The 72,089-nt window shown below is 42.8% G+C and overlaps 1 protein-coding gene and 2 long non-coding RNA genes across 4 annotated transcripts; all 3 read left to right on the forward strand.

Moving 5' to 3' along the window:
* The first annotated feature begins 12,046 nt into the window (after positions 1 to 12,046).
* Positions 12,047 to 16,129, forward strand: LOC119163241 (uncharacterized). The gene is made up of 2 exons (XR_012886184.1): positions 12,047 to 13,433; positions 13,751 to 16,129. It is a non-coding gene; the product is annotated as an uncharacterized LOC119163241 (long non-coding RNA).
* A 752-nt stretch (positions 16,130 to 16,881) lies between these two features.
* On the forward strand, positions 16,882 to 56,307 carry LOC119164777 (uncharacterized). Its single transcript, XM_075874491.1, has 4 exons — positions 16,882 to 17,015; positions 21,815 to 22,199; positions 49,519 to 49,868; positions 55,939 to 56,307. The coding sequence occupies exons 2-4, from the start codon at positions 21,928 to 21,930 to the stop codon at positions 56,280 to 56,282; spliced, it is 966 nt and encodes a 321-aa protein (XP_075730606.1). The 5' UTR covers positions 16,882 to 17,015; positions 21,815 to 21,927; the 3' UTR covers positions 56,283 to 56,307.
* LOC142771870 (uncharacterized) lies at positions 28,725 to 38,859 on the forward strand. 2 transcript variants are annotated; one of them, XR_012886183.1, is made up of 3 exons: positions 28,733 to 29,773; positions 29,927 to 30,108; positions 32,228 to 38,859. It is a non-coding gene; the product is annotated as an uncharacterized LOC142771870 (long non-coding RNA). The 2 variants fall into 2 exon arrangements; XR_012886182.1 differs by having other exon boundaries at positions 28,725 to 30,108.
* Positions 56,308 to 72,089: the final 15,782 nt, after the last annotated feature.

Here is a 72,089-nt window from a genome sequence, read left to right on the forward strand (position 1 = left end):
AGTATGTGTTGGGTCACAGAGAGCAATGTTGGCCTTTGATGCTGCTTCAGATTGTGCAGCATACAATACATGTCTCTGGCATGCATGCCACACAGGTCAGCGAGGAAATACTAGGGAGTTTTCAAATAAGAGCCCCGAAAGTTTGCGGTCCCAAAGAAATAGCGTAGAGGCCACTGCGCAAAACCCAAACCGCGTTTGTGTTTTGCGTTGGGGACGCTCTTTCTCAAATTTAGCGGGAACCCCAAAGCCTGCCCCAAAAGCTTTGCGTCAGACAAACGTGATGGCACCCGCTGAAGTGACATGACCAAGAATTGGGTAGGTATTCAAAGCGCTTCAGACCCGATTCGAAAACTCTTCACTCATGCTTGACCCGAAGCGTACGCAAAGGGCTTTGGGGCCCCTATCAGAAAACTCCCTACTGATTCAAGAACTGCACCCCTCTTACGCAAAGCCCGTTGCAAAATCTAAATGCGTTTTTCATTTTACCCTTTCCAATGATTTGTGGGAAGGTAGTGCATGTAACATATCTGTGGTATTGGAGGGAGGAATTCGCTCTAATTGTGAGATTGTAACGATTAACACCCATGCTGTAAGTCTCTAAGATATAGCTTATATACAAGTCTATGATATAAGTATCAGCAAATATTAGAGCTTGTAGCTTATGTTTCAGGTTTTTCAGCCTCTTTTAGACTTGGTGGAAAAGATGCAGAACAGGGGAAGAAATGAGTAGCATTACGAAGCCTGATCTCACAACTAACTCATTTTTTTTGGAGAACATGTCATTCTGTATGGCTGCTTACTGGATGCATACTGTGCCCAATCAATTTTGGCTGCTGCATTTTATTCAGGCCCTCCTAATCCCATCTGCTTGATCATTTTTATTTTTAACTTGATTCTATGTCACATGTTCACAGAAAAGATGTCTGTGTCAACAAATACATTTTCTTTTTTTTTTTTTTTCGAAACAAGTTTCTGTTTTACTTCTGAAATATACAGGAGACAAACTATCTATGAACACAGGATGCCGTCTTCAAGTAGACACATTGCAGATAAGCATATGGCATATTGCAAGCTCTAAGTGTTCTATTTTATAAAAGTTCATAATGCATAATTGAAATCAAAGGCAGTAGATTACGCTTAGCAATGTGGGTTTCTATTATGTACGTGAGCCATGTGCACAAGCATATTTGCGTTCTCACTCTATTGGGATGGTACTGCTTTTGAACTCCTGACCTCATGTTGAGCAGAAGGGAACTGCTCGGCATTAGGTGCTCAGCACGAACTGCTGTCACTGCAGGTTCAGTAGTTTGGAGAGATGATAAGACACGCGTCTAAATCGTATGCTCAACATGTTACCACTAAAAGCATATTATGATGCCCCTTCTCACAAGTGCTCTTCATTTCTATTTCAGTATCATTATCTGTAACCCCTATATACACTGTGCACTCTAATTTTTACAGATTCCCCGACCATTAGACTGGCCAGCAAACTGAAGTCAGCATAACAGGAGCCAAGCCAACAAACACAGCAAAAACTTTGGATCTTGGCATCGGAAAAATTTCATATTACAGCACTCGAGAAACCTTTCTGTATTTTACTAGAACATGTTTTTGGTCTAGTTGGTTCATGCTGAAGAAAGGTTAAAGCCACAAGCCGCGTAGACGAAAAAAAAGAGGGGGGGACAGGTTTTTACGCTCTGTCCCGTCCCCTTCTATTTTCGTCTATGTGGGTTGCGTCCTTAACCTTTCTTTCTGTTGTTGCATAGTTTATGGCCCTTTGACAGTTTTCTACCTGGACATTGTAGGACAAAACTCACGTTGATATCGTTGATCAGTTCACCTGCATCGCGAGGCGCAACTACTTTTGCCATTCTTGTTATAAGGATAGCAGTAAAATTCTAGCAGTGTGTCAAAAACTGCACCGTTTTGTAACATGGCCTATTTTATTCATCTTTGCCCTATCCTTGAACACAGACATTTAGATATTCTTTTACAGCATGGCTCACTGCACATAGTGGAAGGCACCCGGTGAAATGCAGCGTTAGGGCACAGGGACTCAGCCAAATGTGACGATGTCTGTGTCCTTTCTCTGCCTATTAGACCCATATGTGTTTCATGCTCTACATATAATTATTAATCTGGCATGACATCTAAAATGGTCACAGTTTCTTGTTTAGACTAATGGCACAGTAATATATAGAGACAAAACAAGTCAAAACATAACGCAAAGTTTCGGAAGTGGCAACTGTGGGGCCACTGCTTGCAATAATGAGTTACCTGTTTGAATGTTTTCTTACGTGGCTTGCCCAGTTTCTTTCCTTTTAATTAACAATGTCTCCATAATAAAATGCCAAGCAAGTGCCCCGCCTGAGTAAGCACCTCGCTTTCTTTTTGGGGAGATGCGAAATAAGCACAAATGACCAAGCAAGCCCCCCTCTCCCCTGCATCCCCTCCCCCTTTTTTTAAGGTGAGCATCGCTTGTGTAAACGAACCACAAGGAGGAGTACACTGAATGTGTATCTAATGTTGTTGTGACTAATGACTAATGTTAATGTGACTAGGATGGGCATTTTTTATTTTAGTGGCTATCCTGCTACCATCTTGAATTTCGGTGCGGCATTGTGCAAGCGACCCCTCCCCCCCCTCCTGCCAAAACTGGTTGGAATATCTTCCACCAAAGAGGGAAGAGGGGGTGCTTGCACGGCATTTCACTGCACATGTGTCTAAACAACTGATGCCAATAGCTGTTGCGCTTGTTAACAGATGGTTTTTGTGGAGAAGGCTTCTCACATCGTGTCACTTATGATGTTAATTTCTTCTGGTTTCCTTTTTGTAAGATGACTCGTGTGATGCCATGTCGAGAATTCCATGTCAGGTGAACGATGAATCTATGTCAATAAGCGCTTTGCAGTTTGTTATTGCTCAGTCGTGTCTTGATCAGTGAGAAATGTTAAACATCATGTGGCTTTACCTTAACCTCTTTTTTTTTCTTGCACCAGCGTTCTGTTTGCTGTGATGGGACTTTTTGGGGTGTTTGTTTTCAACGTCATTGAATACACCAGGTTTTCTGCTGTGTAACACTGCTGACAGGAAATAATTGATTAAGTAATGCTTGTGTAGGGTGCTAGTTTTCCTGTTCCCTGCCCATGTGCATGGGCACAGGATTAACGGAACAAACTTTGTACTCTGCACACTAGCCAGTTGATGTCAAATTTTATTTGCTCTTTTCAAAGACTTGTTTGAGGGAAAAGAACCAGATGAGATGAAGGTACAGATGGCTTGCACTTACGTTCCCAAAACAACCACGTTGGTGCACCATCATGGTGGGCTGTGAGTTTCGTGATGTCACTTTAGTGTTATCAGTGCATCGTGTGCTGGTTCCTTTGCTATTTATGCACGGAGGCCTAGTAACATTCTAGTGATGTCGTTATTGTATTGACGCAGATTAATTGCCTCGCTTGAATATACTCATAAGTCGGCGAAAATTGTGGAGATCGCTCAGACTCGGGCATGAGATATATTTTGAACTTAGGACTCACTCTGACTCCCCGAAATTTTCCTGATCTGGACTCACTCGGACTAGCGCTCACTAAAATGTTCTTCAACCAGACTCACTCTGGCTCAAACTCACCAAGATATTATTCGCACGAACTCACTCAGACTCGCGATTGATTGATATGTGGGGTTTAACGTCCCAAAACCACTTCATGATTATGAGAGACGCCGTAGTGGAGGGCTCCGGAAATTTCGACCACCTGGGGTTCTTTAACGTGAACTCAATCCGAGTTTGAGTGAGTCCGTGTGAGTCGACTCATGAGTCCGAAAGTCTAGAATCAGCCTTATCGATCGTGGTGTCAACACCAATATCTCATGCAATCTGTGATTCTCTTGGTGCCTTTTGTTTAGTGCAGTACCTTCGATTATGAGACAGGAGGGGTTGCAAACTAGCAAGGACATTTTTCTCAAAATAAATGGCAGCATAAGCCGTATTTATCATTGATGATTGATATATGGGGCTTAACATCCCAAAGCCACCATATATATGATTATGAGAAGTGTGGTAGTGGAGGGCTCCAGAAATTTCTACCACCTGGGGTTCTTTAACGTGCTCCCAAATTTGAGCACACAGACGTACAGCATTTTCGCCTCCATCGTAAGGCATATTTATCACGAGCTTTCCCGGAATAGTTGGCGGTGGAGGAGTACATGACACCCCCTTATGTGATTCGTGCCCCTGATTAATAAATAATGAAATGGTGCATGAACGATACTGCTTTGGAATATTTGTGAGTAGACGTGGGTATAAACATGAATACGGGTAACACTCATAGCAATGCTTATGATGAGTAGATAGGACGACAGGTCTGCAAACATAACCAGAACTTAGACGCATTCGTAGAATATATCTTGCACTTTGGATGGACTCACTCGGACTCAGACTCGCCAAAATTTTCCTGAGCCAGACTCACTAGGACTCACACTCACTAAAATTTTCTTCAACCGCACTCTCTCGGACTCAAACTCACCAAAACATTACTCACCCAGGCTTACTCATGCTCACGGCTCCATCTGATAGATATGCGGAGTTTAATGTCCCAAAACCAACACGTGTTCATGAGAAGCGCCGTAGTGGAGGGCTTCGGAAATCTCGACCACATGGGGTTGTTTAATGTGCACCCAAATCTAAGCACACGGGCCTACATCATTTCCGCCTCCATCAAAAATGCACCCACTGCAGCCAGGATTCGATCCCGCTACCTGCGGGTTGGCTCCATCTGAGTCTTAGCGAGTCGACCTATGATTATACTGCCATGTCGGTGCCATGTTTTGTGTCGTCACCTGCAAACTATTTTTACTGTAACTGTCATGCCTCCAGGCTTGCGTGTGCATTTTTGTGGGGCATGCATGCACAGGCATATTCATTCTATGTATACAGCTGTATGCCCTGAGTTATCATGCAAAAACTCCTTGACTAGCATTTGCTCCATATCAATTGCTTTTCAGAAACTTGACATGGCTGCCACAGTGATACAGTAATTACGCTTCTTGGCTGCTAACCTAAAAGTCGTGGGTTTCATTCCGGCCACAACACTCGCATTTCGATTGAGGCGAAACGCTAGAGGTACGTGTGCCTAGGTTTAGGTGCACATGGAAGAAACTCAAGTGGCCGAAATTTTCGGAGCCCTCCACTACAGCATGCCACGTAATCACATTGTAGGTTTTGTACTAAAATGGCAGATATCACGATCGCATAAAGGAGCTAGTCGGGTAACCGTGTGAATGCCCTCACAATAGTGGATAAGCATGTAATGTTAATCCTACTGAATATTTAAGGTTGACCTTATCGATGGAAATTGTAGTACATATGTGCAGGCATTTATAAGGAATTTTAAACGCACCCCTGATATTCTCTCTCGTGTGTATTGCCATTAGAGGTTGTAAGTGATGACATTTTTGATGTGGTTGTTTGCACTTTTTTTTTTCACTGCTCAGTCTTTTCTAATTTTTCACGGCACAGCATTTTTTGCTAGCCTCCCTACCTTGCCTTCCAGGGCTTACTGTGCCATTTGCTGAAACCGCATCGTTTGTTTTTTTACTTGTGCAGGGCTGGTCGCTGTGCACGATCGCATGGGCCGGCCAAGGGGAGACCTCGTACGCAAGTGTCCTGAGTGCGACTACGCTACGAGTCACAGCTCTAATATGGCGAAACACCGAAGAATACACAAGGGCCAGTGCCCGTACAAATGCAACTACTGTGAAAGGCGCTTCTATAACAAGAGTAATTTGGTCACACACCTTCGCGTCCACACCGGCGAGAAGCCTTACCACTGCCACCTCTGTCTCTTGGATTTTGCACAAAAGGTCACCCTTCACCGCCACTTGAAAACTCATGAAGGCGAGAAATGTTTGCCCAATGTGAACTACAAAAGAAAAGAAGACTGAAACGACATGTCACGTGTGCATCTGATTCAGTGATATCAAGCGCTGTTGGGGTTCGGAAAAGCTTGCCCATGCCTGCGAAACGTGCCTCTGAGCCACTTCAACGACAGCAAGAATGTGCCTGACGATAAAATAGGGTCAAACGAAGCACGAAACTTATACCACTGTCACACAGTGCACGGCAGATTGCGATTAACTCCTACCGGAATCAAATTGGCTCCCTTCTGAAGCTTGGCTTGAAGCAGCCAAGCAGGATCAATAGATCTGGACAAGATCATGTGCAATCATAAATTGAATCAAATTGGCTCCCTTCTGAAGCTTGGCTTGAAGCAGCCAAGGAGGATCAATAGATCTGGACAAGACTACGTGCAATCATAAATTGAAGTGACCGTGTAACACCAGTGTTATTGGATGTTGTACTGAATGTCATAGGCTGTGTTCCGAATAGGTGTGCATTTATATAAGTTTGTGGTATGTGAAAACAATTTTTGCTTTTATACGTGCATTTGCGCATGTCGCAAAGCTGTATTGTACAAAATAGTTTGTGAAACTTTGGTTTGTTGATGTTTTGGATCACATCAGTACTCTACTTTGAGAACAAGCCGCTTGTTTTCTTTTTGGAATAGTCAATGGATATCTTAGATATTCATACTGTTATATGTATGGCCTGATTGTATGTTTCAAGAAAGAAAAAATGCTATGTTGCTTTAGAATTTTCTCTCTAGAGCAGTAAGTTTAGTTATGTTGTCTTTGAAGAGAGGACACGTGCTGTTATACACTTTCCTCTGTGCTCTCAAGTGGCTTTACTCCAGAACATTTTGATGCATAATGCCTGGCTTCTTTCTGCACTTTTATAAAGATGTTCCTTGGTTCTTTCTTTGCTAGCCAGCACATCTATTTTTTACATGAAACGAAAGAGGGTGTATCACATTATGTGTAAATTTCGTGCACCCGCGTCGCGCACGTGCTGTTTTCATTCCAGGGCTGAATCACCACCTTGTCTTGTGTTACAATGTACAGGAATGAACACCATTTCCATATGCCATGCCCAGCTCCGCTGGTTGTAGGCTAAGCTAACTCAGGGTGTTGTAGCCATAGTTCAGCATGATACTAACATTACCGTTGCAGTGCCAGCAAGCAGGCCATGAGACTCTAGCAGGTGTGAAGAGCGAGTGCTCGGCGAAACCAAATTCTCTTCGCCATATTTCGATGTCACCTGGAGTGAGGCGAAGGAAAGAATGAAGGCGCTGAAAAAGGAGAATAAGGTTGACTTGACAATTTGGCTCCATCCCGTCAAGCTGTTTCCCTACACAGCGCATGCTCACGGCCCACCACCATGTAATTTTGGACTTTAGGAAATCATTCTCTTCGAGCTTTTGAAAATGTTTGAAAAATAGTAACGTCGAAGGTCTACCCCAGGTTGTTAAAAAAAAAAAGCTAGCTCTGAAGTCAATGTGCCTGTTTTTATTATAAAACGATCTTTTATTTCCATTTTTTTATGTCGATTTCCTCTCAGTCATTCTTGCATGTCTTCTGGATTTTTCTGCTTAGAGATAATTTCACTCATTTGCATAGTGGCAGTGCAATAACTCACTGCCAAAGTAAACAAAGTGTAAAATTTAAAAGAAGGTGGTGGTGGTGTACGATTATGCCGAGTGCCAGATTATAAAAATTGCTACCTCAACAACCCTGCTTTCTTCTTGACATTCTGAAATACACAGTGTGACGACACGCCAGGTAAAGTGCCAATTTCTATGATGCACACATTGCTTTTATCTATGTGTTATTTATTTAAAGTTCATTTCACTAATAGTCTGAAATACACTTCAAGTGATGTAGAAATTCTCAGAATGTGGCAATTCTGATACATAAGTTCCACAATCAATCTGAGATAGTGAGTCAGCGTTTTTTTTGTCGCTTGTCTTTCACATGCTAATGCTTCTATTGTGGTAGCATAGATGCTACTCCCGGTAAATGCAAAAACCTTTTTGCTTTGTCTGATGTCGTCATTAAACTAGGAAATAAAATAAGCAAAATAAATAAATAGGCAAAGCGTGTTTCCTCTGTTACGTCACGCTCTTTCAGTGATTGTTCGAGCCATTAAAGGATGGTGGATTGCTCCTTTCTGTTTTGGTGCTGTTGCCTGGCCTATTTTATATTGAAGCGTTTAGCGAGACCTCTTGTTCCTTTTTAATATTTGCAACATAAATATGCCAAAAAGTACTGCAATGCCACTTCCACTGAAAATTGGAATAATTAGGTATGGGTGCTTGTGCAATAAAAACACTTGAGACCAAAATGGTGGCCAACCAAGTATTTAAAGGCAAGGCTGGTACTTGAAGATCACTATGGTTCGTAACACATACTGAAATCAGTACAGAGAATGACATACGTCTGTTAAATTTCACAAGATTTCATGCACAGATAGACAAATAAGATTCATTTGTCTCATTGCCCGCCACCTCTCAAGTGCGCAGTGGCAAAGTGCCAGTATTCAAGTCCACTGACCAGTTAATTGCACTGCGTATGAGGCTGAGCATATTACTGCAACAGTGTGCTAGAATTATTCCGGGTTACTTGAAGATGAAACACCTGTAATGAATATTGTACTATTGTCATTTGTTATTGCTTTTCCCTATTGAGAAAGAGTGCTTAGAGGATTAAAACATGACAAGACTAACACACCAGCACTAGTGTGCCTAGTGAGTGGCTGTTTCTGTAGTCTGGAAGAGTGGTGACATGCGCAATGCTGTCAATGCTTCCTGAACAGACTAAGCAGCTATCCATCCTTCATAATACCACCAAATAATTACACGAGTACTGTCAAGTGAGAGTTTTTACTCTGCATAAATTTTCTGTATATTATTTGCTGGATACCAAACAAATTATTTCATGTCCAGTTGCATTTTTTTTGCAGAAGTTTCTGGTTGTACTGTCTGTATTCCAGAATTTTCGACAAATATACCATTTCATTCACACCTATTCTTCATTTTTCGAATTCACTTCACAGTTGCGAATATCATCCTATCCATACACCCATAGTGCTGTGCTTTTACCAACATTTATGTGCATGCCCTTTTCATAATTTCGTCTCTCTTATCATTTCATGGAACTCGCACTCTTACCCCCGGTGTGGTGTAACTGTATCTGCAAGACTACCTACGTTGTCCAGCAGTGTTAACTCTGTTTGCTGAAAAACGCACAAATTTGGCTTTTGCAGACATGGCCATTGTATGCCACAGCCCTGCCGTCTACCCGGCCAAGCACTTGCGGAAGTGCCTGCTGTGCAGCTACACCACGAACAACAACTCTCACATGGCAAAACACTACAGAACCCACACGGGCGAGCGTCCATACAAGTGCGACTACTGCGACAGAGCCTTCAATAACAAGAGCAACATGATCAGGCATATGCGCATCCACACCGTTAAAAAGCTCTACTAGCGCCACCTCTGTTCCTGGAATTCTGCACCGAAGCCTGAACTTACGCGCCACTTGAAAGCTCGCTAGCGAAGTCAACGTTTGCCCGATGGCGCTCCTGTCCGAGTTCTGACAGGAAGGGCCGAGAAGGCTTGTGATGTGAGCATTCCGTTTTGTGGGTTCGAGTGCTGGGCTAGATCAGGTGAACTTTGGTTTGACCGTGCCCAAGTGAAATCAGCTACTGTGCCATTTTAATGACATAAAGAACATGCGTGACTCCAGCACATGTACAAAGAGGACTCTAAACTATTTTGGATGTTACGACGAATCTCGATAGCTGTGCTCATATAGGTATGCATTTGACTGTGTGTTTGACATGAGCTAGGTACTCTTATTCCTGTGTTCAGGCATTTTTCAAGGCTTTTTTGATTGAAACAATTTGTGAAGTATTGGCTCGCTAGTTTTATGTATGATTTCATTCCCTTTTTTCTTTTGCCAGCTGCTGTGTATGATTCTTCACTGGTACCTGCCCTTTCCGATAGACTGATGTTATTTATTTCAAAAGCCAAGCCTTTTGTCTTTTTATGATTCTTGCCCTATAGCAGTGAGCTTAGATATGCTGCCCTTATCAAAGAGTTATTAAATTTCTTCTGTGCTGACAAGTCACTTCCAAGATGTTTTGATGTGTGATGCCAGGCTTGTTTCCATTCCATGACAAGGATGCTCATGTGACCTTCAGTGTAAGACTGTCAGCATGTGTGTTGTTTTATGGAATAAAAAGAGGATGTACACTGCTTGATGTGCTAGTTTCATGCACCACTTTTCATACCTTATATCGCACAAGTGCTATTTTTATGCTGGGGGTGAATAGAAGTTTAGTTTTGTTAAGGTAAAGAAGTACACAGCCAAGGTTCACTAGCTGTAGGTAAAGCTGTCATTATGATTACCTTGTACCTTTGATTACCAAGATTGTGCTCTTGAAGCTTCTAATTTGACGCTGAGTGCAGCAATGCTCTCTATAGGCCATTGGGGAATGCCATGCATCTATTTCATTATGGAAGTGCATGCTTCCTTTATATATATATATATATATATATATATATATATATATATATATATATATATATATATATATATATATATATATATATATGCGTGTCTGTGTGTGTGTGTGTGCACGGCATTGTGCATAATAAGGGAGTTCCTGCATTGCTACCGGCTATTGCGTACCTCGTGTCAGCCAGTGCTCCAGCGCCGTGCCCTGTGTTCTCCGTGCGGCACGTCCGCCACCCGATACTACACTTTTGTAACATTTTCCCACCATCCTTGCATAGAAATCAAACATTGGAAACAAAAACTATTCCTGTGCTTCAAAGAGCTAATTAGTTCAGAGTGCTGTTAGTAAACCAAAGAGAACAATGTACACTGGGTTGATGCACCACACATAATGGTGCAAGCATATAACTGTTTAACAACTAAGTCAAAAACTGCTTCCATGTGTTTTTCACTGTGCATAGAGAGCCCCATAATTTTTTATTCTGTGTATTTGAAACCATGTTTAGATGCGACCAATGAAGCTCAATGACAGCCCTATACTTGATGGAACCTATGCTTTGTTCATGTAAGTTATTTTTTATTGAACCTAATTTTGCATAACTTAAAGATGATTCACATAGTAGCTGACTGACTGAAAATGACACAAATTAGGAGCTCCGAATCCATATTTATGGAGCCCGTAATGGGCAGAGCAGTATGCATAAACTGACGTTTTTGTAATATATAATATCTTGTCATTTGGACAAGTGTGGCACCTTTTGTTTTTGGTGCTTTCGATGATGTGGACAACTAACAGCATTCTCTGTGATGTCTTGTTGTCATTAGATATGATGGCTGATGCATTATGCTGAAAAAGTGTATAACTTTTGAGTGACATATTTATGGTCACTTAATTGCTGCGTCTACATCATCGAGCAAGTATATTCAAGTGAAACTTCCGCCAGCGTGCGCGATCCAGTGATGTCACAGAATAGCGCCAACCTGCAACAGACCGCAATCACACAGTTTATACGGCGCACTCAGAGAACGCGCCCGTTAGAGCTATCATAGCTTAGAGCCAGGTGCATAGCCAGAAATTTTTGGGGGGGAGGGGGCACTACCTTAATTTCGGGAAGGGCACCCCCTAAAATAATTATTTTTCGCTCTCTGTGTCATGACTAAAAATTTCCGAGAGGGGGGGGGGTACACTGCACACGCCCGGTGTGCCACCCCCTGGCTACACCCCTGCTTAGAGAAGGGGCGGATCCAGCCACTCATATTAGGGAGTGAGGGGGGAACCACAGCTAAAGTAACATTGTAAAGGGGTGTGTGTGGTCATGACTTTTTGTTTTTACTCGCAGAAAACCCCTTCATAGCATAAAAACTGGTAATGAGTGCTAATGGTGGTTTCACTCATTTGTCCTAATTGGTGGTAGGAGGTGGACTACAAGCACTGCAGTGAAGGAGGGGGGCGATGGACGCTCACACAGACTTTGAGGGCGGGCAATCGCCCCTACCGCCCCCCTCCCTCTTCTTTCTGGATCCGCCACTGGCTTAGAGCTATGTTAGGGAAAGATGAGGGAAATTGGCAGACTAACCCTAGAGCTATAAGACTAGCCCTAGTCTAAGAGCTAGTGCGATGACAGCGCCATCGCCGCAACCATTTGTGGCGACGACGCGCAACACTACGAGTATGAGATAATGTCGCTCGGAGCCTCGGACTTGCACCACTACTGTAATTTTAGTATGCTTATCTAAAAAAATAAATAAATAAACACTCTGCCGTTTGTGGTCAGTCTGAGGCGTGAGGTTAGACACCATCCATCTGATTGCCATGAATGTTTTTGTAGCAATAAAGATTTTGAAAACTTAATTACCTTACGATGGGCTCGTCCGACTTCAAAGAGCTTTTGCCTGTATGTTCGTGGTCCATCGCGATGAGCAGCACAGGAGCAGCAGCAAAGATGGGCGGAATCGGCAGTCATTTGAAAGCTGACGCCTTATCTCTGGCCTGACGCGTTCTGACGTTTTACGACAGGCTTCGTTGTTTCTCTCGACCTGCGAGTGTTCACGCAGTGTGCCTACAGTGAGCGACACGGCCTACGGATGTTGTTTGCCTCAAGCTTCGCGGGGATCAGAAGATTTTTATGAGTGCGTGCCGACTACAACACACCGAGTGTGCAGTCGGCTTTCAAGTGTACAAAGCTCCTTAATAGAACAGCCCGCCGCACGGTGCAGGAAATCTGAGCGTGGTCTGTTGTGACTGCAGTGACGAAGTAATCGCGCGTTGTGGTCTGGTAGAGCTTTTGTTCCGCGCGCTGTCTTGTATTGCTCGCGTCGGACGCGCTGCGTTGCGTTGGAACTTGTTTATTCCGCGACTGACGTGCTTTACAAGTTCGGATTTTATTCCATTTCGTGATGCAAATCAAACGCGGTCGTCGGGTGTGCACGCTTACTGTGATGCGGCAGCATGGTACGACGTTGTTTATGCGCCGTCACTACAGAACAGCTCGCGAAGGCACTTTCAATCGCGATTGAAGCCGAACGTAGTGAGGCTCTGTCAGGATCTGCTACAGGCGCGATCGCAGTTTGACTGACGTATGGCCAAACTTAATCGGGATTAGCCGTTCAGCACGTGATTATTGTTGATTGCGATGAAAAAAATCCAGTCTGTATCGGCCCTAATCGCGTTGAAAAGTTGAGGTCAGATAAGTTTTCGTCGGAAGGAGCTTCCCGTTACCTTGTATTGAAAGAAGTCCGCATCCAGACTGTGCTGAATTAATTTTGGCTGCCACGTTTTGTTCGGGCGTCAATAATCCTGTTTGATAATTCTTATTTTTTTTATGCACTCATTTTCTTGCCACATATGTTCAGTGACTCAATATCGGCATATTGGTGTTTAAGGCGAATATTTCTTTTTTTACAGAAGTTTGTGTAATACCTCAGAGGTATAAGGAAAACAAATTCTGTGCATGGATGCTTTTGTGGTGGACATTGTAAAGAAGCATATGGCAGATTAAAAGAGTGTTTTGGAGAAGGTAATAATCTAGCATGGGAATTTAACATGATTTATATGTTATTGGGTATGAAATATAGTAGCTTAAGCAATAATGCATAATTTTCTTAACATCTATGTGAATCTAATTGCATAAATTAACTCCCAACCTCAGACTGAGTAGCACAAAACCGTGGCTTGGGAAAGATGATTAGATGCAAGCTTTAATCTCATGCTCAATACGTTAATGCATAAAGCGTGTTATAATGTCTATACTCGCGTATGTTCTACATTTCATGGGCATGCATGTTTCATTCAGCTAAAATTTTAACATATGCTGTGCTTTCTCGTTCTTTACAGATGCCTCAATCATTCCACTGACCAGCAGATGGAAGAGAGTTTAAAACGAGCAATGCAATTAATGTCTAAGAAGCTTTAGGTTTTAGTGTCTGTATGGACAAGTGCACTGACTGCTGTTTCTTCTGTGACTTCAAAATAGTTGACTGTTGGGCGAGTTGATGCTTTGACATAAAAACAATCGTGAGGGAGCAACTAAACACAAGACAGGCGAGGACACGCGCCTGTCCTCGTCTGTCTTGTGTTTAGTTGCGCCCTCACAATGGTTTCTGTGTCCTTCTGTGACCTCGCTATTCATACTTGCCAAGGCACCGAAATTAGCAATTTAGCCAGTCTGTCGGCAGCTAATAATTGCGATAGGGTAAAAAATTTTAAGTACACTTAAGAAAATTTGCATGAAGAACCTTGACACACAATACTGCCTCAATGCAGTCCACCCAGGACGTTTTAGTTGTTGCATTGTTTACAGCTCTCTCACAAGCGATACCTGGACTGTACAGAACAACGCTCATGTTGAAATTGTTTGACAGTTCAGGTTCATCGCAGCGCACATATTTTGTCATACTCGCAATATCAATTGGTGATATTTTGTTGGCGCGTCACTGTCAAGAGCTGTGCAGCTTCGTAATACCTCATGTCGCATGTATTCTTGGCCCTTCCTCTGATGTACACATTTCAATATGTTTACACAGCTCTACAGCGAGGAAAGTGCCAGCTGGAAAATCAGAAGAGCAACATGCGATATTATGACAAAGAGATGCAGTTAGGCAGAAATCTGTGTTTCTTCTCTGCCCGTTCGATGTTTTGTTCCATGCTGCACAGTCAATTATTATCTTTGCAGGTCACCTGCAGTGATCACTGTTCTTTTTTATTTAGGTGAATGCTATTGCTATATACAGAGAAAACGCATGTCAGACCACACCGCATAGACTTTGAACACTGTTTCTAATAATGATTTGCCAGATTTAAGAATAGTGTGTTGTGCCCTGACCCATTTGTTTCCATAATTAACATATATTTCTGTTATTGCAGAAACTTTATTTCTGCTGTTGTAGCCCTCATTGCAGCTGTATTTTGTCACAGCTAGTTTTGTGGACAATCGTTTTTTCAAGACTAATGCAACCAATGTTTACTGAGAACACTGTATGTAAAAAGCAGTGAATATTTGCTGATGAGGCGCTTGGACGCAAGACATTTTGTTGTCACTCGACTCCATTGGGATCACTCAGAAAAGTGCAATCCTCTACATGTGGTTCTACCTTCTGTTTTCCTTTCTGTTTCCACCGTTTCGCTTACTGTCATGGCTCTCTTTTCGCCATGTTTACTTTGGAGACTGTGCCAAACTTAGCCTGAATTGGTGCTCTTGACAGTAACTAATGGCTGATTAAATAATTATCGAAGAAGGATGGGCAACATTTGTATAAAATTCAAGGTTCTCTACCTGTTTGTATGGGTCGAGGAATATCTGAACAAAAAAAATCGTACACATCTCCCCGTAAAGGGAACCCTCAGTAGTATGCAAAGTAGCCATGGGTTGACACAAGCTTCTTGCTTTTTATTTATCACCATAGACTTTTATGGTTCTGCACGCAGTTGCTTTGTGAGCCCTCGCCTTTGCCACGCTCGTGCTCATGTGTTCAGTCATGCTATTACACTGTGTGCGTGAGAGAGAAAGGAGTAAGCGTTTTTATTATATAGAGCAGTGCAACGCCTTTAGCAGTCTCAACTCATACCAGAGCACGCACTGGAGTGGAGCGAGCACTCTATTGCTTAGCCATCTAGTGGATGCTCCAAGTACTAGCGTGGCTACGACAACAGGCTAGGGACAATCCCCGACCGTAAGTTGCCTCATGTCTAAAACTTATTGCAGCTGAGTCTTTCGAGAGCAAGCTGGCAAACAGGATCAAGTGATATTCTCCGCTCTATATCTCTATACTTGCATGTGTGTGCTTGTGGGGTTTACGTGCAGTGGGTTACTGTGTCTACAATTTTAACCGTACTGAGTATTTAAGAATGGACCCTTTGGGATACTCCAAGTGCTGAAATTCATGAAAAGTGTAGAGTGCACTCCTACTGTACTTTCTCACGTGTGTGTTGTCATTACAAGTTAAATGTGTTGTGCGTTCAGGTCCACATTTCCTCATTTTTCACTCTCACCACCCTTTCATCTTAGTGAACAGTACTTGCTAGCTTTTCTTCCTTGCATTCCAGTCTTCAAACAAAAGAAGGAAATGTTTTTTTTTTTTGTATTTGTAAGTTACTCTGTTTCCAATGTCACTGTGATTTCTTCAAAAAGATGCTTGGTAAAAAAAGTCCTAAAATAAAGTGCAGGTGCTGATGCCACCTTGATGTTTGTGCACCAAGCACCATATTGTCATAGATTTTGATGGGGTTTACTTAGTCTTATGTATTTTCTAATCAGTTAATGTAAAGTACAGTTTACTCTGAGGGGGCCATATGCTTAACATACCAAATTTCAAAATGTTTTGTTGAGCCAATGTCGCTATAGTTTGAATAATAGACTTTGAAATTGGTGATGTTGTGCACAGAGTTTTCAGCACAAAATTCTGAAATGAGACTGACTTTCTAATATCATTTTTTCACATATTAATACACCTGTAATGGGTAAAGTAACAACATTATAGTTCTCAGAGCACAATCGATTACTTTAATATCGTCTGGGATCCTGGCTGTGGTGTTAGCATTTAGATAAAGGTGAAGTGGTAGAGACCCATGTGCTGTACGATATTAAAGCACTTTAAAAATCTCCAGATGGTCAAAATTTTACTATGGCGTCCCTCATAATCACGTCATTTTGGGATGTGAAATCTCAGCTATTGTTATTAACATAATGTTTTGTTGTTTTTTCACTTGAGTGCCCTTTCGACTATGTTCTCTGCTGGAAATCAATCTTTTCAACATTTGCAGGCCTGGCTGCTGTGCGATTTCGCCCTGGTCGGCCACGTCATTTGGGCTTTTCAAAAGCGAAAACTGTGTGGAAGTGTGCTGTGTGTGGCTATACCACGAGCGACAGCTCTTATGCGTCTAAACACAAGAAAATACACACGGGAGAGCGCCCATACAAATGCGGCGTCTGCGGCAAAGCCTTCAATCGTAAAAGCACCTTGAACACGCACGCTCGCGTCCATACCGGCGAGAGACCTTACCAGTGCCACCTCTGTCCCTGGAATTCTGCGTGGAAGTTGGGACTTACGCGCCACTTGGAAACTCACCAGCGCAGCCAACATTCGCTTGAAGGTGCTAGCGTGTAAGTTTTGACAGAAAAAGGCTGAGAAGGCACGTCACGAGTGCATCTCGTTATGTGGCTTTATGCTCTGGCCTGTTTTATGTTTGGCAGTGTCTGGGGGAAACCTTGAAACCTGCCCCTGAGCTGCTTCAACAATGTGAATAACCTGGGTGAGACCAGGACAAGTACAATCTGGACACAAAGCTTATTGGGTGTTAGGATCAATGTTGAAGGCTGTCTTAGTGCAGCTATGCATTAGAGTAGACATGGGTTATGTGCAAGTTATTATGTGTACTTTTATCCACTTGTCTGTGCAAGTCCCAAGGGTGTAGTGAGTGGAATTATTTGTGTTGTGCTGGTTCGTTGGCCTTTAACTGTGCTTTGAGCATAAGCCATTTCAAGTTTCATCGCAAAAGCTAGTTCTAAACTTATGTGTCTCTATGTGATAGACTAGCCTGAATATTCAATCCGAGGCACAAAGTCCCCATTTTCATTTCTGTATGCCCCGCCGCGGTGGTCTAGTGGCTAAGGTACTCGGCTGCTGACCCGCAAGTCGCGGGTTCGAATCCCGGCTGCGGCGGCTGCATTTCCGATGGAGGCGGAAATGTTGTAGGCCCGTGTGCTCAGATTTGGGCGCACGTTAAAGAACCCCAGGTGGTCGAAATTTCCGGAGCCCTCCACTACGGCGTCTCTCATAATCATATGGTGGTTTTGGGACGCTAAACCCCCCATATCAATCAAATCATTTCTGTATGATCATTTCCCTGTAGCAGTAAGTTTAGTTACGGTGTGTTTAATGAATGGACATATACTGTAATTAACTTCCTTCCATGATATCGAGTGGCCTGCTTAAGGTTTTTGTGTGTTTACGTTTGTTTTCGTTATTTTTTGTGACCAGTTTTGTTCCGGCATGATGTCGTAATCTCATGCAATTGGGCACACTAGTCATCGTACTTGAAGTCCTGATGTCGCCTTTCAGTCATCGAGCACAGTACAGCAAGGTTTACAAGACACTATTGAAGCTCTTAAAAATGTTTTGATACCATTAGTGTTGATGTCGAGAACAGCGATGCCTCCAATGCCATTAGGGAAAGCAGCACAGAAGCCCATGCTACTATTCTATACGTAATGATGTGCTCCCTTCTTTCTTTAAATTTGAAGCATTTCTTAGCGAACTTCCGCGACTTTAAGCGTATCTATCTATCTAGTCGTCTACGTCTTCTAGCTCTTCTGGCTGTTTTGATAATGGTGTCGATACCAAACATGGTATGGCATAACATGAGTGTATGAAGAACATATTTGACTAGTCATAACATGAAAATCATGACATGTAAGTCATGATTTACATTTCATGGTCCTTCAGCTCTTGCAGTGGTTTCAATCACATGGAATGTTACAAAACTGCTATGGTATGGCATGATTGCATGGCGAACACAAGTGACAGACCCTTACATGAAAATCATGACATGCGTGTCATGTAATAACATAACTACATGCCGCGCTCATGATGAACTCGCGGTCGTTTAGCTAGCGTCACATATACCAAATAAGTTTTACGGTACGTGAATGGATAAAAAAGGTATGATACTGGTGCAAACATATGATATGCATCAGATTCGCGTCATGTAACAACATGACTACATGCTGCGCTCATGATGCGCTTGCGGCCGTTTTGCTAGCGTCACATATACCAAATTTGGTATTACAGTATGCGAATAGATGACGAAGGTATGTGACTGTTGCAAACATGATAATCATGAGATGCGTGTCATGTGAGAACATGACTACATGTTACAGTCAAGGCATCAATACATTTCGACGTGACGCGTTGCGCGTGCTCGCCGGCGTTCATTCTGTCGAGTCACACCAGCGTTGCCACGCCAGGCACCGGTCCTGCCATGCACTCGCAGGCACATGCTGCGCTGCGTTGCATTGACACATGCGTGAGCACGTTCGGCGTCCCTTCGTCACGAAAAGAGGGAGACGCAGTGTTGTCTGGGTAACGCATCGGCGCGAAATGAAACATGTCGCATTTTGCGCCGGTTGCCGTCGGGCCGTGCCGACGGACGCCGGTCGCGCCTGGCGTCAGATTATAGAGTGCTCGCGTTTCGCTAACGTAGCGTCGCTGTGCCTCAGCGTGTGCGCGCGTGTCACCGCAACATTGGAGTATATTGGGCCCTTCATGATTCGCTTGCAGCCGTTTGGCTAGCTCCACATATACCAAATTTGGTGTTACGTGACCTCAGTGAATAACGAAGGTATGTGACTGGTGCAAACATGATAATCCTGACACACGTGTCATGCAAGAACATGACAATATACCATGCACATAGCGTGCTCACTGCCATTTTGCTAGCTCTACGTATGCAAAATTTGGTTTCAGGTGACGTGAATACATGACAAATGTAATTGACACATCCAAACATGATGATCATGACACGAAAGTCATGTACGGCATCATTTACCTCCACCTCGTAACGTTGTGCTGATTTTAAAGTGACATATCAACCATCTCTTATTCGTGTTTCGCATATCATCGATTGCCACTGTACGTGGGATCTGCCAATTTCTTTATTTCTCTCCTATTACATGTGTTATTTGTTTCGTCGTCATTGGATTGCTCCTTCACTTTTCTGTGTAGGGAAAAAGTACACGTACTGTCAGGCAAGTAAGCGTATTACACTTAGGTGCCTCATCGTAAATGCAAACGTAAATCGTAAATGCAAACGAAGTACGATGTCATGGGGGTGGTACTACTGCTCTTGTTGCTACATCATGAAAGTTGCTACAGGCACCTTCCCACCTAATCGCTTTTCAAAATTCTGATATACCCCATTCATCTCTGAGCTTCTGGTAATGCAGAGAATATTCGAACATAAGCATTGGCTTTAATTTTGCTAGAAACTCTCATCACAAACTGTACAGATACCTATAGTGTGGCTATTTCAAATCCAATACGGCACAAACAACGTTGAAGACAAAGTCAGTGATTTTTGTTACTGTTTCTGTGTGCTTATGCCTTTTTTCATGAGGGTCTATTCACAAGCAGGGATGGGAACTACTCTCACCAAATGCAAATACCTTACCGTTTTGTTTAGTGCCGTAACAAACCTTACACGAAAACACACAAACAAAGCAAGGCCAGTTTTCTCGGTTACATCCCGCATATTGACTGATAAAAGAGATCACAGATGTTGAACGTCCTCTTTTCATTTTTCCTCAGGCAGGAACTTAACCATGGTTGTATGACATTTAACATTTCGTTGTATGATAAATGCTAGATGTTGTTTGACTGCGTAGTCATGAGGAGCACTTTATGAAGTGTTCTTGTCATATATACTGAAGTTATGTAAGAAAGTTTAAAAATCTGCCGCTGTTGTACTTGGGTGTGGGGACAGGCTTCTGTGTTCTTTGTAGAACAAGGTCCTCCTTTGAGATGATTGTCGATAGTGATGGCTGTATAGATGCTCCTACTGAACAATTATAATGAAATTATTCTTTTCACATTGAGCATGATGTTGAAGACGGTAACAATCTTGTTTTTTCATGAGTCGCACGTCATGCAGTGGTACTGCACACCACTGTTGATGTCAGGCGGTAGGATGCCAGCTTCCATGTGAGACACACTGGGTTCAATTCCCAGTGCCATCATGCACCCATTGTCCTTCCAACAGAGAAAGCTCTGGTTTGGGACTCTGTAATGTGTGTTTTCATACCTTGTGAAAATGGCCTCTCATTTACCTTATAACTCAAACCTCATTGTAACAAAGGTGCATCTTATAGCAAAATAAGTTTGTTATATCCAAAAATTTGTTGTGCAGATACATTCCTAACACTATATTTATTGCAAGACTATTTTTAATATACTTTGTTATAACCAATAGTTTGTTATATCTGGGTTTGTTATACTGAGGTTTGTGTATACATTTCACTGCCCTTCTCATGTACAATGGCCTACAGTTATGGCACACGGCCTACGTTACTTGCTTTCTGTAAACTCTACCCTGCTTGTATTGTTCTAAAATTGTACTGCTGTTAGTGCATAGCATATAAATATAGAGTTGCACCCTGTTGTATTTGAGTCGCATATGAAGCATGGATATGCACAACATATCTCACACTTTCTGTATGCTGACAACTACTGCGTGCTGATATTGACATACATGTTCCGAGGTATCTTCCATGTTGAGAGTAGTGTGCTACTGTTTTGCGAATGTCAGTTCATGCCAAAGTTGTAGAGATAATTGTTACTTTCTATTATATTACTGTTCATTGAGGCAATGAGGCTGCAACTGCCCAAGTAGGAGAACCAGCTACCTTGAAGAAGACAAGTTCTCTTGTCGAAGCTGTGGCTTCAGGATTTTTCATTCCTTCAAATATCCTGAACTTTTTCCTCATTTGGATTGCTATTCATTGTACTGCACGTAACAGTTATGGTGCCTTCATAAAAGGTACACGATTGTGTGGATAATAATTGTACAGGTTATGATAGCCTTGAGAAGATCAACAAAGATAAAATGTTCATTAGTCTTCTAGTCCATATTAGAGGCCTCTTTAATGCCATTTAAGGCTTCTGTTACAGATCATCGATGCTCTCAACAGAAAGGGGCCACTGCCGTTTTGTGAAGTTACAGTCACCAGTAATGCTTCTGTACTGCATAGATGCATAGAACTGTTGAAGAAAGCATGCAAAATGTTAGAAAAGGCTTTGCATTAATGTTGCCTAATTGTCGCTAGTCTCTCAATAATTGCCTCCAGACTATAAGGTATTCTGTATTAAACCCGTCTTTTGTTCAAATACACTGTTTTAACTTGCGCAGACTTGGTTGCGTTATGCCATCACCATCGCCAGCCACCTCATCTGGGCTCTTCACGAAAAAAACGCCTGTGGAAGTGCCTCGTGTGCGGCTACACTACCAGTCACAGCTCTAACATGTCGAAACATCGAAGAGTACACACTGGCGAGTGCCCATTCAAATGTGAATACTGCGGCAAAGCCTTCAACCGTAAGGGCAACTTGGCCACGCACGTTCGCATCCACACCGGCGAGAAGCCTTTTCAGTGCCACCTGTGCCCCATGAATTTTGTGCAGAAGGCCACCCTTCTGCGCCATTGGCAAACCCACAAGAGCAGGCACTTCTTGCCTGATTATGTTTGCTCTTTGTCTGATGATGTTCACTCTAAAACTATTGATGAGAAAGATTGAGAAAGTATGCGATGTGTGCATCTCATTCTGTTGCCTTGGTTGCTGGGCTACAATGGCTGAAAGTTGGTCTGTGCAGCGGTGAAATCTGCCCCTGGATCACTTGAACAACAGAAAGGATATGCATGATACTTGGAAAACTGCAGACAGGGCACAGACTTGCTCAAATTGTACCATTTGGCTAAGTGTGTGCCATGTAACAGATGTGCTCATATCTGTGTGTTTATGTATATGCCAAAGTTGCATTGAACTAAGTCGTTTGAGAAGTGCTGTTTTTCTGACATGTAGCGTGGTACATCACTTAAAACTGAGCTGCTGCATTTCTTTTTCTTTTGAAATGACGATGGTCTGTCAAGAAGTCTTTGTAGCACTGTGTTGTAAAAATTAGCATATTGGCACCAGTGAGGACACCAAGACAAGCAGAATGAAAACAATCATTTCTATTGATTGTTTATTACCATTTTCAATATGTCGCTATACTGACTTTTTGGACCCACCCCCCTCAATCAATACAAAACCTGCCCTGTACCCAACGTGTTCAAGCTGGTGGCATTTAAACGCAGCTGGTTTTATGCTGTAGGTAATGTTCTTCCGCTTGTCCCTTATGCCATATTGCATTCACCAGAAGCTAGCTTCAACGTCTGTACATAAACGTCTGTGCATATTCTGAAGTCCGGTGATTACCAATTAAAAGTTGGCATAAACCGAGCAAGTCCGTGTTCTTTGCTACTGTTTTTTGTGGTGCTATTTTAAGAATGTCATAGTGGTTTATTGGCAAGTTGTGCTTGTCAATGTCCACCACATACGTACGATGCAACTATAGTTGGATACAGCTTAGGAAGTTCGAAGAGGTCACGCTCTGACAGCCAAAGCTCAGCAAGACATGGCCTTCGCCACTGAAGATATACTCCAATTCATGCCCCTGGCAGTGGTCTCCTATAGTGGGTTACCAGCGGTACAAGTCATGACATCAACCTGAAGAGCATGCCCATTGGTGCAGGCCATTAGTGCATGCCTTGTTGCTCAATGCTCTAACGATCGACAAACATGATGTGGAAACAATTTCATAATTTCTTTATTGCATTGAGGGTTGTAGATAGTTATGCAAAGGGATAGATGTGCCCAAAATAAGCATTGTAGCTCTCATCAGTTATGTCACTCGTTGAAAGGTAGATTGAACCAGTGAAAGTTATTATCTTTATCATTTATTAACGCCGTATAGTGTTAAGAGACCTTTTCGCAGAAATTCCAGCGTCGACGTGAGCGTTGTTAGTTGTGAGCAAAAAATCAAAAAAGATGCTAATAAAATAAATAAATAAAAAATTCCAGGTCTGATTGAGGAACAAACCTGGGCTGTTTGCATATCAAGCATCTGTTCTAGCACACAACTACATGTCTGCTTTGAAATTCAGTGAAAGTAATGTCCATGGTTTACAAATGCATGCACAAAGCAGTAATATTGCAGTGATACTGCATGGTACAAGCGTACATTGCCATCAGTCAGAGCATGTGATTATCGTAATGACTTCATGGTTTAACGCTGGTCATCAATTGCAGGCACGTTACTACGTGTATTCCCTTGAGACCAGATAGTGGGTGCATAGCAAGTTCGAAAAGATTTCATGCTCATAATAGCTCGTGGTTAAAAGCATGCACCGATGCGAAAGCTTCACTGACACAAGCCACATTTAACTCTATCGGTGACGTTGTAGCTGTATCAATGACAATTAGAACTTGTCGAGGAACATTACAAGGTGAAAGGTATGCACTAAGTGGTTGAAGTACGCACTAGGGACAGGCTAACGCTGTTGCGTTCAAATCTTAAAGGCGAAGCCTAAGGGTATTTATTTTACAGACCTCTGGTGGAGTGTTACATAAAGGGGGCAGGGGGTAGTTACATATAAAGTAAAATAAAATGGATTGGGTCATAACATCTAAGCCGAGTTATGAATGTTCCATTTTCATCAAAGCAGTATGCTTGGCTCTTTTTGTAAGACACAGCACATGGTGTATTATAAAAAACGCTGCATGAAAAACTAGAAATAACAGTGCAGTTTCATGAACGTTCTGTGTTTATGAAACATGGGATGCATTTAACCTTTAGGCAATATCTTTGGCTCACAAACTGTTAAATTTACGTGGGCAGTACATACTTAGCTGACAAAATATTGTGCCCGAAGAGTGCGGGCACCTTGAGATTGTCTTCTAATGTCACATTGCAGGGTATACACAAGCTAAGCTTCAAAATTTTAAAACTTTTCACACCCTGCTTTTAAGAAGTTAATCTGTGCCACCTGTAGCATACACCATTAAAAATAATGAAAGCAACCATTGTGTTCCTGCGGGACTATTCACAGGGACAACAAACCTTTACCACCCAGAAGCATTTGATATGTAAACGAGCAACCTACTGCAGCATGCGGCCTTGTCAAAATAAAACTAGTGTCATAACTAGGGTAGCCAGACGTTCCAAGGCGCACGTCCAAAGTAAAGTCATCTATATGTCAAAACTGGAAAGAAATTACTGCAGTGTTACAAATTCATTCGCAGAAAACATTGTTAAACCGAGTTTATAGCCATAAAAGTTGCAATATTAAAACCAATGGTTACCTGTAGGGGAATGAAAATTTCATCCCGAGATCCGGAAAAGTGTTTTATTATATTGTGTTACAACTGCACTTCTCAAAGTCAGCATTAAATCGTTTCCTCTTATCTGAACAAATGATCGTGATTCGCATGGTCACGTGGCATCTGTAACTCCGCTCGTATTTGACATTCTCGAAACTCTTTGCGGCAGTCGACCCGTGAGAGACTAAGTTCTTTTAGCGAAGCCGTTCGATGATTACTTAGAACAATGTAGCAGGGCCCATTTAAATATCTCCGACCACAAGAGCCAGTACAATGCCAGTACACTTTAGCGTAGCAATCCAGCTTCTGAACACTTTGCGATAGACATTGCGATAAAGTTCACTATTCATTGGGGATAATGAACGCGAGGTTATGTCTAGACACTGTAGTTATGTAAATTGTAGTTGTAAGCACATTTGACCGCGAGCTTGACCTCGTGCTCGAACTTAAGTGGAAATAGTGGGGCCACAGAACACCTGCGGGGCGATTTAATCAAGGCAGCGTCTCGTGCGCCGCGCGGCGCAGCAGTTATCCCCACACAGAAATGGCTTCTGCGCCGCACGGAAGTGACGTCTTCTAAAAAAATATTACCTAAAGCTAGTTAAACATGTAAATTATTCGTGTGTAACGCATTAAACCTACAAAATTTTCACTATACATGTGTTTAGCGAGTCAATTAACTTAGGTTTGTTATTTAAATACATATTACAAGTATTTTGAATACAGGGAGCGCCATGGGCACTGCGGCCTCTATGCTGCGGCTGCGAAAGGTAAACACAGCGAGATGGTAGCCGCCTGCGATGTGTTGATGGTGAAAACTCCGGTGAAATCGTGGCCACGGCCTAGGCCACTCTCAAGGAGGACTGGAGTGTCGTCGCTGCTTCATGTGATTGCTGGATGCTTCGTTGAACCTGGTGGTTGGAGCTAGCGGGGCCATCCACCGCGCCGCAGCTTCATCTGAGTGTGTGCGCCATAAAGTTTCTCAGTATGATGTGCGGATTGCAGTCGTTGGACGTACTGCATTTTCTAGATTGCAATGCCAAGCGTGGTGTTGTCAAAGGAGAAAGTGTTCTTGCTGCCGAGTTTTGCTTGTCACGAAGGACAAGGTCTACGATGAAATAAATGCTTTCGCAGGGTTCACGTGTGGGCAAGGTTCCATTTGGCGTTGCATAAGTGGTTGCCAGACTGGAAGAGTGGTTGTTGCCAGACTGCCGCTAAATATGGCAGAAAAGTTTTTCTGTAGTTGTGGCTTCTCCGCAAGAGTATGATGTGCGGATTGCAGTCGTTGGACGTACTGCATTTTCTAGATTGCAATGCCAAGCGTGGTGTTGTCAAAGGAGAAAGTGTTCTTGCTGCCGAGTTTTGCTTGTCACGAAGGACAAGGTCTACGATGAAATAAATGCTTTCGCAGGGTTCACGTGTGGGCAAGGTTCCATTTGGCGTTGCATAAGTTTGTTGCCAGACTTTGGGGTGGTTGTTGCCAGGCTGTCGTTAAATTTGGCAGAAAATTTTTCTCCTGTAGTTGTGGCTTTTTTGTAAGAGTTTGGTGCTATCCGCGGAAGCGTAGCGTCCCCCGTCGTAGCGCGCGGTCGACGCGACACGATCAGCTGAGAGAGAAAAAAAAGAAAAGTAAAGGCGAAGGGGGGCAGCGCATCCCCTCCTGCGACTCTAATCAGTTTTCCCCGTAATCCCTAATACTGAGACGCGATATCTTAATCGCACAGCTGCGTACACAGCAAGAGAACGCGCCTCGACTTCTGTAATGAGAGGTTTATTCCGTTAATTAAAACGGCCTCTTAATTGCGCAGCAGCGCCGCGCTCGACTTCTGCTAGGCTCGGTTCCTTCCGTTAATTAAAACGGAATTGAAACGGCCTCTTAATTGCACAGCAGCACCGCGCTCGACTTCTGCTAGGCTCCGCACCGAAGTGCACCGCGGATAGCACCAAACTCTTGCGGAGAAGCCACAACTACAGAAAAACTTTTCTGCCATATTTAGCGGCAGTCTGGCAACAACCACTCTTCCAGTCTGGCAACCACTTATGCAACGCCAAATGGAACCTTGCCCACGTGTGACTGACCGGACGCACATGCATGACACGCCAGTGCGTCGGCGAAGTGTTCATACGATGAATGGAAACAACTTTATTGTAATGTTCTTACGAAGCCTGTGATCTCCGAAGGCCAGAGCTACTGCATTGCTCTCTGTTTTGTCAAGTGCGAACACGTACGGCCGTTCTCCTTCGTTGCTACGTGAATGCTCCCGTGCTGTCACAGGCCGTGCGTGTTATTGAGCAAGGCAGACAAGCTGTTTTGTAGTTAGATGGGCTAACGCCGTCGGCACTTGCCCTTGGGCATTGTTTATCAAGTGCTGATCGCCTAGAACATTGCGGTGACACGTCAGTATTTTTAAAGAAAGCGGCCTGCCGGTTACCTCGTTAGGTGATGGTACACTGAGCGACATAAAAAAAGTTGCCCGAGACTACGTTGCAGTGCACCTTTCTGTCATCAAAACTTTGATAAACCGTGGAAATCCGCATTCCTGTGCACAAGAAACCAGTGCAGCCAGCTGCATTCGATTTTTTTGTGTTTTTTGCATGTCGCCGATTAAGAGCACTAATTCGCAAAACACTTTATCATAATAAATATAGTCAATCCTGCAAAAGTCATCGAAGATCCAATATTAAAGGGCTTGTGGACGGGACCACCACCACCAGCAGCAAGTCGGGCTAATGAGGAGGTGCAAATGTTAAAACAATACATGCGTGAACAACAAAAAAAAAAGTATCGATAACTGCAATGGGACTTGACCACCAACCTCACCAGTTCATGTGTTGCTTTAACCAACTACGCCACAGCTGCCGATCGGCTTGAGACGACAAACAAGCTGGTTTTGTATTGTTGTCACGCTAAACCTAAATAACATTTTTGTTCACTTTTTTGTATGGACGTAATTTTAACAGTTTCATCGTTATGTCTAGACGTACCGCTAGACACTCCCTACTATTCAAACAAAGCGCCTAACCAGAAAATGTTCACGTCACTTTCGTGCGGCGCAGCAGCCGTTTCTGTGTGGGAATGGCTTGTGCGCCGCGCGGTGCAGCAGTCTTCGCCTTTAATCAAACCAACGCCTCCTCCAGAAAGATGCCTGAGGAATGACTCGCGCTCCCAGCGGAGTTGGCCTGCCTTCAGTTTCAAACAAGCTCCGCGCGGTGGCGCTCGCGACCGACACTGTTATGGACAGTGTGCCGTAAATGGCAGAGAACTTAAGCTGAAAATTTACCTTTTTTTCCATTAAGATAGAATTTATCGAAGGAGAGGCATTAGGCCAACATGAAAAAAGAAAAAAGTTTTTTTTTTTTTGTCGAGCCTGGTGGCATACTTGTCACCACCCCGTTATAAAGGGGACGCTCATAGCATCCATCCATCCATCCGTTATCACGGCAACGGGCGACCAGCTAAGCGTTTTTCATCTGCGGCCCATAGGGGCGCGTCAGTCGAGAGTTGTTTGAGACCTGCAACTGTGCACCCCTGTTTTGGAGGCTGTTTTGGGGCTATTCCGCGGCGGGGCTATTCTGTGCTCCCTGTTTTGGAGGCTATGCAAAATGTTGCGTTGTTGCACCGTCCGCCACAGGTGACGCTAGCGACCGAGAACATTTTGAACTGAAGGAAAGAAAGAGTGTGGCAGTTGTTGTTTTTTCTCATGCGGCAGGCATCTTCCTAGAGGAGGCGTTGGTAAAACGTGCGCGTAAGTGCTTTTTTTTACGCACCACAAGTTCTGCGCAATGTAATGTTTTCTCAAAATATTTCAAATAAACTTTAAACCCTGTTAGCATGTCTCCTACGTTTAAAAACACATGTAACGGCGTTTCATAACGCTAATTTTAGCGACTTTGTAGATAGTTGCATAGACAACTATGACAGTGTGGCAGTAATTAATGGTTGATTGGTAATTAAGCTGATTAATTAGCTGAGATGGCGGTGTTTCAGAGCTGGGCGCTCTCTCAGCCTAGTTTTTTCTCTAGGGCACGTACTAGCTTTATGGATACGTGGGATAGGTTTGGCCAAGTTTGGCGCCGACACTGAGGGAAATCAGCGGCCATTTCAAAGATAACACGCTGCGCGTTTGCAGCATTACCGCACAGTCCTTGTTGTCGTTCTCGACCAGTGAGCGTTGACTTCGTGTGCCCGATTCGGCGAAACATCCTTCGGTTGTTGTTATTTTGTGGCCAAGTTTTACGAGAGTCAAAAGGAGTGGTGACTCGAAGACCGCGTGCTATCTGCGCTGCTCGGCTGTGCACTCTGCTTTCGATGTTTTAACAGGACTATTAACGGCATTCGGATAACTCGCCGTATGGTGCAGGACATTTCGACCTGGCTCATTCTGAACGACTACGGTTTTTTTCAAGTAGCCCCGAGTGCGGTCGCTGACGGAGCATTTGTGTCGTTTAGTGTCGTCGCCACTTGTGTGTTCTCGTCAAATTTTCTGGTGACCACGTGCTGGCGACGCACTGCTTGGTTTTCGCGACAGCATTCGTGCCTGGTTCCGTTTCGTCAAGTGACTCAAACGCAACCATCGGGTGTGCACGCGTACTGTGATTGGAGAACTTGTGGTGCCAGCGTTGGTTATGCCAATCTCACTCGATCGGGCGATTTTAGTCGCATTTTGACTCCCAGGGCGAAAGGTTAACTAAATAATGCATTATATTTTTACCATGCAATTGAAAAAGTAAGGAATGGGGTCAAGCATCAAATATAAAATGTTCATTTTGTAAAGGGTCATCGAGGTGTCAGAAACAGTAGATTAAGCTTTAGCAGTGTGGGATTTTCTTAACACGTTCGTAAATCTAAATACACAAATAAGTTTGTGTTTTCAGCTTATCAGGATGTGGCCAGCTGTGAACTCCTGACCTCGTGCAGAACAGACGAGAATCGAAGCCACCATTGCAGGTTTGAAGAGATTAGATATAAGCTATAATGATATGCTTCAGGTATTAGTGCACAAAGCATGATATATGTGTATCTCGCATGTGCTCCACATTTCTATTGCAGTTTTGTTTAGCTGAAATCTCTATACGCTGTACCTTTTCTCCCTCATAACAGATGCCGCAACCTTTCTACCGGCAAGTGCACTCAAGAGAGCATGAAAGAAGCGTAGCCAACAAATGCAGAAAGCGACCCTGCATCGTTCCATCTCAATGAAAAGTAGACTGGAATTGCAACACTGAAGTTCCTCCCTTGCCTTGTACATTTTCGCTGAGGCGCTAAAATTGCGTGTTGAACTTGTAAGCATGATGGTGGAAAAATTTTCTTTGGTATGCATGCCCCATTAAGAACATTACTGCACAAGACTGTCATACTGCATCCCTCTATGAAAATTTTGGTAGCTGCATTGTTTATGGTCCAAAAGCCTCGCTTTCGAATGTACAGGTGCCTCGAAAGTGAAATGGAGCACTCAAGCTGTGGCCAAATGAAGCGAAACTGTATTCCAAATCTTAGAAGATGTGCTGCATATATTGAGAGCGCAACAGCATATTTTGGTGAGCAATCTCGATATTCTGATGCTCACCTGATCGCGCACTTGAGCGAAGCCATGCTGCTGCCATCACTGCTTGTCAAGAAGGAAAGTGGTGGCACTTAGGGTGATGCAGAAAGTGTACACTTCTGAAGATGAAGCCAAACAATTACATAAAGCGTTGAAAGTACCCTTGACGAGCAGTGATGGTAGCAGTGTTTTATTTTAGCTGGTGATAAGTCAAGTGTCAGAGTATCTGGATGGTACAGCCAAGTATGCTGACGCACTCTTTCTATCTGCTGATTGAGCGTGCTCGTATGCAGTTTCGCCCAGCCGTGCCACAGCTCGTGTGCTCATACTTACTTTTGGAGCACCTGTATCATGATCTTGAAGGGTACTCGTATTAGTATACTTGTACAATTAAATGGCATTAGCAGGTGCAACTACATCTGAAATTATACAATGCAAATAACAGTGAAGATGAAGATAGCAGTGAAATTTTATTGGTGTGTAAAAAATCATGCAGTAATGTAACACCTTATATTGTCTGCATTCTTGACTTTTCCTCAAATGCAGATATTTTGATATGTTTCTACAGCACAGCTCACTTTATAGTTTGGAATGTGTTAGTTGAAAAACAGGAAAGGCAACATGCGATGCTATGGCACAGGGATTCAATTGTCCAAATGGTGGGATTGTCTACCTTATTTCTATGCCTGTGGACCATTCTGCTCCATGCGGTACAGCTAGTTATTAATCTGGCAGGGTATCTATATGATCATATTTTCTCATTTTATTGAAAAATGGCACTTTCATGTAGAGACAAAATGTGTCAAAGTAAATTGCACTGAGTTTGAATTAACGACTGTTTAGCTACTGTTTTTGAATAATGAGTTGTCAGTCTGAACATTCTGTCGTGTGGCTTTTGTGGTATGGCTTTTCCAGAACTACAGGCGACGGGTCAAGCGAATTTCATAGTTTCCACAGTTCGAGGTGGACTCATGCAACAGATGCTATCAAAAATGCTATATATATATATGTATATATATATATATATATATAGTGAACAGGGAACTCGTGTCAATAAGGCCTTTGTGCTCATTAAGCCACAATAGAAACTGCTCTGCGGGGCAGTTTCTATTGCTTAACTACTTCATGAACAGGAAAAAACGTAAAATAGATGTAGGGACCATTGTTTCGCCTTACGTTCAGCAGTTTTCTTTCAAGCATCATTTCTTATGATGTGATGGCTCTTTTTTGTTCCATCTTTGACGTTGTGAACTGCACCAAACTTGCTGTGGTGATGTAACCCGGTCAAAAGGAAATCATAGCCTAATAAGAGTAACAATTAAGGAAGGGTCACTACTTTTGTGCCCTAATTCTGGTTTCATGTCCATTGTATATGTGTGGCATTGTCTGAACAAGACCATTCTCTGAACGTTAGCCGATGAGAGCAGTATTTCATGCACTCTTTCTAAAAATTTACCCAGTGTTTTTTATGAGTTATCTGATAGATGAGATGTGGTATTGTATGTTCTACATCTTGCAAGACTCTGCTTGTGTTTGTGGGGGATACAAGCATTGGCACCTTCGTTCCACATTCACAGCTTTTGACTATTGTGTCAGGAATGTTTACTGAATGTTTTAGAACAGACTCTGTCAGAGGATTCCACGTGCAGAGAATCATGAGGAATTTTAAATGCACTCCTATTGTTCTTTCTCGCCGATGTATTGCCAATATAAGTTAAAGGTGTTGTGCTTTCAGTCCTACATTTCCTCATTTTTCACTATCACTACCCTCTCACCCAGTGAAGAGTAGTTGTACTTGCTAGCTTTCCTATCTCGCCCTTTAAGGGTCACAGTAATTTGCCGAAAACGGGTCATTTTAGCTTTTGCAGGTTTCGTCAGAGTGCGCCGTCGCCCGGGCCCACCACCTCGTCTGGCTTCTCAGAGGGGGAAACGCCTGTTGAAGTGTTTCGAGTGTGGCTATACCACGACACGCAGCGGCAATATGGGGAAACACCAAATAACGCACACGGGCGAGCGTCCATACAGATGCGACTACTGCAGCAAGGACTTCAATCAGAAGTGCAACTTAGTCAAGCACCTTCGCATTCACACCGGCGAGAGACCCTACAAGTGCCACCTCTGTCCCTGGGATTCCGCATATAAACCTGAGCTTACACGCCATTTGGAAGCTCACAAGATTCGGAAGTATTAGTGTGGTAGGACTTTCATGTGAGCATTGATAGAAAAGGCTGAAAAACCACGGCACGTGTGCATCTCATTCAAATTTCCTTTGTGCTATCAAGTGGTTTCCTGAAGGTTTTTATGTGCTTGTTTCATGTGTTCTTCATGTTTATTTCATGCGTGTTTTTGTTAGCTCTAGTGGCGAGATTGATAATATGATGTTATTCTGTGCAGTTGCACAAACTGGTCATTGCACTAAACGTTTCAACATTGTGTTTCAGTCCGTGAGCACCATGTACCTATAGTCAGTTACAGCTTAAAAATAAATGCAAGCTCCGTCCATAGAGATCACCGTCCCACTCAGGCAGAATTTTCATAAATGTCCCGCTAATTAAATGTCCCACTAATTGCTATCACTTATTTACGTGACGTCAAGACCATTGATGTATTTCAGGCATATGACTTGGCCTTACAGGCGCTCATTCATTTCAATAGTATTTTGTAAAGAAATTATACGTCTTGGCAAATTTCGTCAGAAATTCCGACTTCACTGCTCAGCCAAATATAACATTTCAACAAGAAACAACAAACTTTAAATTCATAATATGTGTAGTATTTGCATTGTCAGCAAAAAAGTGCTCTTGGTTTGAACGGAAATTGCCAATCATTGCTCTGTTGCACATGTGAATGACAGGTGTGCTGCAGTCTGGTGGCAGAGTGCATATTTATTGTTAGGTTGTTACCAACTATATATAAGCAAGACAATTCACTTGAAGCTTCTACAGATATTTTGATACTATTAGTGTTGATGTTGAAAACAGCGGCGCCTCCAAGGCCATCAGGGAAAGGCAGCACAGAAGTCCATGCTCCTATCGAATTAGGAAACATTGCAGCCTGTTACAAATTCGAAGCATTTCTTAGTGCACTTCTGCGACTTTGACCGCATCTATCTATCTATTTAGCCGCCTTGGACTTTTAGCTTTCCAGGCTGTTTCGATAATGGTATCTATACCAAAATCGGTATGCCATAACATGACTGTGTGACGACCATAACTGACTAGTCCTAACGTGAACATCATGACATATATGTCATGAATGTCATGATTTGCATTTCATGGGCTTGCTGCTCTTGTGGTGGTTTACTTCACATGACATATTGCAAAATTGGTATGGTATGACATGACCACATGGCAAACATACATGACAGTCTCTAATGTGGAAATCATGACATGCAATGTAAATCATGACGACCCGCCATGCTCGTGTCTGTTTTGTTAGCTTCACATAAACGAAACTCGGCGTTACTAAACGTGGATGGATGATGTTTTAAGACTGGGACAAACATGATAATCGTGACGTGTGTCGTGTAAAACATGACTACATGATACGCCCATATCGTGCTTGCGGCCGTTTCGCAAGCTTCCCGTATACCGAATTTGGTAAATAGATGACGGACAGAATTGCCAGGAGCAAACATGATAGTGATGACACGGAAGTGATGTATGGCATGATTCACGCCCGGCTCGTAATGTTGTGATCATTTTAAAGTGACATATCAACCTTTCTCATTCGTGCTTCACATATCAACGATTACCACTGTGTGTGGGATCTGCCAATTTTTTTTCTTTTCTTTCTCTCTTATTGCAGGACTTATTTCTCTCGTCATTGTTGCACCTCTTCTTAATTTTTGTGCTGGAAGAAAAGTATGTGTGTGGTCATCTTGTAGGCAAGTAGTGCATAAACGTTATAAGCCCACTGTGAACGCAAAGTAAGTAAGTAAAATATCAATAGGAGGCGAGCTACTACTGCCCTGATTGCTCCGTTGTGAAAATTACTACCGCCACCTTCCTGCTTGCTTGTTGACATTTTGTGATACAGTGCCCAGTTCTGAGCTTCTGGTAATTTAGCAAGCGTAGACGTTGATTTTCGTTTTGTTAGCTTGCTGGACATGCACTTCATGAACTGTGCAGATTCTTGTAGTTCTTTGTTAACATTTTTTCATGCTTATGCCATTTTAGGATTGGTCCATTCACACGCTGAGACTGAAACTACTCACAGCAAATGAAAATGCCTTTTTGTATTGTTTAAAGCCACAACAAACTTGGCCGGAAAACACGCAGAGATAGAAAGCAAGGCTGGCTTACTCGGTTGCGTCCCACTAAATCATTGAATCAGTCACACATCCTCAGTGTCCTTTTTTCATTTTCTCTAAAAAGACTTGGCTATAGTCATAAAGCATAATGTGTGGCACATTGCGCAAAATGCTGAATGAAATACCAGGGGCAACGGCATGCTGTGCTTACGTGAGATAAAGCAGCCCACGTGATGTTGCTTCCTTGTATTGCGTTGTGTGTGAATCAATCAGCTTCATGCTGTACTGCAATTTGTTCATATTTCTTCGTTTCAATTGGTCAGATGTTTTTGTTATTGTGTGATGAATGAATTGTTGTGAGTTTTGTTAGATTTCTCTGCAGCACCTAAACGACTTCACATGGTGCACTGCCGTGCCGTTTGTTTCACAACGTCCATGGGCCGGCTCGCACCTTTACACATCCCGATTAATGACTGCGCTGGCTCGGTGCAAAGTGCTGGCTGTGCAGCAACAACTCAGTTGACAGTGCAGAATACATTCATAGGGACTGCTGTAACCTTGCTTGCACGTGCTTTCTGTGTTTACGCAGTGTAGTACATGTTCAATCTTCGCTCTGTAATTTCATTTTGGAACCCGTCGCTCTTATATGGTCGAATGAAAAAGAAATGTATACATACAGAGACAAAACCAGATGAGGCATACCGTATTAGAATCGAGCTCACAAGTTTTAGCAAATCTGTGATAACAGGTTCTAATTTGTTCTCACTCACGTGTGCCCCATACCTGCTTTTAGTCTGTATGAAGAGCTGGCCACCCTGATGCCACTATTCGGACACAGCTGGTTTTGCTCACACAACTGTTCCGGCCGCATTTGGTCGCTCGGGATCTGCATTTGGCTCAATCAGGAGTTTGTAAACCAATGAAATGGGGAAAAATCGGTCACTAATGTGAATTGCTCATTTAGAGTGCTGGTGTACCTACAGTTCTTTATTTTACCACTTTGCCTGCTGTCACACCTCCCGTTTATGATACTTTCCAAGATGTGGGCAGCTAATAGCATACAGCATAGTGATATGTCAATAGTGAAACATTGTTGCTTCAAAATGTTTATGAGAGGATGTGCAACTTTTAGTGAGGCTTGTGGTTTCTTGTTGATTCTGTAGACATGGCAGTATCTGAACGAACTGTATTATCCTCGCACTACTGTATAACACGCAGACGTTTATTATTCTGCTTCCAAAGAATGGCACAGAGTTTCTCAAAAGGGGATTAGCTCCTAAAGCAAAGTGATATTGTTCTTTGTGTACCTTTAAACTAGATGCGTGCGTGTTGTGCCTGTGTCGAATCAAAGCTGCTGCATCTTTGAGAATCTTGAGCATAAAATCAACGAAGGAGGCAGGCTTCACAAACAATAGCCTCCATGTAAACATATGCAGCAGGTGTCTAAAACACGTGGACCATTCTCTACCGCCTGCTGCCCTCACATGACTCTATACATATCTTATATTCTTCTAAAGAAGATAGTCTTTCTTATGCTTTGGTCTGTCTGCGTCTGTCTTTCTGTTTTTGTCTGTCCCTCGATTAAGCCACCAGAGTGAAAGTTTATAACCCCTTGCTGAGTGACCACCCATCTCGATCTTCTGGTCGCATTCATACTAGTGAGCATTGTCAATCAAAAAGCAAATATAATGTGTATTTAGGTGCACCATCAACATGAGATTATTATGTAGTGTGTTGCTCTACTTTTAAAATTCATATAAACTTGTTCATATCACAATGATCAGCAATGTAGTCAATCTGGGAGACAGATACCACTGGTGGTTGCTGTTATTCTTTGCTTTCACCTAACACTTGTCTAACCATTTGTGAGCAGCTGCTTTATGCTCGCTGTCATGACTCCGGTGATAGTGATGGTGGTCGGGGCCCTTATTATATTACAGTGAAGGTGTATTCAAATCGTAACAAGAGTTGCATAAATGAAAGAACAAGTGCTTTTTATGCTTAGCTAAAATGACACGGTGCTGCCACCTACCAGCTGCTCGGCGTTCTAGAACACTTTCGTTTCATGGCATTACTGCCAGATAGTGTCCATATGTCACGTGGCGTTTTCATAAAAAAAAAAAAACTATAGTCTTCCGGCATTCTTTGCAGTGAATAATGGGCCTTTTTTTTTTTCGTAAAGAGTGTCTTAATGACGTATGTTTGCATGGCTGGTTTCATCCTTACTTTTTTTTTTTTTTCGTGTAAGGCACCCTATGTGGCCACCAAGTTTTGAAACATAACAATGAAACAAGATCACTGCGTTTTAAAATTCACATCCTAATGTTATTTATTCTTTAGATGAGTATTGTGTTTGAATTCTGATTGCAAGTCTTTCTATGAAATGACCCCTACATAAGACACTGGAAAGACCGTTTTAAATGAAATTAGCTGCCATTGTGTACCACCCACAACAATCCTCCCTCCCCCACTTCTCTTTAATATGACCTTGTGGGACTAAACTTCAAGACAGCAGCCTGCTAGCTCAGGTTAGTTCAACACACCTGATCTACAGCTTCTGAACAACATAGTCTTTTGAAAGCACTAATTAATATTCGCTTTTTTTTTATATATCTACAATTAGTAGTGAAGGATGTTGGCATGTATACTGACGTGATATAAGAATGTTTAAAATTATATTTCTGTTTTATCTGGGTGCAGGTACAGGTTTGAAAAACTATAATGAATTTATTCATGTTGAATTTAGTGTGCTTGTAAAGACAAAGCTAGGTTTTTCAGTATTCGTATGCCGTACGGTGTTGCTGCTCACAAAAACTCGAGTTGTCGAACACCACAGTCGTGGTAAAATAGTGGGACATCCATCTTTATCGTGAGAGGTACTGGGTTTGATTCCATGTGCCACTGCGCACCCACTATTCTTCCAATAGACATAGTTGCCCTGATATCTGGCACTCATTAACGTGCATTCTTGTAGTCTTGGACCTCTAGTTGGTCAATGCACAGGTGAAACGGGCTACTGAGCTGATTTTGACATTAGCAAGGACAGGCAGGGTACTTGGACAGTCTTGGGCAAGGCACAAAGTCTCTCGATGTTTCAAATGAAGTCTAGTTATTGACTGTGTGTGTATATAGTGACCTACTGATATCCATGTGTTTTTGTATATGCCAAAGTTGTATTGAGCAAAATCTGTTGTGAAATACTGTTTCACTGATGTGTAGGGTTGTACTGCACTTGAAAACTAACTGCTTTTTGTTTTTCTTTTTTTGAAATGCCAATGGTAGTGTGGCTTGTTAATAGAATTTTCAAATGCCATACAGCAAAAATTTCTTTGCTCCCCATGTGTTTGGGCCTCTGGTATGAAAATGCTGCAGCTTTGTGCCGTGGGTAATGTTCTGCTTTTTCCAGTTTATCACCTCTGTCATTTTGGCATTCACCAGAAAGTTGCTTTGGCATCAGTGCATATTTCCAGATGTGATTATCAATTCCGGGATAAATGAACCCCAGTCCGGGAGACTGGGGTTCATTTAGCCGTCGCTATTTAAGCAGGAACACCGGCCACGACCTTCGTAAAACACACATAGTTGTGGAAAGAACACGCACAAACTATGGAATGCAAACAATAGACTTCCAAATTATGAAGTTATGTAATGAGCATCCTGCAATAATTGAACTAGCACGATCGTGCACCAACTCAAAAAAGTTCAAAATGAATATTCGGTCCCTCTTTAACACTTAGGATAAATGCACTCTCAGCACGGTAGGGTGAGCTACAGTCTCTCATACAATTTGTATGTATATATTTTTGTGTGTGTGTGTGTGTGTGTGTATATATATATATATATATGTGTGTGTGTGTGTGTGTGTGTGTGTGTGTGTGTTTGTGTGCTCAGCAATGAATACTATTGTTATAATGGTTATTTCTATTGCTCTTTTTATTTGTATGTATATATTTTTGTGTATGTCTATATGTTATGTGTGCTCAGCAATGATTTCTATTATTACAATAGTGATTTCTTTTGTTCCTTTTTTATTTGTATGTATATATTTTATGTATGTATATATGTTTATGTGTGCGCATTGCAATAATTTATATTGTTTCTATTGCTACTGTTACGCCCAGCGCGAGCAGGACCATGTCAGGGGGCTAACCACCTCCTTTTGTCCTGACCGAGGGCAATGCTTTTTGTACTGTCCGAAAAATGAATAAATAAAAAGTAGTGTAAGCAACGTTATAGCAAGTCAGTGTTCTTGTCACTGTTTATTTTTTGCATAGTTGTGTCAAGAATATATACAGTGGTTAATTAACAAGCTGTGCTTATCAATAACTACCATTTACATACTCTGCAACTAGTGCTTTTTCATGTTGCACAACAGCTTAACAAACCTGACATAGAAACAACCTCACAATTTCTTTATTGCATGAAGGGTAATACATTGTTACATAGAGTGGAAATATTTGAACAAAATAAGCTGGCCAGATTTTCTTGGTTCTGCCGCACACTTCGACTGGTGGGTTGAATGAACTGAAATTATGAAATGTCTTTTTTTTTCGTTTCTTTGAAGGCAGATGCGCTTAAGTACGTTCGTTAGGCACAGTTCTTGTACGAAAAAAAATGCTGCATGAGAAACTGTAAGGAACAGTGCATTTCATAAATGTTTTGTGTTTATGAAATCTAAGGTGTATCTAACCAATTGACAATAACTTCAGTTGGTGACCTGTCAAACTTATGTGGGCAATACATATTAGCAAACATAACATTGTGCCCGCAGTGCATTGGCACCTCAATCTTGTGTAAGCTACTAAGCTACACTAGCCCACACGTATGTTTAGCCTGATATTTGTAATAAAAAAACGGAAAGGTTGTTGTCTACACAGATCAACCTAAGCATGAGTTTAGACTCATTATACCTAGTAGTCGTACCTTGTTTGCTGTAACCGATAATTCATCATATTAGTGCTCAGTAACGAGGTTAAACTGTACAAAGTTAAGAATGCAACCAGTAAAGGACCCAGCCATAGCTGGCTAGATAGAGAGAGAGAGAGACAGTCAAGTGCCTTCAACTGGGAAAGAAATTTAAAACAGTAATTGCTGACTGTTGCGGCTCGGGGCCGAAGTGCAAGCTCCTCCCAAGTGGTGGCAGGGGTTTGGGTCTCTGGTGTATGACTTGTACCAATCGCCAGTATGAAGGAGTCGGGATTCTTTTCCGAGCGAAAGCTTTAAGCATTTAAACAAGGATGAAGATATTTCCCAGCAAATAAAAAGATATTTTTAGCGAAGAGAAACGTTAGTTTCAAAATTTAAACAAAGATAAACATACTTCTCATCAAATAAAAAGATATTTCCAGCAAAGAGAAATGTTAAGTTTCAAAACCCGGGTAAACTAGGTATACATTTCATAATACCAGTGATGCTTGCATGTAAGTTAAAATATGTAGAGACAATGCTCAATAACAAATGGATGATCTAACAGCAAGAGCTAAACCAATAATTGGAGTTCGCAGTCCACTAAGTTCAAGTGAATGACTCGTAACCAGGCGCAGCAAAGTCCCGCCTTTAACGCCGGCCCCATTCATAGGTGACCCATAAAGCTGGCAAGACGGGTGGGTGGCGGCTTCACGAAGGTGAGGAGGGTGTGGGTTTCCGGATGTGTTGCTCGCTGCGCTGTGTCCCGAGAGCTGCCTAGCGTGGATCTCTTTTCCGGTGCTGAGCATATTGTCGAAGCATGGGATCCAAGCACTTTTTACAAGGTTGTCTGAGCGTCGGCCTCAACTTCCACTGGTGTAGTTTCGATGCTTTCTTGAAATGGTCACATACACACTGGTTGCTTCTGTGGTTCACACTTCACTTTAAGTCACCTTCACGGGCGAGGAGTCAACTCACACACAAAGCACCACCCACGTGACACATGGCCGAACATGTAGCCCGTATACAACGTTCTTTAGTTCAGACTCTGCTGTCGGTCACCTTCACAGCGAGCAATTCAACACTATACATAACAAAAGCACATGATCTGACATGTAGCTCGCATACAACATCTTGTGGTTAAAGATTTTGCAGGCAATCGTATTTCCGAGCGAATCGCTTTGAAGTTACACAAGACAAGAGCCACTAGTTACTACACGGTCTGTCCATGTTAGAACATAGAGGTATCATATTCCTGTGGCCCTTGCTAACAGACTAAGGGATGCACGTGTGATTACGGCGCACCATTCTTCCAGACGAATTATATCACACTCGCCCCTTGATGCCATTGGAAAAGTCCCTTTTGACGGCATACCTTAGGACATAATGTGCAAGAAATGTTAATACTTGGTGACTTTTGTGAGACTGACCAATGATATATGCGACCAAAGATTGGTGGGCCTTGCTAAAGCCAGGTGAGATGACAGCCTCGCTTTGTGGCACTGCGCAACACCATAGAGTTTTCCATGGCCGAATTAAAGAGCTGTGCAGCTGTTCCTGTGACTCTCTAGACTAGTCGCATGATGCATCTTGTTGCGTTATGCTCATATGTGAATCCTTATGTATTCATAACTGAAATGGAAAAAAAAAATATATGTATATTAGAGCAGCTATGCAGTAGTGGTGCTAAGACTGGAAACAGTAGAGCTAGTGGCAAGCTTCCCCACTCAGTATTTCCTTTTGATTTAGGCGCAAATATACTTTTTCCTTTTCCCTCTCACCGCAGGCATCATCCACTGAGCACAGGGATAAGACATGCTTGGGCTAGTTGGTGATCGGGAATCAACATATCTGCACAGCACAAGGCTATGAGTAGTTACGGCCTAACTACGAAAGAAGAGACATGGACAGAAAAGAGCGCTGACTTCAACTGAAAATTTATTAGCGCAAACACTGAAAATATATACTCGTGATAGAAACCAGCACATCACAGCACAATCTCGCAACCTATTACATCACAGCCAGGCAATCATTATCTTATTATGTGGGTACCACACCACAGCGCAACCTCACAATCTATTGCGTCAAAGCCAGATACTCGATTTTTTTTATTGAGTGAAACTGAAGGCATGCTGATACATAGATCACCCAGCATTAGCATTTGATTTGCCTCAATAATCTCTCGTGTTAGCTGCTGATGGTGTTTTGCGACAACGATGCACTTTTCAAATTCCGGTTTGCACCCACAATCTCTGCATTGAATACCTAGATGGTCTTGAGCAGCTGAGTGTACATGGTAATGATGCTCTTTTAAACGCTCATTCAGGCACCTGCCCACTTGTCCAACATACATCCCGCCGCATGACAACGGGATCAAGTAAACGACAACAATCGCACATGCTACGAATAGCCTCCTATGTTTGTGCAGTAGCTATTTTGTGCGGACTGCACATTCGCACGCTTACAGAGTACTGAAAGCTTTGCTGGGCAGAGAAAACAACCTTCACATCAACCTTATCACCTATCTTTTTCAAATTGTGAGAAATCTTATGTAGATAGAGAACCGCAGCCACGTGCTTTGAGCTACTAGCCATGCAGTTCACTGGTGCTTCACGTCCCTGTTTAATGATCCTAAGCAACTTTTCTGCCACCGAAACCAGCACATGATTGGGGAAACCAGTGCTTATAAGACGGAAAGCTTGCTCAACGAAGCTACTGATTAATGAGTGGCCACAAGACTTGCAGAGAGCATTTCTGAAACAATAATTATCAATTCCTCTCTTTACGAGCTTCGAATGAGCCGACAAGTGCGGTATAAGTGGTTTGCTTCCTCTAGGCTCGTATTTTTAGCAAAGTTATTCACTTGAGATGTTTAATCTCAAATCTAAAAACCTTAACGAAGCCTCCTGCGGCAGCTTATGCATGACTATTACAGGTGCCATACACTCATCAAAAAGACAATACTTTCAGTGTTTGCGCTAATAAAATTTCAGTTGAAGTCAGTGCTCTTTTCTGCCCTTGTCTCTTGCTTCGTATTTACACCGTAACTACTCATAGTCTTGCGCTGTGCAAATATTCTGACCACAGGGAGCTGTGTCACTCGCATATTGGCCCGTCCCAAGTTTGCTAACGTTGGCCATTAGGCGCACACAAAAATAGAAGAGACGCGTGCTCGCGTCCCTAGCTTGTGTATGCAGGTAGGGAGACACGCATCACGTCCCATTCTGATCGCGACCATCTCATTATTTTTTGTTCTTTTTTTAAATTTCTCGCTAAGCTAGCTTTTGGGTGCTGCAGTCAGACTGGAAAACTTGACTGCATGGTGCATATATAACCCTATTTTCCCTCTCTACGGCCATGCAATTATTTTCCCTACCCACTCTCTTTCCTCACCCTCAGCTTTCTCAACCTCTTCCCACTACCCTCTATCCTACCCGCCCATGCAGTTTTCCCCACATGCGATAATTTTCTCTCTCTTCTCATCACCTTCACATATATCAGACCGCTTCACCCTAACCACTCATCCATCCCCTCCGCTATCTTTTCTCCCCACTTCTTTTCTTTGCACCCCCTTTTTAAGCTTCCCCTCCCCCTTTCTATCATTTTCACCCTCACTCGACTTTCTGCATGCTTTGTGCCATGAATGAGGGTATGCTACGCTTCCACTTCTCTCTGCATGGATTAGATGCGCCGAATTGTGGGCGGTCGCCGGTCACTCAAGTACTTTTTTTCTTTTTTCTTTACTGCAATAAATTAAACATCAGAAGCTCTTTGTGCATGTGCGTGTGAGGGGAGGGGTGAGTTCAGAAGTTTATTGTTGTAAGGTTGTGTGTTCAAATATTCCCCATTTCCTGATGAGCCTGTTGAGGGCAAAATCTATCGAAGCTTCATCGTTATCAACAGCAGCAAAGATGAAGACCCACGGAGGAAGGAAAAAGGTTCCTTCCTCCGTGTGAAGACCCTTCCTCCGTGGATAAAAAAAGACGATAGTTATTGTGCGAGATTAGAACGACTACAAAGAGACTATCGTCATATGTCATACCAACTAGCCCAAGCTGCCACATATCTATAGTAACGTCACAGAATACCTACCACGTTGAGTTTCGCATCATTCCTCCCCCCCCCCTCTCTCTTCTCGCAGGCATGGAGGGAAACGAGCAGTCGTTCGAAAGATAGCGCTGCTCGTTTAAAGCATTACCATGTGGTCCTTGAGGTTGTTTATTGCCTGCAAGTGTTGATTTCGTGTGCATACAGTCAACGAGACAGCCTTCGATTGGTTTTGCCATCTGGCCAAGCTTTACGACGGTTCAAAGGAGTGGTGAAGACTGCGTGCAAACTACGCTACGCGTTCGCGTGCTCTGCTCTCTTTCGAGGATAGTTATAGTGCGAGAACAAAACGACGACACTGAGACACGAAAGACTCCTTCTTGTCCCTGTGTCGTCGTTTTGTTCTCGCGCTATAACTATCGTTATGCCATACCAACTAGACCAAGCTGCCACACTTCTCTTTCGAGGTTTCAAGAAGACAACGAAAACAACACCCCGGATGGTTGATGGCATGTTGAGTGAGCTTGTACTGACTGGCCACAGCTTCGAAGTTGTCCTGTGTATTGTGTTCTGATAGAGTGTTTGTGTTTTGTGCGGTCGTTGTCCCTTGCTTGCTAATTCCCGTTTAGTGCACGCTTAGGTGCGCTGCGTATGCCTTTCTCGTGGCTGCTGTGTTTCACAAACTTATATGTGGTCCCGTTTAGTGAAGTAACTCAAACTCTCTCGTTGGGCGTGTGTTTGCCGGTGTCAGAAGAGCGGCTGGCGTCGCGATTAGGCTACCAGAGCGTGATTTGGATTAAGTGGCGATCATTTGTGATTGCGGTGATTTATGCTGATAAAATAGGGACCAGGAGCGGGGCCAAGATATCTTTAAAAATGGGGTAGGAAGGAGGGGGTTTGTCGAAAGGGCCACGTGCTTGAGAACTTGCATGCGCCGTGTTTTGACAGCGTCCGCACGCGAGGGGGCAAAAAGTATTGGGGGGGGGGGGGGGGCAGAAGAAAGATTTAAAGAGCTGAAGACCCCCCCCCCCCTCCCCCACCGTGTCCCCTTCGGCATCGCACGTAGATTGGCCCGAAAAAAAAATTTTATCAGAGGGAGCTGCCCATTACTTTGTATGCTTGCACTGAGCGGCTTCTCGAAGACTAAAGTCTGTAACTTAAATACGCAGGGTATGAAAAGAATGCAGTGACACTGTATTACCCTTCCCATCTTCTCGCTTGTGTTGGTGTGAATATCCGAGATATTCTTAATGCAAAAAATCCAGCAATCAGCATCTTCTGCCATATAGAGCAGTATTTGCCTTGTATGGTGCTTCAGATTGTGCAGCACATTACATCAGTTTGGTATACACACACCACAGAGATGCAAGTGGAATTGCCAATTTAGGAATTGCTTCTCTGCCTCTAAAGGTTCTTGCAAAATCTGAATGCCCATATTGTTCTTGCATTTTTTAATGCTTTTGGGAAGATAACGCTAGTAGTATTTCCATGATGTTAATTTTCTCAGCTTGCGAAAGCTTATGAACTTTCACAACCTTCTAATATGAGAGTTCATGGGTTTGACACTTATACATTAAAAATATAAGGACTTCTAATATCAGAGTCCATGGGTATAGCCATGGACTCTCATATTAGAAGTCCTCATATCTTTGATGTATAAGTGTCAATAAAGATTAAAGGTATTGACCAAAATGTTTTGGATTGTTCTGCTCTACTTACTTTGCGATAAGGTTGCAGAACTGAGGACGAAGAAGTAAGACAGGACCTCAATTCACTGCTAAATTTTCGGTAAAAGATATCACAGTGTAAAGCTGGAAATTTCATCTAGACTGTGCTCATCTAGTTTTGGCTGCTGCATTTTATTTAGGCTGCAAAGTAATCCTGTTTGATCATTCTTGACTTACATTTATTTCTTGTCAGGTGTTTGGGTACCTGTGATTTGCGTGTCTGTAAAGAACGAAGACGCTTTTTACAAAGCAACTATCCGTATTACTTCAGGCATTTAAGGAGAACAAACTGCATGCGACGTGCTCTTATTTTATAGATGCATTGCATATAACAGTATGACTAATTGCGAACTTTGTGATTGTTTTAGAAAAGGCCATAGCACATTACTGGTGTTTAGTGTGACTAATCTGTCACTAGTGTATCGAAGGCAGTAGATAAGGTTTCATAATGCGGGATTTACGTAACATGTACATAAATCTAAATACCCAAGCACACCCATCAGGAAATGATGAGCTGTGGACTCAACACCTCGTGCTGAGCAGCAGAAAACCATAGCGGGCATTACAGATTTGGAGAAATGATTAGATGCAAGCTTTAATGATATGCTTGGCATGTTAGTGCGTAAGGCAGGTTTCATCTTTCTCAGGCATGTTCATATTTCCATTCTAGTTTTATTTACATGAAATCTTTATGCCATGCCCTCTCTCGTTCATTACAGATGCCTTAGTCATTCTGCTGGCCAGTGCATGGAAGAAGGCATCAAAGGAGCAGAGCCAACAGATGCATAGATCTTGATATTTTGATGAACAAGCCCACTGACGTTGCAACACTGCTGTGCCTCGTGCAGCCTCGTAGTATATTTTTGCCGAGATGCTGAAATTGCATGTTGTACTGGTTTTTGAAATGCAGGCATCGTGTTAGGGAAGAATGTGTTTGTAAATATAGATTCCTCATCGAACATCAACCCAGAAAATTGCTGCATTTAAGCCCTCTACAAGCCTCTTGGTCAGTGATGTTCCGTGCAGGGAATTTTCTCTTTTTTGGGGAATTTTCGTCTGTCATTTTGAGCCTAAGGGAAAAAGGGAATCTTCATAATATTGCAGGGAATTTTAGTAATGGTTAAATTCTCCTATGACGACCTATAATTAGCGTTCTCAGTGCGTCTTCATCTGCTGTAATCGGTTCTGGCGCATGCATCGTGTAAGCATAGCGTTTGAGATTTGTTTCTTACACTACGCGGAGCGATTTCTACTTTACTAGTGGTGTTAGACTTGACGCCCACAATGATTTATATGTCCGGTTTAACGTCCTAAAACCACCATATAATTATGAGAGACGCTGTAGTCGAAGGCTGCGAAAATTTTGACCACCTGGGCTTCCTTAACGTGCACCCAAATCTGAGCATTTGGGTTTACAGCATTTTCGCCTCCATCAAAAATGCAGCTGCCGCAGCCGGGATTCGATTCCGCAACCTGCAAGTCAGAAGCCGAGTACCCTAGCCACTAGTCCACTGCGGCAGGGCATTGAAGCCCACAATGTGCAGTCTACTAACTGTATATGATTGAACGAAGTTATGCTTTTGTTGTGCGGTAGTGGAGGGGCTGGTCATGATTTCAAAAGTTGCCAATACGTGAGACGCGTGTAAATATAGTATGTGTGTGGGTCGAAGGGGGCGCAAATTAGTATTGTTGCGCAGGATAATATGCTGGGAATTTCGTCAACATTTGCTGGGAAAAATCTCCGAAGTACAGAATTCTTCGGCGTAGTACGGAACATCACTGCTTTTGGTAGCTGCATGGGACATGGCCCAGGTATCGAAAAAAAGAGCTGACGGCAAACTAGTACAGCCCAACCGGAATACCAGGCTCAACTACGTTTGCAATTTACGAAATACTGATGGCTGCAAAATTTGGCGGCGAGTGAACTGTGGCACAGTTTTGTAATGTTTTATGTTTTATTAAGCCCTAGCTTTTTCACCAAATGCAGACATTTAGATTTGTTGCGATGACATGGTTTACTTTACAGTTTGGAATGTATTGGATGAAAAATAAGAGCGACAACATGTAATGTGATAGCACGGGGATGCAGTTAGGCAAGTACTGGGTTGTACACGATCAGCTTCTGCATATTTGACCGTTGCGTACTGTGCTGTATAGATAGTATTATCCTTGCAGGGCATCTAATATGATTACTGTTTCTTACTTTTTTGGCAAATGGCACTGTTTTATTCAGAGAGCAAACATGTCGGAGCACAGCATGTTATATTTGAACTAGCAGTTGTTTAGCCACTGTTTCTAATAGGAAGTTGCCAGTTTGAACGTTGTCCAGCATGACTTATATAATTTTTTTGTTATTTTCAGTGTGGTTACCTAAATATCTCTGAACATCTGGCCACAGTGAAGTGGACTTGTGCAACAGACCATTACTGAGAAGAAGGCTGAATTGATGAGCAAAATCCTTGTGCACTTGGCCAACTTTTTATTTTCTACCACATCATGAACAGGCAGAATTATAAAATTAATGCTTGGGTTTTTATTTTATTGTGCCTTCAGTTTTTGTTCACTGCCGTGTTGTTTTTTGTGACTTTTTTTATGTTTGTGAGGTTCTGGACTAGAGCGAGCTCTGTTTGATCTAACACTGTTGTGTTTGTGCTTAAAGGGGTGGTGCCATCAAATTTCGATGCTAAAACATGCCTCTTGTGGGTTTCCTTTGTATGCTAGGACACTAGCATACACGAATAGTCAGACACAGCGAACGTTTAGAATATATTTAAATTCACTTCCAAAGTGTACCTTAATGCTCGTTTTTCCGATCGCCAGGGCGTCCAGAACTGTCGTAGGTCTGTAGGAAGGGAAAGGAAAGTTGCAGTTACGTCACACCAGATCTGTAGTGAGTGTAAGCGGGAGCAGGGTTCCCCTTCAGAGGAGACAAATTTTTGTTGTATCCCCTCCCTATTATGTCAATGTATGGGGCCCCCAAGTCGCAGCACCCCCTCTCTCTTAAGTCATTGCGTGTGGCTGCCTTTGCATCCCCCCTTACCACCCTCCTGTGTGCATGCCTATTGTAGTGATGTGAGGGACCTCTGAAGACATCCATTACGTACATACCGTCAAAGCATTGAGGCTCCTGCACGTTTGTTTTGCAGGTACTTGCGTGGCACATCTGCACGAGAGGAGAGGATAATGCGTAGCGAAGTCCTCTATCACGTTACATGCCACTGAGATTGTTTGTGCACTTTCCACTAATACGATTTATTTTCTGCTAATATGACTTGTGACTTTGTTAACGTGTATATATATATATGTGTGTGCCTTTCGAATGAATTCAGTTGATAGTTTGCGCTTGTCCGTCTCTCGTGTTTATTTCATGCCAAAAGCTACTGTAAGCAGACGATAATCATCGTGACGTGCGTCACATTCTTGTGTGGTCACGTGACCAAGCCACCTACACTGCCATGTGACATCTCAATGGAGTGCCCAAAAACCAAGACCGAAAATTATTTACATAAAAAAAGCAATATTGTTTTATTTAGTGAGAACAAATTAATCTTGGTGTGTGTATCATGCTTCTTAGAGCTACAAGAAACGCCTGCAGCAAAGAATGCGCATGCCACAAGTATGGTGGCACCACCCCTCTAAGGAAAAGCTGGCAACTTTTGTTCACAATATTTTCTTCTATGACAATATGTAAATGTGCAGTAATATCTGAAAAAAAAAAAAATAGCATGCTCTCCATGCTAGCTAATAAGTGTCAGATTTCATTTACTACTGAAAAATTCCCGTGAGTCTTTTGTGAGCAATCTGGCAGGCAGGATGAAGAGATATTGCACACTCTAAGTCTCCCGACTGGCACATGTGTGCTAATGTTTTTGGGGCTTACCCGTGCCTTTGCCTTGTGGTATCATTTCAAGAATGTCAACCATACTAAATGTTTTAGAACTCACCCCACAAGGGGACCCCATGTGAGGCATTTATAAAGAGTTTTAAATGCACCCCTACGGTTTTTTCTCACCCGTACATTGCCATCATAGGTTCTATGTGTGCTTTTAGTTCCAGGTGTTTCATGTTGAGTTCTTGTCACCCTTTTTTATGTTGGTGCACTAGATATTGGTGCACTTTTTTCACTGTGGCTACACTCTCACACTGGTGGGCAATTTTTGTACTTCTCAGCCTACCTATCTTGCCCTGCAAGATTGACTCTGTCCTTTTGCTGAAAATGCATCGTCCTGAATTTTGCAGGCCTGGTGCGCCGTCGCCCTGGCCGGCCACGTCTCCTGGGCCCTAAGACAGCGAATGACACGTTCAAATGTCCCGAGTGTGACTACACTACAAGTTACCCCTCTCATATTTCAACACACCAAATAACACACACGGGAGAGCGTCCGTACAAATGCAACTACTGCGTCAAGGACTTCAATCAGAAATGCAACTTGGTCAAGCACCTTCGCATCCACACCGGCGAGAGACCTTACAAGTGCCACCTCTGTTCCTGGAATTCCCCATGGATGTCCGGCCTCTCACGCCACTTGAAAACTCACGAGAGCACACAACATGTGCCGGAGAGGGCCTGTATGTGAGCAAAAAAGCTGATGAGTCTTCAAGTGTTTTGCTTAGTTTAAGACTACTGTTTCCATGCCCCAGGGAAATTTGCAACGATGTTGCTGAAATGGCATAAAGAGCACACATAACTCCAAGACGTGGAGGCAGTTATGTTATGATGAATGTTGAACACTTGCTCATGTAGGTGTGCATTGGACTGTGTCTGTGGTGTGGGCAAGTCATTATTGCTACTCATTGATGTGTTGATGTATACAACAAGGTTGTAATGCATCAAGTAATTTGTGAAGTACTTGTTTGTCAAGGTTTAGGAGTGAGTCATTACTGTGGTTTGAGAATAAGCCACTTCATTGTAGAGCACGGTAGAAGATGGAATCGACGTTTTGGGCATCATAAAATTTATGATTCAATGCAAGAGCTTCTGAAATCGCTCAGAACATATCTTGAGTTGTTTTGTGTAGAATACAAAGGAACTGTGTACATCCAAAAAGATGGAGTAATGATCGTGTAGTGTATTGGCCCCAGTCCTGTGCAAACCTGTTAATGGGAAAAGGTAATGCTGTGTGGAGAAGTCAGTGATACTTATTTTATTATGACACTTTGATCCCTCTTTGTGTTCTTGCTGATCTTTCACATGTGTACTTTCTCATTTGTCGTGACAGTTTCACTCCATTTTTCTTCTTAGAGAGAAGAGCACATTCCCTAATAGCACATCGCCAAAGCGATCATAATGTCAAGTACCGAAGCAGCGTGAGTATAGGAAATTGCCCCTACGAGTGCAACCTTGCTCTGGATGTTTCAGTCTTATTACGGGGCCTTCGCAGCAAATTTAATGCTGTTGACACGAGTGTCGGCTGCAAATGTAACACTAGCCCCTCCCCCCCCCCCGGCCCGAAGCCACAGCAGAATGTGCCCCGCACCCAAGCTGCACCAACACTTTCTCCTACCCCAGCAGTGATATGCAGCAGTGGTTTGCTATCCCCCAAGGCAAAATTCTGGCGACGGCCGTGGCTGTAGACATAGTTCTTCGTTGTGTTTTCATTAATTGGCTCTTTCCGTTCACTATTTTCTGTAATAGCTTAACTTTGGGAACCCACTCTGCATGCTCGCTTCATTTTATTAGTCATCAGAAATCAACTTGAGGAACTATACAAACATTTAGCTGTGAGTCAGCGGTTTTCATTACTCTTCTTTACTGTGGCAATGTCTTATTAAGGTGGTCTACTTATCACCTGTTACAACCTATTCTTGGTAGCTGAAAATACCATTTTTGGTTCTGAAATGTGAATCAATGTGCTTCACGTTTTACTGCAAGTTGTCCACTTTACACTGAATCCGAAGGGCGATCACATTCTTTTGTTATTGCTGGATGAATTCACTCTAACATGTTCTCTTTAATTCCTCGAACTTGAACCACTTCACAAAGTGAGCTCCAGTATTAGCAAATAGATCTTGTATAGAAAAACATGCTGCGGTATTCTGTTACCTTAAAGGTCACAAACAAAAGAAGGGTACTTATGTTGATGCATGTGCAGCCTAAAGTTATTCATAAGGGAAGTACCAGCTGTGAGATCTCCCACATTGCGCGAAATGGTCGCGGGCGCACCTCAGATCCCCTCAAGTTAACACTGCCTACATTTACATAGTGTATTTGACTACCCTAAAAGTCAAAGAGCAGGCACATATTAAGTAGGAAATGAGCGCCTCATGCCATACCTGCAGCTTAATGCCTTGGGTTGTTGTGTCGACTTTCGTTTGCTGGCATGAAAGTTTTTCAAGTAATGATTAAGAAACCTGGCAAAAAGGTAAAACTTGGTCTACATCTCGTATGGCTACCCAAACAATAGCGTGCAAAAATGGAATAGTACTTCTGAATTGACTCTATCAATGGGAATGATTATGGTGCACTTGTTTAGGTACATATAAGACAATTTAGGTGTACCACCAGTGTTTTTTTTTCACGTGTAGAGTGCAACACAAGTTACGAGACTTGTTTTTTTTTTTTTTTTTCATGCGGTTGTGTGAATGTTCTTGTCATAAATTTTATCTTCCCTCACTTTTCAGTGTCACTTCCCTTTAACTCAAATCTAGAGTAGTTGTACTGGACAGCCTTTCTTCAATAACAAGCCTGTCATTTGCTAAGAATTCACCATTTTGCATCACGCAGACTCGGCTGCTGTCCGTCGTCGCTCTGGCCAGCTATCTCGTCTGGCATCCAGAAAATTGTGTGTGTTCAACTGTCCTGCGTGTGGCTTTCTTGCAAAATGCAAATCTGCTTTGCGGACACACCAAATGATACATACAGGCGAGCGCCCATTCAAATGCGAATACTGCGCCAAAGCCTTCAATCGTAAGGGCAACTTGGCCTTGCACACGCGCATCCACACGAGAGAAAGGCCTTACTAGTGCCAGCCCTGTCCCTCGAATTCTGCGTGGAAGAGACAGTTTATGCATCAGTTGAAAACGCACATACATTTGCCTGAAGGTGCACATCTGCACCCTAAAAAAAAAAAAAAAAAGCTGAGGAAGAACATGGTGCATACGTCTTGTTCTGTGGCTTCAAGTGCTGTCCCAGAAGTGCCAAGGTAGAAACTACTTGGTCTATGTCTTGGTGAAATCTGCAATTGTGCTGCTTCAATGGCATAAAGAACATGCATGACTCCGGGACAACTTCAAGCAGCACACTACGCTTTGTGGATGTTATGATGAATGTTGAAGGCTTGCTTCTTTAGGTATGCATGGGAATGAGGGTGTTCCAAGTGATTATGTACTCTTATCCAAGTGTTGGTGCATTGTGCATAGTTAGATTGAATCAAGTAGTTTGTTGACTACTAGTTTATTGATGTTCAGGATTGAATCAAGTAATTCGTTGACTTCTAGTTTATTGATGTTTAGGATCGAGTCATTGTTGCACTTTGAGATTAAAGGGACACTAAATTCAAATAACATTTTACGTCAGAATGAAAGCTCTGTATGACAACATTCAAAACGACAATGTTATCAACAACAGTGCCCTACTTACGAGAAATTAAGATAAATGTGCAAGAACACAAGCGTGGCAATAGGACATTTTCAAAATGATCCCTATGACATCAGACGGATTGCCTATAATTAATCAATAGTAATTGATCTAACTGCACTAAATAAAAAAACTTGTGCACTAAGAAAAACATTTAATGCTGCTTGTTCGTTTCTGTTTAACTCATGAAAAAAAGAACGGCCGGACGTTACTATGGGGAATGGCGCGAGTGGTTCAAAAATTTAATTTTTGCGTGGTTACACAGAATAGGTGGTGCCATCTAGTGGGGGGCAGTTGAAACAAAAGTCAATGGTGGAAAATTGATCAATGGCCGTTGTTGCTGCTGTGGTTCCCGCTGCTTTCGGTCTGCTGCTATTAGCGCAGTAAAGCCAGGCAATGTTGTGCATGGCAGCAGTGGCGTGAGACGGTCCTGTCGGTGCACTTCTTGAGGCGGGTGATTTGAAGTGCACTAACCCGATTCGGAGCACTGAAACATGATTTTATTTCAAAATAGGCACTTCCTTGACACAAAAGTAGCACTACGAGGTTTCTGGACAGCTATTTCAAAAATCAACGTTGATTTAATAGTTGACTTTAGTGTCCCTCTTGCAGAAGCCAGTGCCTATCACTCTTCACTGATGTGTGCTCTGTGTGATTGCCTGGCCTTCACATTTATTTCATGATAGAAACCCTCTGTATTTCTATGATTCATTACTTGTAGCAGTGAGATTGGTAGAGATGTCCTTAATGAGAGGACCTGGGCTGTTACTAACTTTCTTGTGCTCAACTGAGCGGCTTCCAGGTTGTTTTTTGTGTGTGATGCCAGCTTCTTCCTACTTTTCGAAAAGTGTGTCCCTTGGCCTTACTATTAATGTAAGCAACTGTAAAAACAAACTGTGATAAACGGAGCCAAAGAGGATCATGTGTTCATTTTTATGTCTGGGTTGCTATTTTTATGTAATTCACGTGATATTTCTTTGCTGGGTTTTCAAGCACCATTTCGTTTCCTGTTAAAAAAGAAGTGTGGGCATTTTTCGCGAGCCTTGCCGTGTTCCTTTCATTGCGGGCTAAGCTAGCCTTGATTCTTGTCGCCGTTCTTTCTTGGGATATCGTTACGCTTGCCATGTGCTCCTATATTAAAAAAATTTTACCTTTGAGACTTCTAAATTATCTTGATACGAGTTCTTTAAATGGGGAGAACAGAAGGACTCCTTTATTCATCATAGAATGCTCTGTGCAGAAGCCTGCGCTAGTTGTTTTATCATGACACCATGCTTTGGAACAACTCATGTGTCTCTTCATTCGTGTCTCCGAGTGCGCCATAAGCTACTATGTTCTGTTCCTGTTTTCTTCAAGTGTGTGACATAGGTTCTGTGATGGGTACTTTCTTTTGATCGTTGTTTGATCCATTTTTCTGCTCGCACAGAAGTGCACATTTCTGCGTACCTTTGACTCATTTGCGAGAAACGTCAGTATAACAGCCCATCGTAAAAGCAAACATGGTGCATTGAGTGCCAAAGTGGGATAGATACGAGAGAATTGTCTTTAGTGCTACCTTTATCTTGACGTCTCAAAATGTCACTCATTGGCAAACCTTTGGTAATGCAGCAAGTTCGATGCCGGAGATGGGTTTTTGTTTTGCTTTGGTTAATTTGCTTTTCAATTCTGAATTAAAGATTCACACAAACAACATTAGATATTGAGCCAGTGGTCTTTATTTCTTGTTTATGGCATGACAATGTGTTCTTACAGTGGTCTACTCAGAAGTTGTAGAAAGCTTTTTTTTTTTCAGCCGATGGAAATGCCCTTTCTTGTTGCTTAAAATGATGACAAACCAGGCAAGGAAATAAGCATAAAAAATGCAAGGCTTGTTTTCCCAGTTATGTCACACTTTATGACTGATTGATTTAAAGATTATTAAGTGCAGATTGTAATAATTTTCTATAAAGCAATAGCCTTGAAAGCGTTTGTAAAGCTTAATTTGCTGTGTAGAGTGTGAAACGCTGAATGGAAAACCAGTCATAACAAGGTGTGGTGTGCTAAGATAGGACGAAGTGGCAGACATAGGCTTGCCTCTCTGTCTATTGTGTTGTGTTTTGATCATTGCGCTTCATGCTTCTCCACAAATTGTTCACTTTCCACTGCATTGGAAGCCTAAAGAAATTTCAGTCATTGCTGGATGAATGAGCTACAATGAGTTCTGTACGATTCTCCTACTGCACCTTAGACACTTTACAGCGTAAGCTCCAGTATTAGTAAAAAGACTTCGCATCAAGCAGCAGCATTTGAGTATTTTTTTTTTCAAACATCGAAAATAAAAAAACGGGCACTTGTGTTGGTTTATGTGCTATATTACAATAATCCACAGGTGAGGTGCTGGCTTGGAGGTCTCCTGCATTGATCAATAAATGCTCACAGAACCGGCACATATCAGTAGCACATGAGCGCCTCGTCCCATTCCGGCAGCTTAACAGCTTGAGTTGTTGTACCAACTGTCACTTGCTGGTATGAGCTTTCTGTAAGTGGCTTTTTAGAAACCTCGCATAAAGGCAAAACTCGGTCAACATCTTGTACGATTACCCATACAATAGCATGTTAAGATGCTATGTTAATCATACTGAATACTTCAAAATTGACTCCATCAATGGAAATGACTATGGTACACCTGTTTAAGCATATTGTTACATTGGATTAACAGTAGGCAGTCAGCAGCCACAGCACGGCTCACCAACAATGTCCACTTCTTCACTCTCAGTCTCGGGTGCCCTTTTTGGGTATGTCCCACTATGCCCTGTTACAGTCAGCCGAAACCACGAAACAATATATAGGGAGATCTGGGCATACCCGAGTGTTCTTTCTTACTCGTCGGCTGCAACAGAGGATATAAATGTTGTTTTATTTTCTTTTCAAGCAATCATATGAGCATTCTTGTCATAATTCTGTCTCTCCTCACTTTTTGCCGTCGCGGCCCTTTAGCTATAGCATGGAGTAATCTTACTCGCTATCCTCCCTTCTATGACAACTCTGTCGTTAGCTAAAGATTCATCATTTTGCTTTTCGCAGACTTGGCTGGTGTACGTCATAGCCCTGACCAGCCAGTTCATCTGGGACCTCCCACAAAAGGGCGTGCACTCGAGTGTCCTGTGTGTGGCTATACTGTGGGACACAGATCTGCTCTGGAGAGGCACCAAATGATACACACAGGCGAGCGCCCATTTAAGTGTGGCTACTGCAGCAAAGCCTTCTATCGTAGTGGCCACTTGAACCAACACAATCGCATCCACACTGGCGAGAAACCATACCAGTGCCACCTCTGTCCCTGGAATTCCGCATGGAGGAGTGATCTTGAACGCCACTTCAAAACTCACAAGCGAAGCCAACAAGCGCTTTGTAGGGTCATGCAATAAACAAAAGTTGAAAGTTTAGCACTCATTCTGCTGTCTGTATTTCCCTTCTTCACCGGCTTCTTTTTATCCACCCTCAAACAGAGCTGCGCTATGTAACCATACGATTTATAGGTGCTTTCGAGCACATTATAAAAAAATTAGGGCAGCTTTGCACTAGGGCTGCCAAGTCTGAAGCAATGCAGAGCTGGGCAGCCCTTTCTCTTTTGAGGGCAATAGTTTTTCTTGGGATACTTTAACGTATCCTCTAGTATCCCATTCACTGACACTTCTCGCAGAACATCAAATAAACGTTTTTAACTCTCTCAAGATGCAAGAATATATTTTTTCGATGACATTTCCAGTGAAACTCACAGATACGCAGCCAATTTTTTTCTTTGGTTTTCTTTTCTTAATTTCTTTTTTATTTTCTGCTTTTTTACTCCCTTTATTTCTGTTTATTTTTCTTTTGTCTTTATTTCTTCATCTTTTGCAGTCTTTTTTTATTTCTATATTTTTCTCTTTCTCTAAGCTTGCTTCCTCTTTTTCTTTTTTTATATTTCTATATGTGGCTTTGTCTTGATTATGCAAAGTGTACTAGTTTATTTTTGCTAAATGATGATAAGTGATCATAATCAAAGCACTCGAAAAATAAGGGAACAAAATCTTATCCTTGGTGTGAGCACACGTTCAGTGCGCTATGATGCAGCGTTATGCGAAGTGATAAAGACGGCCTACAAAAGTGTACTACAGCATGTGACATCCTGCCCTCTAAAGTTCTTGGCACTAAAAAGTAATAAGCAGAAGCCAGTGCATGTATTCTGTTATAACTTTCTGTTCCCTTTCTGCTTTCGTTATGGGTCTTATGCAGATAATATGTTAACTTTTTCATTCATCATTGCAAGTGGGCTAGATGCCCATGTTCCCACATGTTTACGGCTACTTTGCAAAAAATGTTAGTGTAGTAGATCATCACTAAGGCAAACACGAGAAGTAAGGGGTCAACACGATGCGGAGTATAGAGAATTACCCTTAAGTGCCAACTTTTTTTTTTGATGTTTCAGAATACTTTTCATTGCAAAAGTTCCGGTTATACAGCAAGTTTTATTCCGTCGACAAGTTTTCTTCTTGCTTATTTGCTTAATTGGCTGTATTAATTTGTAAGTCATCAGAAATTGACTTCATGAGCTGTATAGATATTTAAAATGTAGCAATTAAAATTATCACAAACAATGCTGGGAAGTGCATCTGTTATTTGTATCTTTTTTTGGTTTGGCAACGTCTTCTTATGGTGATTCACCCAGAAGTGGTAGCAAACTATACACAGCAGATCGAAATACGATTTTCCATTGCTTTATACACTAGCAAACCAGGCAGGTAAATATGCGAAATGTATTCATGGAATGTTTTATTTTTGTTTCTTTGAAGGCAGATGTACTTATAACCGTTTGTGAGGCACAATGCCTGGTGTAGTTCGAAAAACACCGCATGTGGAACTGTAAAGGACAACTGTGCATTTCATGAATGTTTTGTTTTTATGAGGTATAAGGTGTGACTAACCTTTTGACAATCTCGTCAGTTCATGACCTGCAAGCTTGTGTGGGCAATTGACTTCAATCGAACATGACATGGTGCCTGTAGTGCATAGACACCTTGATATTGTATAGCACTACGCTATGCTATGCATTGCACATGTGTACTCGTAGCGTGAGACTTGTAACAGAAACAAAAAATTTGTATACTGGTAAACATAAGCGTGAGTTTAGACCCCTTATAAGCGCTAGTTGTATTTAATTTGCTATAACCAATTAGTTATATTAGGGTTTATTATAATGAGGTTAAACTGTAACGTTACGGATGCGTTCACAAGAGCAACCAGATGTTGGTGGCTCGATAGAAAGATAGCTTGAGATAATCAAGTGCCTTCGGCTTTCAAAGAAATGCTTCGCATTTAAAATAGTAAGGGCTGACCCATGACATGGTGTAAAATGCAGCGCAAAAAGATGACACACAAAAGAGGGAAGACGCAGGACAAGCGCTTGTCCTGTGTCCCTCCTCTTTTGCGTGTCGTCTTTTTGCATTGAATTTTACACCCTGAAGATAAACCAACTCTCCCAGTTTTGTACACCACTGATCCGTGACATAATGCGATGAAGCAGTGGTGGACCTTGCCGAAGCGTGTTGAAACGAATGCCCCACTTGGCGATGTTGCTCGTGGCAGTACTGCACAACACCATCGAAACATTCATGGCCGGAAAGTAGGAGAGTGCTTGAGTTCTCGTGCCTCTCCAGTCCAGCTGCGAGTTTTTAAACTGAACAGGTTGCAACGCCTACACCCTTTCAGGTTTGTAATTAAATCAGGAAAGAAATGCATTGGTGGTGCAAAGACAGTGGAAACAGAAGAGCTAGTGTCCTTTCCTTTCTCCTCATTCTTACTTCTCTGTCCCACCGCTTTCTATAGCATAGGATAAGTGGCTATGCGTCGCCCTTTTCCCCTCATCGACCTATTCACCCTTAATTACCACTCCTGGCTATACACGGCCATGCGATGATTTTTCTCTATCTTCTCATCCCTTCCCCCCTGCTCACCCTGAACTCTCCCACCCATTTGTCATAACATACCATACAATGCTATGCTATGCATTACCCTCCCTCTATCCTTTTCTTCACCCTCAGTTCTATTTCTCATTCCTATACTGTAATATACATGACTACAATTCTATGCTTCCCCTACTCCTTTCCCTCGTCATTATCATGTCATAACTCACCCACACTTTCCATGTCCTTGTCAGCCTCTTCTGTCCGTCCGTTTTTTTGTGCACTTCAACAAAATTTTCCATTATGAACGTAATCCAACTGGCCCAACTTGCCATCTTGCTACTTTCCTTTATCCCCTGCTTTACCCTCTCTTCCTCACTTCTTTTACCCCCCTCCCCTTGCTCTAGTATTCATGGCTATGCTATGCTTTACAACATCCCCCTCTATATTTACATCCATTTTACCCTCGCTTGCTTTTCTCTTATCCCTCGCTAGTCGTGGCTGTGCTGCACTTCCACTTCTATTTGCATAGCTGCGCTGAATTTCGAGCGGTTGCGAGAATCGATTGGAACTCAACTTGGTAGCTGTCGACTCGGGTTAAGCCTAGACTGCAAGAAGCACTTTTTGTTTTTCCAACAATAAATAGCTTCACCAAGATTAGAAGCGCTTTGTGTGGTGGGGCATAGAGGAAAGAAAGCTAGGGGGTGGGCCTTCAGAAGTTTAATGTAATAAAGTTGTGAAAAGTGTGTGTAATATCCAAAGCAAGCTTTAAAAAATAATGCCGATTTCATCCTGAGAGCCGCCTTCATGAAGGAAGGGTAAGTTCCTCTATGCTACAAAATTTATCCTCGCTGCTGCTGATAACGATGGAGGGTCGATAGAGGTGGATTTCAACTGCAAATTGGGAATACTCGTTCACTTTTCAAAACTTTTTGACGACTTAACTTCCGGACATGCCCTGATCTCCTGTACCCACGCCCTTATTCATGTAAAGCACTTCTGTGTTAGTCAAACTGTGATTTTTTTAAAAAAGTCAACAGTTATTTTAGATTTCTAACAGCACAGCTCTGCCGACACCCACTTAAAACTGTGCGTGTGGAAGCATACCACAAAGAAAGGTGAGAGTAAAATGGATGAAAATATGAGATGGCATAGCGCAACCATGAAAGCAGAAGAAGAGAGAGGGAAAGAGGAGTGAGGGCAAAGAGGACAAACAGTAATACATTGCAACATAGCATAGCCAAGTGTGTGGCTACAGCAGTTTTTTGGTTTCGTTTTTAATTACGTCTCTCGAAGACAATGAGCATAGTGCAACCTTTACAACAGTTAGGAAACTCGCATTACGGATCGCACACCTCTTCAACACAGTCACGCAAGACTCGATAGATTTGTGCAGAGCCGCCGAGTGAGGCCAACATCTCGCAAGGCTCCAGCAAAGCCCGTCACTGTTTGGTTTCGATGTTATTGGTTAGCTCTTCGCTATTTTAAATGTGAAGCATTTCATTCTGACCTGCAGGCACTTGACTGTCTCTGACTATCATTCTATCTAGCCGCCTAAGTCTGGGTGCTCTCGTGGTTGCATCCTTAACATTGCGCTGCTTAACCTCACTATAGCATACACTAATACGGCAAATAGTCAGTCAAATGGGTGGCAAACTAAATACTCTGCACTATGTGAATAACATATGAGAGCACTCAGAAGTTGGGATATGCTTGACAGAGTACACAGGAAAGCCATTCGGTTTCATCCTGTCAACATACTCCTCGAAAGAATTGGTAACAGAAATGGTATGTCTTCTCGGACTTCCCACTCTAGCAGATCATCAAAAACTGGTCAAGCTAATATGATTTTTCCTCTTGTCAAAAAGTAAATTGAATATACAGTCGAAACCCTTTATAGGAGACACTGATATAAAAGACAAATGGACATAAGAGACACCAGTGTGCCTTCACCAAAATAAGGGTTCATAAGAGAATGCATACGAGGTCCCCTGCTTATAAGAGGCATCAGGCATCTCATGTAAAAGACAAGACAGGAACTGTTGCCCCAAGCATGCCTCTTATAAAAAGATTGAACTATTAATACAGATCACTACTTAATGCCACATAGAGTAGGAATTCTGAGAGGAAGTGATGAGTACACATATGAAGTACCTCAGCAATGGCTTCATATATATGGAAATTCACCGTTTTCCATAAACTATTCGTTCACCAATGTTTCAATTTACCTCCGTGAAAAACTTTGTTCCCACTCTTGCCATGTTAACGTCATAAAGAGACCAGCAAATAGCTGCACAGCTGTGTTGTATTATACTGTATTGTTTTGTGTTCTGTTTTGCTGTATTGTACTATTTGAATATTGCATTTTAACATATCATACTTAATCTTCTTGAAATGTTGTTTAGTATAATATGGTATGGTTTCGTAAGGTACAACAACCATAACCCACCGCTGTACCGGCCTGAGGGCCAACAGTATGCTGAAATAAATACGACGGGAGCATATATAAAAGGTCTAAACTCACCCTTGGGTGAACCCGAGCAGCGTACTTTTCTTTTTGTTACAAATCTGAGGCTATGCCTATGAGTGTGAGTGCCATGTGTAGGTAGCATGGTGCTATAAAATCTCGAGGTGCTGATGCACTGCAGGCACAATGTTCGTCTAATGTGGGTTCCCCACATAAGTAAGACAGGTCATTAATTGAAGTTATTGTCAATCAGTTGGACACCTCTTACATTTCGTAAATACACAAACTTTATGAATTTCGCTATTCCTCAAAGTTTCTCGTGCAGAATTTTTTTGTACTACAACAAGAACTGTGCCTTCCAAACATACTTAAGTGCATCTGCCTTCAAAGAAATGAAAAGGAGACATTTAATAACTTCAGTTCGTTCAACGCACCTATCAAAGAGTGTGCCGTAACTGAATAAATCCGTCCTTCTTATTTTGTTCGGATGTTTCCTCTTTACATGACAAACAATGTATTACCCTTCATGCATTAAACTAATTGCAAACTTGTTTCTATCTCATGATTGACAGAATATTGAGCAGCATAAAAAAGCACTAATAATTGTAGAGTACATAAATGGTGGTTATTGATTAGCACAGCTTGCTCATCAACCGCTGTATATTTTCTCGACATCGCCATGCAAAAAAAAGAGTCTGACAGGAAAGAGGCACTGAGGAGCCCCCGATCTTCGAAACCAACAAAAGGCAGTCCAGAGGGCCCAAGAACTGGCGGAACACCACTGCGTTTTAGGCTCGACTCGGGCATCGCCTACAGTTGCGGCTGTGAGAATTGGAGTCACTGGAAAAAGTTTCAGAAAAATACAGAGGATGTGAATGCAGTCACCGACTCTTCTTTATCGATTGGACATGTCATCATCATTTGTATAATTTCCTCATCTGTAGATATCATCATCAGTGTGTGCCACCTCATCTCAAATAATTACTGCTTTAAATCTTAATTCAAATAATTACTTATTTGAATAATTACTGTGTTATTACTGCACTAAAATAGACCCCCGAACCCTTATTGTTGCCCTGTGGATCAACAGTCACATGCGCTATTGACCTGCATCTTGTTGCAATTGTTGCCCTTCCAAGTCAAGAAGACCTACCAGAGCCAAGCGCACCGCCACTCAACTCTCCCACTCCTCTATCGGTGACGATAAGCCCTGATCTGACAGCAGCCCAGAGTCAAGAATTGCTGAATTTTTTGAACAGACATCTTTCTTTGTTTGACATTCATTCTGCTTTCCTTGGAGTGAACACTTCCGCGACTGACCGAATTCAGACTGATGGCTGAATCACCGGCGCCCATATCTCGTGTCTCTTGCAGAAAGGAAGATAATCGATGAAAACGTCTCAGACATGTTTCGACGGAATATCATACGCCCTTCCTCGAGTCTACGGTCTTCACCAGTTGTTTTGGTGCAAAAGAAAGACCGAACAGTACGTTTCTGCATTGATTACCCAGCACTGAACAAAATAACACGCAAAGATGTTTATCCTCTCCCACGAATCGATGGCGCACTAGATTCGCTGCATGGCGTGAAGTATTTTTCCAGCTTTGACCTGCGATCGGGTTACTGCCAAATACCAGTGTCCGATTCTGGCGAAGAGAAGACGGCTTTTACCACCCCAGGTGGGCTATATGAATTTAACGTAATGCCTTTCGGACTTTGTAACGTGCCTGCTACCTTCGAACGTATGATCGATAGCGTACTGCGTGGCCTAAAGTGGAAAACCTGCTTATGCTACCTCGACGACATCATAGTGTTTTCGTCTACCTTTTCGCAACATCTCCAGCATGTTGAAGAAGTCCTAGGTTGCCTTGCAAAAGCTGGTTTACAGCTGAATGCGAAAAAATGCACCTTTGCAAGCTAGACAATCAAGGTTTTAGGGCACTTAGTCAGCAAAGACGGTATTCCACCAGATCCTGAAAAGCTTCCCACCGTCCTCGAGTTTCCACGTCCGTTGCGTCAAAAAGACCTGCGCAGTGTTCTCGGCTTGGCACCCTACTTTCCGCGCTTCATACCCCATTTCGCAAGGCTTGCCTCTCCGCTCTATCAACTGCTCGCAAGTAACACGGCATTCGGCTGGTCCGAAGACTGTGAAAAGGCTTTCCTGGTGTTGAAGCAAGCCCTGACATACAACCCAGTACAATGTAACTTCGATCCAGGTGCACCCACCATTCTTCACACTGACGCTAGTGGTCATGGTCTCGGTGCTGTTCTACTGCAGCATGTTCTACATCGAACGTGTCATCGCTTACGCTAGTTGTGCTTTGACTGCTGCCGAGAAAAATTACACAATAACTGAACAAGAGTGCCTTTCTGTTGTATGGGCGGTGCAAAAATTTCATCCATACCTCCACGGCCGCCACTTCACAGTCGTCACCGACCACAACGCATTGTGTTGGCTTTCCTCGCTAAAGAACTTATCGGGCCGTCTTAGCCACTCGGCGCTTCGTTTACAAAAGCACAAATTTGATGTCGTCTACAGGTCTGGTAAGAAGCACCAAGATACTGATGCTCTCTATCGCTGCCCTCTACCCAACTGTAATAGCCCACCGTCACCAATTTCCACCGCAGCATTACCCATCGCAGGTCTCAGTTGGCTAAGATTTGGCCGTCCTTTTACTCTTGTGTCGTATCAACGCATTGACCCTTACTGCCGCTTCATAATAGCACGTTTAGAAGGCACATCCACTCCTCTGAACGCCCGACTTCACTGACAACTGAAACAATTCAAGCTTCATGATGGTGTTTTTTATATATATTGTGGGGGTCCGGCGCGACGAGCGCGCGCCATGCCACGCCACGCTCTTGGAGTGATGGGACACAGCAGACGCGGTCGGTACAAAACACACAACATACATACATTTATTAACTAATTTAGACGACGATATCGTCCGCCGAATGTTACATCAATTTTAATTAACATGCTACCATACAAACAGCATAATGCAGTGACACACTACACACAATAACATGATAAACACACACTAAAACACCCAACACACTAACACATACCCAAGGCGGCGTCGCCAACGCCTGACTTTCCACGTGGGACCCCGGCACGAAGCCCGCGGTGCCGAGCACCGGGGACCCACGCCAGAGACAACCGTTCGCGGCAGCCAACACGCGCAGAAGAGGCTGCCTCAACGCTCGCCCACCACCAAGACCTGCCTTCCGCCAGGGGCCACCGCCGGCGCTACCACTCTACCAACAGTGGTACTCAAAGCGAACACAACGCCACCTATCGCCCGGCGGTGGTCACCACCGACACAAAGCCTTGGGGCGAGACACGTGCGCAACGTGGCGCAGACAACTTTACAAGGGGAGGGGGTGTCAGCACCCCCACAATATTTACCACGTTGAACGAAACAAATGGGTCCCCATTATAACGCGTTATCTACAACATCAGGTTCTTGAGACATTCCACAATGATCCTGCTGCTCGGCATCTTGGCTATCACAAAATGTACGAAAAAATATGCAGTCGGTTCACCTGGCCTGGCCTCTCATCCGCCATTGCCAAATATGTTTCTTCATGTGCTTTATGTCAACGGTGGAAACGACCCACTACTGCTCCTTCTGGCTTTCTCCAACCTGTTCCTTGTCCCACTTTGCCATTCGAAGTCGTCGGGATAGACTTGTGCGGCCTCCTTCCCGTGACCTCCAATGGAAATTGTTGGATTGTAACGGCTGTTGACCACCTCACTCGTTATGTGGAAACAGCCTCACTGCACGCTGGTACAGCCACTGAAGTAGCCGATTTTTTCTGCATAACATATTTTTATGCCATGGAGCTCCACATGTTCTGCTCACCGACCGCGGCAAGGTCTTTATGTCCTCTATTGTTGCTGAGGTTCTACGCGCCGCTAACACCATCGACAAGACAACTTCTACTTATCAACCCCAAACAAATGACTTAATAGAACGCTTTCATCGTACCCTCTCGGACATGATTGCCATGTACGTTAACCCTGACCACACGAACTGGAACGCCATTTTGCCGCGTTCACCTACAATACGGCTTCGCAACGCACTACCGGCTCTTTTTCCTATTTTCTGGTACATGGCAGCGGGAGCTCTCCAAGTGTAACTCTGGGAGTCTCCTTCCTTTCGGCTACCTCAGCAGGCCCTTTATCAACACAATTTTTGTCTCGCCTTGAGCACTGCCGTCATCAGGCCCGAATCAACACCGGCATCTCTCAGGAAGCTCGCAAGTCTCGCTACAACTCAACTCACGGTGCTGTTACCTTCTCCCCAGGAGACGAAGTTCTTCTCTGGATTCCCGTGCGTGTGCCCGGCTTATGTGAAAACTTTCTCAGTCGTTTTATAGGACCTTAAAGGTTGATTGAACAAACGTCCCCCGTTAATTGCTGCATCTTACCACTTAACGCTCCCTCTAACCACCGTTGCCGAGGGACGGAAATAGTGCACGTTTCTCGACTGAAACTGTATACCCAACGCTATTCCTAATATTGTCTCTAATACGGCCAGGAGGCCGCTTCCAGCAAACGGGGAATTAGTGTAAGAGCAGTCACCGACTCTTCTTTATCAATTGGACATGTCATCATCATTTGTATAATTTTCTCATCTGTAGATGTGATCATCAGTGTGTGCCAGCTCGAGTACGTCTTGAATAAAACTCTTCCTCATAAGGGTTTCAGTCTTAAAATAAACATTGTCATTACTCCATCACATACAACACACATAATATGACAGGCACTGGCTTTTACAAAAAAGGACATCAAGTGGATTTTCACAAATTATAGTAATTACTCACTCGTCCTGAGCATAAACAAACCAGGTCTTCACAAATTACTTGATGCAATATAGAACTTCGCAGCAATCACAAACACATGAACAGGAGCACTTAATTACTTGCACGTGCCACACCTTCACCAATGTATAACCAAAGGAGCTTGTCTTCAGTATTCATCATGACATCAAATAGGTTTTGTGTACTGCCTGTAAATGTTCCAGTCATGCATACACTTTATGCCACTGAAGCAGCCCAGTTGCCTATTTCACTGGGGCATGGACCAAGTAGCCCCGACCTTAGTACTTCTCGCACCACACTTGAAAACCACAGAATGAGAAGCACACACTAAGGGCTTTTTCAGCCTTTTCTTTTACAGTTCACATAGTTGCGCTCTCAGGTGAATGTTGCCTGACCTTATGAGCCTCCAAGTGGCGCCTCAGCTCACAACTCCATGCAGAATTCCAGGGACAGAGGTGGCACTGGTAAGGTCTCTCGCCAGTGTGAACGCGAATGTGTGAGACCAAATTGCACTTCTGATTGAAAGCTTTGCCGCAGGAGTTGCACTTGAATGGGCGCTCGCTTGTGTGAATAATATGGTGTCTCTGTTGAGCAGATCTGTTCCTCGCAGTATAGCCGCACACTTGACACTTGAACACGTGCTCTCTTGTGGGAGATCCCAGATGAGGTGACCAGTCAGGGCGATGGCATGCAGTAGCAAAGTCTGCGTTATGCAAAATGGCAATTTTTTTAGGAAACGGCAATACTATTACCGAAGGAAGGCCAGCTAGTACGACTACTCTACACTGGGGTCGCAGGATGGTGACAGTTAAAGGTGAGGAAAGGTAGAATTACGAAAAAAATATTCACAAAATGGCCTGAAAAAAAGAAAGAACTCTGGTAACCTGTGTTGCAGTTACTTGAAAAGGAATGCTGGGGGTACATCCAAATTTCTATATGACCAAACAAGCGTAGCATAATCCTTTTCATCGATGAAGTTAGTTCTGTAGTATTCAGTAGGATTAACATTGAATCTTTGCATGATTTTGTTTGGGCAGTCACACGGAAAGTTGCCCAAATTTCACTTTTATGCCAGGTTTTTCAATAGACACCCAGAAAAAGCTGACACTGGCAAATGAGAGTTGGCATGAGAATACAAGCCACTGAGGTGCAGGGATGGGATGAGGCGCTCATATGCTACAGATTGATGGCTGTATTGAAGGATTCAGGGAATACCCAGTGAAATATGGGGGGATCCTTAAACTCTGCCTTTAAGAGATGAGAGATATACACGATAGCCATATTCTGTCTCAATAGAGCTTACTGAGTTCAAAGTGGCTTGTGTCAATGAAGCTTTCACATACGACTGCTTGCTCTTTAAAGGGTAGCATGCGTTAAACCACGGGAAATTCTGCGCATAAAATCTTTTCGAACTTTCTGCGCACCCACTATGTGGCCTCAAGGGAAAAGGCACAGTAAAGTGCGTGTGTTTCGTAGTGGGTGGCCAACCTTAAACCACGAAGTGATGATAATCACATGTTCTGACGTCTGATCGCAATGTACGCTTGTACCACACATTACTACTGCGATATTACATGTTTGCATTGTGAAGCCTATATACAGAACGCGTGAGTTTTTAAAGCATGCAAGTTATTTTCACTGCATCTCCAAGCAGAGGATGTTATTTTCACTGTATTTCCAAACAGATGTGTGGCTCTGTGGTAGAGTACCTGCTTGCCACACAAATGACAGGTTCGATCTTCACACGAATGGAGAATTTCTTTTGTTATTCATTTTATTTGCATATTTCTCAATTTTTCATTCACACAAAATTATGATGATGCTTCGCTCACAACCACCGACGCCAACGCTGGAATTTCTGCGAAATGAGCTCTTTAACCCTGTCATGCTAAAATGTGGGCGATGTTTCCCGAGTAATCTGCGAGACCACAAAGCTAGCACTTTCCTCATGAATAATTTTAGCACTGCACATGCACCAACACAAGCACTTGTTTCTTAGTTTGCAATGTTAGAGCAAAAGAATTCTGTTGATCTATTGTCTTGATATGAATTATTTGCTAACACTGGAGCTCACATTGGGAAGCAGTTAATGTACAACTGGGAAATCAAGCAGAAATCATTATCGCACATACATCCAGCGACGACTGAAGTACCGGAGCACTTCGGACGCAGCGGAAAGTGAATTCGCAGTGAAGAATGAAGCACAATGATTCAAACACACGAAAAATTTGCACAAACAAGAAGGAGCACAAAAAAAGATGGACAAAGAATGAGTGCTGTCTAACTACTGGTTTATTGAAATGAAAATTGAATGCATACGGAAACTAAATTTTTGTTCCAAACAACTTCAGTCATTAGACAGCGCCCGCACTGCATCCTTCTCTACTTGTGCTCAGTCTTATTTGCACTAATTTTTTTTACAACATGCATCGAATTCGTCTCGCCCGCCTCTTCACCTTAGTGCCACTCAAACATTACACAATAGAAAAAGAGGCAATCTTACGTCTGCTGCTTTGTCCTGTATCACATTACTGCATCTCGTCGCAACCAGCTTTCAATTCTGTGATTCCCACACTACAAAACAAATGAATTTTTAAAATGCATTAATTCAAAACTTTTGTCTAAGAGAAAATTAATAGAGCACAGTCTGCTTCTATTAATGGTTCGACCAATCACTCAAACAGCATGATATAACTGAGAAAAGAAGCCTTGCATTTTTTCTTCGTTTCTTTTGCCATTTGGTTGGTTAGTGTATTAGACAATACTAACATTGCAATTCCATTTTCTGGGAATAGATTGTTACAGCTTCTGAGCACACCACCTTAAGAAGACAGTGCTATTCCACAAACAAGAAAGGAAAACCAGTGCATTATGGCACACTGTCTGCGGCATGGAATTTGCTGCATTATCAAAGGTTCTGCAACGAGGGACATTCTGAAATGCCAGGAAGGCAGCACTGGGAGTAATTCGCTATATCTCTCCATGCTATGGCACATGATGCATTGTTCCCTTTCGGGATGGGCTATTACATTGATGTAGTATTGTGCGGCAAACGCAGGACACGGCGCTGAAGTGCCGGCCGACACGAGGTACGCAGCAGCCGCTAGCCAAGCAGGAACTGTTTTATTATGTACAATGTCGTGCATATATACACAGCGTAGCGCCCCCCGAGGGCGAAATACTTTACATGAAGCCGAAACTGGCAACCACAAAACTAAAACACACCACAATTGACGCTTCTTATCAACCAGTCAAAAGTGTGTGTGAATATGTGCATCTCTCCAAGCAGAGAAATGGAGCAGAATTACAATGATGAATGAGAAAGTGCACACATATAGGAGCAGCAAGAAAATAAGAAGGGAGCCAAGTGTCACATTGAAATGGGTTCCACTGAGTTCTGCCCACAGCATTCTATAATGAACTAAGGAGTAGCTCCGTCAACACATAAATACAAATGTTATGAAGATAGGTGAAGAAGCATTAAAGGAAGAGCTTTGCTAACAAAAGACTACAGCAAATCCTATTAACCTCCCATGAAACAACAATATTTAAAGCTGGCTGAGCATCCAATAAGTGTAATATGGCAAGGCACGTGAAAAATGCCCACACTTTTTCAACACTTGACCAGGAGACGGCTGAAACCCAGCAAAGAGACAGCATGCGTGGGACATGCAATATAGCAACTGGTACTCAACAAATGACACACAATGAAATACTTCATTTTTGGCTCAATTTAAGAAAAGGACATTGGTTTTAGTTATACGGATGGTAAGTCCAAGAATTGGAGATCAGCAGCGGCATCGCACACAAAGACAGCCTGGAAGCTGCTCAGCTGAGAAGAAGAAAGTTAACAAAAGCACATGCTTGCTCATTAAGGAGATCTCACTGCTACAAGTCAGGGACTGCAGAACTACAGAGTGTTTCTGTTTTGATATTAACTTTAAGGCTGGGCCATTGCACAAAAACATATCAGTGAAAAACAATCGGTGTTCCCTTTTGCAAGAAACCCTGTGCCTTTTTATCAAACCACAGTAATGACTCATTCCTAAAGATCAACAAACAGCTCCTTCACCTATTCCCGGATGCAATGCAACATCACAGGATGCATAAACACACGAATAAGAGCACATATCACTTCCACGTTCCGCACACTCAGTCTAATGTGTACCTAATGGAACAAGTCCACAACATTTATCACAACATCCAATAAGTTTGGTGAACATCGTTCCAAACCTCACTGGGGCATGGACAAAGTATCGCCGACCTTGGTACTTCTGGCACAGCACTTGAACCTAGAGCATGAGACGCACACACCACGTGCCTCCTTAGCCTCTTCCTTCACAGTTCAGATATGTGCACCCTCAGGTGAATGTTTTCTCTGCTTGTGAGTTTCCAAGTGGCGCATAAGCTCTTTCTTCCATGCAGAATTCCAGGGACAGAGGTGGCACTGGTAAGGTCTTTCACCAGTGTGGATGCGAATATGCGTGCTTAAGTTGAACTTCTTATTGAAGGTTTTTCCGCAGTACTCGCATTTAAACGGACGCTCGCCTGTATGTATCATATGGTGTCTCCGTATGACTGATTTGTGCTTTGAAGTATAGCCACACACATAACATATGAACACACGCTCTTTTGTCGAAGATCTCAGACGAGCTGGCTGGTCAGGGTGATGATGAATAGCAGCAAAGCCTGCGCAATCCAAAATGATAAATCTGTAGTAAACAACACAGTTGTGATTGAAGGAAAAAATAAAGAGCCTAGCTAGTAAAATTACTTTACACTGGTTTCAAAGGTTAGCAAGAGTGCAAAGTGAGAAAATGATCAACTCTTATAACCCGCATTAAAGTTCATATGTGACAAAAAACAAGTTGACTGCACCAGAACTTCCTGATATATGGCTAAACAAGTGTATCACAATTATTTGCCTTGAAGGAGTCAATGCTGAAGTAGTCAGTACGATTAACATTGTATCAAATTCTGGCACCGACGACTCCATTTTTGATGGAGGCAGATATGCCTGAGGCCCATGTGTTTAGGTGCACATTAAAGAACCCCTAGGTGGATGAAATTTCCAGAGCCCTCCACTAAGGCGTCTCTCAAACCTTGGTTTTGGGACGTTACACCCCATAAATTATTATTACATGATTAAGGACACTAAAGGCAACTATTAAGTCAACTTTTATTGCTGAAATAGCCGTCCAGAAACGTCGTAGTGTTACTTTTCTCGCCGAAGCCACAGCAGCAACAACGGACATTGAACACTTTCCTGCCATGGCTTGCGAGGTGGCAGACAAGATTGATTCAACTGGGCCCGACTAGATGGCAAAATTCATCTAGTTTAAGTAGGCGAAAATTGAACTTTCGAACCGCTCGCGTTATTTCCCATAGTGATTTCCGGCGGTTCATTTTTCCAAGAATAAAACAGACATGAACAAGCAGCATTTTATTATGCCTCTTGATGCTCGGAAGGTTCTTTATTTAGTGTAGTTAGTGATAAATTGTAAGTGGTACCTCTGACGTAATCAGGATCATTTTGCAAATGTTCAATCGTAGAGCATGTGTTCCCTATATTCACCTGAATATCTGGTAAGTACTACTACTGGGCACTACTGTTCACAATATTGTCGTTTTATAAGTTGTCATACATTCAGCTTCAATCGTTTTTTACTTTAGTGTCCCTTTAACATTTTATCTTTGTTCACTATTATTACGGCAGCCACAGAAGATGTTGACAGACTGTCATTTATGCGTGGTTTCTCAATAGTCACTCACACAGAGCTCATGCCCAAGGTACTAAGCGACTGCCATGAGATGAGGCCCTCATCAGCAACTGATATGTGCCTGTCCAGTGGCCTTTAATTTAGTCAAATATGCTTTGACCATTTAGTTGGCATTTATTTTATAATTGCAAGAGATCTGCAAGCTTACACCGGCCTTGTGTATGTTAGTCAGGTACGATTTTCTTTGCTAGTGATTTTAAAACGAAAAAGGGCTATGA

This window comes from Rhipicephalus microplus, chromosome 9, assembly GCF_043290135.1.
Source record: "Rhipicephalus microplus isolate Deutch F79 chromosome 9, USDA_Rmic, whole genome shotgun sequence".
NCBI classification, from domain to species: domain Eukaryota; kingdom Metazoa; phylum Arthropoda; class Arachnida; order Ixodida; family Ixodidae; genus Rhipicephalus; species Rhipicephalus microplus.

What these genes read in the sequence shown, in the direction of transcription:
- LOC119164777 (XM_075874491.1), top strand. Translation starts at nt 21,928, where the DNA reads ATGTCGAAACATCGAAGAGTACACACTGGCGAGTGCCCATTCAAATGT. An exon ending in ACTATTGATGAGAAAGATTG is followed by an intron (nt 22,200 to 49,518) that starts AGAAAGTATGCG and finishes TTGCTGAAAATG; the next exon opens with CATCGTCCTGAATTTTGCAG. An exon ending in ACATGTGCCGGAGAGGGCCT is followed by an intron (nt 49,869 to 55,938) that starts GTATGTGAGCAA and finishes TGCTTTTCGCAG; the next exon opens with ACTTGGCTGGTGTACGTCAT.